The sequence below is a fragment of the Prionailurus bengalensis genome, chromosome E2, assembly GCF_016509475.1.
Source record: "Prionailurus bengalensis isolate Pbe53 chromosome E2, Fcat_Pben_1.1_paternal_pri, whole genome shotgun sequence".
Lineage (NCBI taxonomy): Eukaryota > Metazoa > Chordata > Mammalia > Carnivora > Felidae > Prionailurus > Prionailurus bengalensis.
Genome location: NC_057352.1, coordinates 18145366 through 18208336, shown reverse-complemented (window position 1 = coordinate 18208336; position 62971 = coordinate 18145366). Strand labels below are relative to the sequence as shown.

Genomic DNA, 62971 nt, shown 5'->3' with positions numbered 1-62971 from the left:
GGGCTATTCTAAGAATATCAGGGGTGTCTATTCATTTGATTCTTATGAGGCACAGAAAGTGGAAGAAAATTGCTCAAGTTCACACAGTTGATAAGTGGTACAGGCAGGACCCAAACCTGTCAGTCTGGTTCCCAGAGCTAACATCTTAACCATTCTGATGTGCCCCCTCCCTCTGAAGTAAATAATTTGTCTCTCCCCTACCAAACTTCGAGGCCTTTAGTGGTAGATATTCTGTGTTACAGACTGAATTGTGTCCCCTCCAAAATTCCTATGTTGAAGCCCTAACCCACAACATGGCTGTATTTGGAGAGGGGTCCTTTAAGGAGGGAATTAAGGGTAAATGCGGTCATAAGAGTAGGGCCTTAATCCAATAGGACTATGTCTTAGTCTGCTCAGGCTGCCATAATAGAACACCATGGGCTGGGTAGCTTATAAACAACAGAAATCTATTTTTCTGGAGGCTGGGATGTCCCAGATCAAGGCACTGGTGGATCTGGTTCATGGATGACGGTCTACTTACTGAACATTGCATGGTAGAAGGGGCAAGGGAGATCTCTGGGGCCTTTTTTTTTATATAAAGGCGCTAATCCTATTCATAAGGGCTCCACCCCCTGATGACCTAATCGCCTCTCAAAGCCCCCGTGTCCAAATACCACATTGGGGATTAGGTTTCAATATGTGAACTGCCACAAACAGTTTACTGACACAAAACAGTTTACATGGCACCTCATCAAAAGAGGAGGAGACACAAGGAGTGTGCGTGCATAGGGGAAAGGCCATAGGAAGACACAGTGAGAAGGCAGACATCTGCAGGCCAAGGAGAGAATCCTCAGGAGAAACCAACTCTATTGGCAGTTTGATCTTGGACTTCCAGCCTCCAGAACTGTGGGGTGGGGAAAAAACTTCTGTTGTCTAAACGACTCCCTCGGGTGCCTGGGTGGCTCAGTCAGGTAAGCGGCGACTGTAGCTCAGGTCATGATCTCACAGTTCATGAGTTCGAGTCCCGCGTCCCGCTCTGTGCTGTCAGCACGGGGCCTGTTTCGGATCCTCTGTCTCGGTCTCTCTTTGCCCCTCCCCCGCTTGTGCTCGCTCTCTCTTTCTCAGAAATAAACATTAAAATTATCCTTTCCCAGAATGCAAATGCATTTACCTAAAAGTTTGAGGACTTGAGCATATGTACTGAGTGAAGCCTTCAGGATCAGATAATAGTCCAAAACCAAAACCCAAACACCTTCATGTATGGACGAGGTAAGCCAGGGCCAAGGTGATCACATCAGGCCCCACCCCACATCTACAAGATCAACCCTACTTAATCATAGTGTAGCTCGAATGCCGGACTCTCTAGAACAAGGTCGGAGTTCTAGCAATGCCGGCTCTCGCTGTGGGCGACAAATGACCCTCGGAGGTTAACCGGCAGAGTAATCTGCTCCCTCACAGGGTTATTTAGAAGGAGTCAGTGAGATGATGCACGCACTGCGGTACACCAAAAGGGCTCGGTGAGCGGGAGCTGCTGTTACTATTACAGCACCTGACTCTTCCAGCTTTTTGAGGGGTTTGCACCCGCCGGTCCGCCACTCGCCTCAGTCGGTCTCCATCCCGACTTGGAGCTGCAGCGACAGTGCCAGGTCCTCCTGCCCCCGTGTTCCCTCCCCAGTTCCTCAGCTAGCTACGGGGAAGTAGGCGCCAGACAACACTCCACCGAGCCCTGAAGCTGAACTTTTGAAGCACAGGGACAGAACTCCAACTGCCGCCTGATAACCGTTGAGCTGGGCTCCCGCCTCCCGCCCCTCTGATCAATCAAAAGAGAAGAGGCAAGCCCCTGGACCAATCAGAAGTGGAACCGGTCGAACAATGCCCGCCTCCTGAAAGCGCCCTCGCTCCTCATTGGATGTGTCCCTGCGCGAACGCAAGGCTAAGCCACTTAGAAGAGAGTGGAGCCAGGCAACCAGCAGTGCAACCGCAGCCGAGCTCGTGGAAGGAGAGAGACAAGTAGTGCTCTCGGACTGACGCCGTTCGAGCTAGTCGCCTTGTCAGCACTACAGCCCTTCCTGGGTAGAACGCCAGCTGGCTGGGCTCTTAGCTCTGACCAACTTAATGGTGGGGCAAAGCAATGGGCCATTCTCTCTGGTGTGTTGGCTGGGGTGGGGTTGTGGGGCGGGCGGGGGAGGCTGGTACGTGAAGTACGCAGTTAACCCTGCCTCAGCTGACAGGCAATGAGCATTTGACCAATCACGGGTCAAGGCACTGCCCCTCTGGTGCCTTCCCTGCCCCCGCACACTTCCAGGTGAGGCAGGGGGCGTTCTGCAGCCAATCAGTAGTGAAGCAAGGCAAGAGGCAGGAAAGGGGAGCTGCCCACAGGCACCTGAATCCCGGCTGGCTCGTGAGGGCCTCCCAACCAATCACAGACATACATTTCATAGGCTGTCAGGGGTTGAGAGAGAGAGATGAAAGGGTTTGCAACGAGAGCCACTCGTTGGCAAGACAGGAGCAAAGAACTGGTGGTATCCTGAGCCCTTGCAGAGGAAGATTCCAAGGCTGTTAGCGAAAGAGGTTCGGGGCCTAGTTTTTTCATAGGGGGACGGAGGGAGAGCAAATTCCGCAGCCAATTAGAAGGGGTGGGGGACGGGCTGGAGGATAAGACCTCAGTCTTAGAGACCTGAAACCTGAGTCCGCGGACCAATTAGACTCAAAGCCCTGCCACTCCGCACAGCAAGCAGGGCGGGAGGGAGCTCCGCAGCCAATCAGCGGTGGGTGCGAGGCTGGAGGGAGCAAGTGGAGCTGTCCTAGGTGCCGCCTAGGATGTTGAGAATGCTCAGTAGATGCGGTCCACACTGCAGCCAATCAGCGTCCGCCTCAGGGAGACAAGCGAGCTGTGCACGCGCCCAGGCTTCGAGCTCCTGGCCTCACGCTCATCCCTACTTTCTAACGGACACTGGATCTTGCACTGCCCTCAGTGTATGTGAGGCTGTGGGAAGAAGAACAGGGTCTGAGTCAGTGAGTGCCATGGTTTTTCTTACACTTCTTCAGGCCTGAGCTGACCCAGGCAAAAGCTGGGGTGTGGGAGCTTGAGTGGTGGCCGTGAGGGTCAAGAATTGAGACTGAGGGCTTTAGTCCCTGGAGACTTCCTTTGCCCTGGTGAGGCTGGGAACGGGGCCTCCTGGGCACCCTTGGACCCAGGCTGGGCAGAGGCTAGGCCAACATGCCCTATGAGTTGGTCCATGGTCCCTGAGGCTAGCTTATGAGGCAGTTGAAAGCCTTTTGGAACTCTGCATGGTGTCATTGGCCATGAGGTATGGCCTCTGAACTGTGAGAGGTTGTCTGAGGTCTCTGGACTGAGTCTGGATCTGGTGACTTGGAAGGAGAGACCTGTGACTCTCCAGAGGTTGTTGGGAGTCACTGGCCAAAAGGTGAAACTAATGTACACTTGAGAGGTTTTCTGGAGTCTTTGGATCCAGCCTGGGCTGAGAGTGAGTATTGCTGGGTTTGAAAGCCTGATGAGAAGTTGTCAAAGGCTACTGCATCCAGGCTGTGCTGAGAATATGTGGTTGCAAGGCTTTGCGGGGGGGGGGGGGGGGGGGGGGGGGGGGCGGCGGGGATAGTTCGGGTCTCTGGACTCCAGCTTGAGGTGCTGTTGGCAGGTTTTCCAGTACCAGGTCCAGGTTAGACAACCTGGCTAGGAGGTTAGGCCCATGGTCTTCTGGAGGTTCTTGAGGAGGGAGTTTCTGAATCTCAGATACGTTGTTTGACCTCCATGAGATACTATTTGCCATGTGATGTCTCTAGGAAAAAAACAGGATTGGGTCACGTTTAGAGCCTTTCACTCCCTGTCCCCACTCTTCCCCAAACTCTGGTCATTCCCAGAAGATACCAGGCTATAAAAATGGAGCCAGATGCATAAGGAAGATGGATATTGTACCGGAGCATAGAAAGAGGTGTGTGAGACATCCTGCTCCTTAGGAAATCACCCAGGTTGTCTTTACAGAAAATCTTTTATACTTATGGGGCAGGGTGTTTATATCTAATTTCACTCAGCTGTTCAAATTCTACATGGTATTAAAGCTTTCAGAGGGCTTTCATGTACACCCAGAGTTCTTAAACCTTGGGTGAGGGAATGCAAGGAAGTGGTCTATGAGTGGATTTCAGGGGGGTTTGAACTCCTGGAAATCATAAGAAAAACTGTATGCATATTGTATTGGAGGGGGTGCAAGGCAGCCACACGGATGAGCAAGAAGCATCTAACCTGTCCAAGGACTGACTGCAGAGCAATCTGTGAATCCCTTGTCATTCACATGCAAAATGGTATGACTACAATTTTCTAGTGTAAACAGTTGATTCCATAGCTTACAATTTTAAAAGGAATGGCAACCCCCTTAACCTACGAGGTTAAGAGTCATTGGAATAAAGTAGGCTGCTGTATTATATAGAGGGACCAGACAAGACTAGAAATGATGTCTTCTTTTCTTCCCAAACCTGGTGTTGGCACACACTTCAAGGCATTTCATATACTAGACTGCATGTCTGAGCTCAGTCTACCTACCAGGGCCTGGGGTGTGTACATCAGTCACACAATTCACTCATGAGTATAGACCTGGGGTTGAGGGCCATGTAGGTCCTAGAAGTGGGCCATTTGGGTGAGAAGGTTCAGGGTTCCAAACTCCTAGAGCATGGCCTAGAATTGGGGGAACATATGTTCCAGGTGGCGTCTTCCTAGATGTCCTTGGGATCCTTAGCCCAAGGCGAGGGACACAGCCAGAGGGGGTCAGAGTGGGGCCTTTTGCCTGGGTTTAAGGAAATATTGGCATTCAGTTCTGGTCTTGAAGACAGCCCCTGTGAGGAAGTTGAGGGTCTCAAAAGAGTTAGCTCCATATTAGGGCTGAAAAGACAAAGGCCATCCAACAGGGAGGATGCAGTGGAACCTAAGTTTTTTGTTTTTGTTTTTTCACTTTAGTCTAGTTCTTTTCCACTTAATCCACAAAAGATATACTATGATAGGGTCTCTATGGCCTAGATTCAGCTCACTGGCTGTGATTATATCTGGTTCCTGAGTTATATGAAACATAGATTTGAAGGAAGAAAGAAATTAATTTATTCCGTGGTGTCTCTTCTCTGGTATATATTGGATGTACTTAACTAGAAAGAGTGGGCATTTGAAATTTTATATAAGATTTAGATAATTGGTCTTAAATCTGTATGAAATGCTTTGGGGGAGTTTAACCACCTTAATTTGAAGAAAGAGTTGTGTTCCTGGAGAGAAAGTTCATAGAATTTTTCTAATTTGAATCTTGTTTACCTTGGTTTTGGAGGTACTCAATATTTAAAATAAGTGAGATAGGGGCACCTGGGTGGCGCAGTCGGTTAAGCGTCTGACTTCAACCAGGTCACGATCTCGCGGTCTGTGGGTTCGAGCTCCGCGTCAGGCTCTGGGCTGATGGCTCAGAGCCTGGAGTCTGTTTCCGATTCTGTGTCTCCCTCTCTCTCTGCCCCTCCCCCATTCATGCTCTGTCTCTCTCTGTCCCAAAAAAATAAATAAACATTGAAAAAAAAATTAAAAAAAAAAAAAAAGGGGGCGCCTGGGTGGCTCAGTCGGTTAAGCATCCGACTTCGGCTCAGGTCATGATCTCACGGTGCGTGAGTTCGAGCCCCGCGTCGGGCTCTGTGCTGACAGCTCAGAGCCTGGAGCCTGTTTCAGATTCTGTGTCTCCCTCTCTCTCTGCCCCTCCCCCGTTCATGCTCTGTCTCTCTCTGTCCCAAAAATAAATAATAAAAAAATGTTAAAAAATTAAAAAAAAATAAAATAAAATAAAATAAGTGAGATAGGGGCAACCTGGGTGGCTCAGTCAGTTAACCATCTGACTCTTGACCTCAGCTCAGGTCTTGATCTCAGGATTGTGAGTTCAAGCCCTGTGTTGGGCTCTGCACTGGGCACGAAGCCTACTTAAAACAAACAAACAAATAAATAAATAAATAAATTTTTTTAAAGTGAGACAAAGAGAGAACATTTTCATGAAACAAGTAATCATACCTCTAACTGGCCTATTCTGATGGTTTAGTTTTAATTCTATTTGAGGAGAATCCATACCTGTATTGCTGTGTTGACATTTTTATATAAAGCTGGATTGTACCTGCAGGGGCTTATGAAGGAGCTTATCATCAAGCCTATCAGTGAGAATAAAAAAATATCAGATTTTAAACTTTATTTAGTAATGTGTTAGGACTGAGAGGCAAAAATCATACCTCATTTTCCCACATACTTCCTTCCAGTTATGCCCTACCTAATCTCTTCTACTCACTGTACCCTCTCCCAGGATGCAGGTTTGTGTCCTCAAAACTCATGGTTTCCTGTGTCCACCCCATAAGACAACTGCAAGTGATTTCTACAGAGTCAACCTGGGAAGTGGAAGCTGGACAAGAGTTTTGAGACTGTGATGGGAGACCTTTCAAAAATAGACAGTTAGCAGTGTCCCTACCCTTCCAAGTCAAAGTGCAATTTGTTCATGCTTCTGCTGTTACTGCTCAATGCAAGAAGTCTTGGGCTGTGTAGTCAAGAATGTAGGTAGAGAGAAGGGCCTGAAGTGTCACCAGCGTTAGGGCTAAGGTGTAGAGGGCCCTGGAGATACCTCTAAGGAGGCGGTCTCTAAAAGGATTTCCTTAGGTCGGGTAGACACCAGATGGGAGGCAAAATGAGGCTTCCCATTCTTGGGGGCTTTTGTTCACTGGATGGGGAATCTCCTTGCGCCTTCTCCTCCATGTTTCCCGGAAGCCTGCTGACACTTCTCGTCAGCTACAATTGGCTTCCACAGAATTCTGCCCTGTGAGCACAGTTTCCAACATTCTTGATCATCAATGGGCAGATCATACCAGTGAGAGAGCTGAGTCATAGGCCCATGAAGTAGAGCTGGGAGGCAAGGGGTGATGATGTAATCGTCCAGACCCCTGTACCTTCCTTCTACATGTGGGGTTTCTCTCTCATGGCTTTCCCCACTTATTCCATATCTCCAGGGATTGTATCTCTGTGTTGAAGAAAGGATGTTTTTCTCTGTATGCATACATATCAGGGATTGGTGCTTTTATATGTTCAGGCCAAGTGTCTTTAATATGGGTGTCTAATGAGTCCCTGGGTGTGGTGGTATGAGGAGTTAGAAAGCTCAGAAATGGAAAATATTTAACGTTCAGAGTAGCACATGAATACAGCCTGTCCATTTGCATTTTCCCTTTCACTCTGACTCATCTTCCCCTCTCCCCACCCTATTATTGCCCTCCACCAGCCTCACCCATTGGCACACCCTGCCTGTATAGAAAGGATTAACATCTGCCTGCACCCAAGCTAGAACAAGAAGTAGAGGGAAGGCATGTTTGGTCTGGAGGGAGAAAGGAGAAGGCTGGTCTGAATATTTTGGGGTCCTGAACAAAAGGGAGAAACAGGAGTTTAGAGACAGAATATTTGGGTCTAGGAGGCGACGAGGATCTAAGGGAGAAGCCCGGGGGAACCAGACTCTGTCATGTCACCAGAGCAGCCTACCAGCGCCTGACTTGCACATCTTCCAGTTATTTACTGGGCATATACGATGCAGCAGGCACGTATCATAAATGATCTCTCTATGTTTGTTGAAAGAATGAAAAATGTGCCACAGGACGGGAGATAATGCAATAATAAAAACAGAAAAAGAAATTTGAGTCTCTCAGACCTCCTTTCCCCAGGTTAATAAGCACTAAAGTGTGAAAACAGGGGAAATCTCCTGAGAGCTTGACCCTTTTGGCAGGAAGTGAAAGAAACCCCAGGGTTCTGATTTCAGAGAAATGTCATTTGTCATCAACCCAAGAAAAGGGAGTTTTCTCTTCGAAGACCACCGCAGGCCCTTCCTGGGGTTGCCCCCTTCAAAGCTTGATGGGAGAATCTGAGTCACTTGCACATTCAGTCCCCAGTGGTGGCCCAAATGACAGGGGTCATTTCCACAGAGCAGTTAAAGCTTCCCTAGTACTAAGTCAAGGCAAGGAAGGACAATGCATGCTTTTGGCCCTCTTTCACTCTCTCCTTGGAATCCAGATGTTTCAGCCCTTTTTATTTCTGAGGTAGTAGAAACAGCTTCCAGCTGCTAGAGCTCTACTGATGCTTCTCAGTAGCAGAATTAATACTATTTGAATGATGTGATGTACTGACAAACCACTTTCACATTTATCATGTCATTTTATCTTTATCTTCACCTCCAAATGCGGTAAGCAAAGGTTATCCCTATTTCATGGATGAGGTAACTGAGGCTCCGAGAGGCGACTTGCTCAAGGTGACTCAACTAGTAAATGGCAGAGATGGGACTCAAATGCAGGTCTGATAATTCCAAACTCCTTGTTGCCTCAAATGAACTTTAAAAAAAAAGATTTCTATTTTATTTTTTTAAAGTACTCTCTACACCCAACACAGGGCTCGAACCTACAACCCAGAGATCAAGGGTAGCATGCTCTACCGACTGAGCCAGCTAGGCACCCCTCAGATGAACTTCTTTGACTCTAGAAGTTCACAAATGAAATAAGGAGACAGGGAGCCAGAATGTCTTGAATCTGGAAGTAGAGAGGGTGTTCTCTCCTGGGGAGAGGGGGGTGAAGCAGAGCCAGGGTTATAAAACCACACCCCCTTGGGGGACTGTGGCAGACTGGTACTTGGGACACCCAATGGAAGACTGTGAGGTCAGGGGCGGGGCTAGCTCCAGGGGGGCCCCAGGAGCCCCAACAGCAGTTCAGAGCATGCGGTGTCCAGGAGGAAGCTACAACCGGTGAGTGGTTGCTTCTCCCCAGCTGAGACTTTCCTCCCATTACACCCCCTCTTCTGTTCACTTCTTGCCAATTAGTAGCCTTCTCCCCGAGGTGTCCCAGCAGTAATTCTCCCAATAAGGGTCCTTACTCACAGTGAGCCCACACTTAGGAATATGCCTGCTGAGACACTTAGGTCTGTTGATCTCTTAGTATCTCAGTTCCCAGTTCTCTTCTTAAAAGCCAACGTGGTAGTTTTGATATGTGATAAATTTCCACCTTGTTTGGACTCTATCTATTCTTTGCTTTTGGTTTGTGGGAAACAAAATTAAACCATCTCCTTACCCTAATCTGGAAAGGAAATACCTCCCCCTCTACCGTTCCCATTTCCCTTTCTCCCACTTCCTCAGGGCTCAAAACCTTCTCCAAAATCTCTCTCCATCCTTGAGTTGGGAACCATCTCTTCTGTGGCTTGTGCACCTGTTCTCTCAACCCACTGGAGGGGATTCTTTGGTCTCTTCTAGGTCCTTCTCTGAGGACATGTTCTAGAAGTTTCAGCCGTAGGGAGATAATCTATTGATGCCTTTGAGCATGCCCTTCTGCAGCTATGACCTCAGTCTTGCTGCCCTTTCTGCCTCTCAGGACTACTCAACTTCATGTGATGGGCTTGGGGTGGGGGTGAGGGGGTGGCACACTAGCTTTCTAAACTCTCCCGTGAAGCAGTGTCGTGCTCCATCCCTAATTGCCAGGGCTGACTGGGTCTTATGGTGATTTCTTTGTCTGGAAAGAAGACAGCCTGGCCTGCTCCAAGGTCTTTCCCCACAGAAAGGCTTGGAGTGGCATAAGTATCAACCTCTGCTATCTTTTAAGTCAGAGACTGCTAATTGACTGGACCCATCTTACACCAGCCTTAAACCCACCATTTGATATGGTTGCTAACTGCTTGGTCCTTACTCTTTTAAGTCCCGAATTTGGTCTAATTTCCATTCTCCTGCCATCCCCACCCTCATCCCTACCCCCTGGTCTGTTATGATTCTAGGTAAGCTCAGATCCTCTCTTGGGTTAGTTTATGTGCCTCATTCAGGACACAGAGAGCTCTGAACCTGCAACTCACTCTTTCTCCCCTCACCTCCACAGGCTTGAGAATATGCCGTTGCTCTCTTCCCTTTCCACCATGGACCCCACACTGTGGCCTTTCTTTCAGATCCTCTGAGATTGGTACCCAGGCAAGGCACGATGCCCTTGTTCCGGACAAGACTGCCTAGCCCCTACAGCTCTGATCGGCTGGTACGGCTAGCAGCCAGGCTCCGGCCAGCATTATGTGATACCCTGATCACTGTGGGGAGCCAGGAATTCCCTGCCCACAGCCTGGTGCTGGCAGGTGCGAGCCAGCAGCTGGGCCGTAGGGGCCGCTGGGCTCTGGTGAAAGGCATCAGCCCTTCTACCTTTGCCCAGCTTCTGTACTTTGTTTATGGGGAGACTGTAGAGCTGCAGCCGGGGGAACTGGGGCCCCTTGAGGAAGCGGCCAGGGCCTTGGGGGTGCAGTCCCTGGAAGACGCATGCAGGAGGGTTCGATGGGATGGGGTTAGAGAGCTGGGTCCAGGGCTGAGGGAACATCAGGAGGAGCCAGAGAAACCCACAAGGGATTCTGAAAGAGGACTTGGGGGACATGGAGAGCAGAGACCAGAAAAATGTGTTAGTGCTCATAGAATAGAATGGGAGACACTGCATGAGCAAAGGCCACCAAGAGAGAGCCCCGAGAGAGCAGAACCACTGCAGGAGGGTGAAGGGGAGGAGATGAGCTCAAAGGAGAAACTCAAGCAATCCCCTCTTGGCCATGGGGGAATAGATGGAAAGCAAGAAGTGATTATGTGGGTGACAGAGAGCCCAGGGAGTTCTGATGAAAGACTTCGGGAGTTCCCTGGCCCCCTTCCCCCACCAGGCTCCCTCCAAAACAGCGTCATTCCTAGGCCCTGGTGGGCTGAGACCCCTTGGTTCGGGGAGGGCCAGCCTGCCCTGTGGAGCATCCTGCTGTTGCCACCCAGATATGGCACTCCCTTCTCTCATAGCACCCCCATCACTGGAGCCTGGCAGGAGGTCTGGCCTCAGGACCAGAGGTGAGTGAAGAGCCTAGTGGAAGACCTCCCTGGCTGGGAGGGAGTGGCTCAGGATAGGCAGACAGTGATGGGTGGAAGGGGTACCACATCTCTTATCTCTACTGTACATTTCCTGAGCTGGTGATAGGACAAGAAGCTTTCATCACAGGGGAAGTCAAAGCCGAGCCCCTGAGGAGGACTCCTGACTCCTCTCTCCCCAGGATGGGTTTGGCCAGGTTTTGCCAAGGCTAACTCTTCCCCACCCCATCCCCAGGATCCCACTGTCCCTGAACCCTGAGAAAGGTCTCTGGAACCACAGCCAGTTGGCCTCCTCCAGTCCTGCCCCAGGTAAGCCCCTCAGTGACCTGTACAAATATTATAACATGCTCTCTCTCCTGAGGCTGGGGCTCCAGAAGTCCAGCTTGAGTAGGGCACCAACTTCACTCTGCTCTCTCCAGGTTCCCTCCCCCAGGGCTCCGAAAAGCTCAGCCCTGGGGACATGGAAGACTGTAATCAGAAGCACACAGGTGAGTAGGGTGAGGGCACCTTTGCCTTCAGTCCCACTGTACCTCCTGATGTCTTGCCTGGGAGTACCAGTGATACAGCTCTGGGATTCCCAGCCATGCTTTTTCTGTCCCCGCAGGTGCACTTGCAACCTGTGTGAGTCAGGTGAGCACAGCAGGCCCGCCTCACCAACAACCTCCCCCACCCCCTCCTGCTCGGTCTCGGCCCTATTCTTGTTCTGTCTGTGGAAAGAGGTTCACACTCAAGCATCAGATGGAGACACACTACCGAGTCCACACAGGTATGGGCCCCCCGCCCTCGGTGAATTATCTGCTCCCTTACAAACTCCAGTCTGTCCCTGAGTCCTTCACTGGTTGCTTGGCTCCCACACAATTCCTTTGTCCAGTTGCCCAGATCACCCCCTAGGCCAGCCTGCGCCCCTTCTTTCCTTCACCGCCCTCCCCCTCCACTTGCCCTAGGAGAGAAGCCCTTTTCCTGCAGCCTATGTCCCCAGCGCTCCCGGGACTTCTCAGCCATGACCAAACACCTGCGGACGCATGGGGTCGCACCCTACCGCTGCCCTCTGTGCCGGGCGGGCTGCCCCAGCCTAGCCTCCATGCAGGCGCACATGCGCAGCCACTCGCCCAGCCAGCTCCCACCTGGATGGACCATTCGCTCCACATTCCTCTACTCCTCCTCTTCAAGGCCATCCCGGGCCTCGACTTCTCCCTGTAGATCCCCTTCCTCCACCACCTGACGGTGTCGGTACCTTCTCTGGCTTCATCCAACAATAAAATTAAATAATGAAAGACGGGCCGCCGGCTGGATAGGCTTCTGACCCAGCACCGCAGGTACGGCAGCGTAGCACATTTGGCTCCAAGAAGCACTGCAGCAAGGGCGCCGAGACCTTCTCCCAGATGACCGCTGGCCCTATGAGCCTGGGCAAGCGAGTCCGTGTGGGGTGTGGGAAGTGAAGTCTGCACGAGTGAAAATTAACTGTGCGGGGACTGGCGATCTCATCACCAAAATAAAGGGTTTTCCTGTGCCCTCCTCTCAGGACAAGCCGAGTCCAGACTTCAGTCTGCGCAGGGGAGAGGGAAGGACAGCCTTGCCTCTTGTCCTGTAGCGGCCCCTGGTGGCCGTGCATCCACTGTCAGCGGGGCGGGGCGGGGCGGGGAGTACCTCCATCTCCCGGGTCTATCAGTCCTCCCCCAGAGGTAGGGGCCCGCGAGGGCCGCGAAGTCCAGGCTGACTTAGCAGCAAGCCCTGTGGGGGAAGCCTGTGAGACACCAAGTTATTCGCCCCTTCCACAGCAAGCAACGGCGCGCAGGGTCTGAGTCTGGGACCCCCAGTCCAGGGCTCGAGGAACGCGTGCTCTACCCTGCTTTCCGCCACCCGCCTCTCCACTCCTTGAGCACAGGGTCTGCAAAGCCGGGGTCTCTCAAGCACCTTCCCTCCATGCTGCGCAGAACGACCGCCGGGTCGCACCTCTAACTGACACTAATCCTTTGCCGCGGCCCCTTTAGCAGCCCACGCCTCTTGCAGTCGCAAACTTCATTTCCCAGTGTCTTTGGGATTTCCCAGGGTCCGAAGCCACTGCACCCTGGGAGTGGTAGTTCAAGCGTGCCCTGGCCTCTACAGAAACCATGGGAGGGTTCTGTGGCGAGAACCACATTTCCCGGCAGCCCCGGAGATGGCTTTCTGAACTCTAAAGTCCCAGCTCTCGCGGCCCTAGCTCCCGGCGGAAGGAGCGAAGCGGCCGGACTACATTTCCCGGGGGCCCCTGCGCTTTACCCCTCTCGGGCCGCAACGCGGGGTGTATGCTCTTCAGGCGCGGTCTAAGGGTGACGGCCGACTGGTTTCGGACTCCCGCTCCCGTGGTGCCCCGCGCGTGGTCGGCCCAGCCCCCGGCTCCCGCTAGCCCCGCGGCGGCGCTGGTTGCTGTCGTGAGCCGCAGCCGCCCCGCCCCACCTCTCCCTCCCCTCCCCCCGGCCCTGCGCACGGGCCGCCCCTCCCCCCGCCTCCCCGGCCCCTCTCACGGTGCCAAGATGGCGGCGGCGGCGGGCGGCGGCAGTTGCCCCGGGCCTGGCTCCGCGCGGGGCCGCTTCCCGGGCCGGCCGCGGGGCTCCGGCGGGGGTGGGGGCCGCGGCGGACGGGGCAGCGGAGCCGAGAGAGTGCGGGTAGCTCTGCGGCGCGGCGGCGGCGCGACGGGGCCGGGCGGAGCCGAGCCTGGGGAGGACACGGCCCTGCTCCGTTTGCTGGGGCTCCGCCGGGGCCTGCGCCGGCTCCGCCGCCTGTGGGCCGGCCCGCGCATTCAGCGGGGCCGAGGCAGGGGCCGGGGCCGGGGCTGGGGCCCCAGCCGGGGCTGCGTGCCTGAGGAGAGCAGTGACGAGGAATCCGACGATGAGGTGAGGCAGTCAGAGGCGTCCCCAACGCCGGGCGGGGCGGAGGCCGGGGGGCTTCCAAGGGTCTGGGTGGCCCCGAGGGGTGGCGTGAGAAAGCGAGGTTCTCAGGGTCCTTGCGGAGGGATGGTGGGGCCCTGTGGATAGGCCTGGGAGGAGATAGGCTGCACGGAGGTGTCGGTGCAAAAGGCCTCCGAAAGTGGGTAGAGAAGCCGGGCTGCAGCTGGGCACTTGGGCCCGAGGCACATCCTGCTGAAGTGTCCTGGGATGATGATCTTGGTAGTTGGCAAAGCTATGCCAGTAGAGGTTTGAGCGAGAAGACTGTGGGTACCGCATGCCCAACCAGTGGAGGTTGACAGCAGCAGCGTGGCTTTAGTGGACCTAGGCTAGGGCTCTCTGGGCTCTTACCTGTAGGCTGCTCCGCCTGGCCTTACAATTTGACACATCACTGGTTTCACCAGTACCCTGATTCTTTTTCTTAAGGTGGAGGGATGGTAGCCTGGTGGAAGGCTTCCTCTCAGGGGCACAGATTGAAGAGAAATGGAATAAAGGCTGAGGCTGGGAACTCTAGCAGGTCTGAGTTCAGCTCAGGATTTATCCTCAGCCTCCCAGAAAAGTCAGGAAGGTGTGGGTTGTATTACTTAGGACAGTGTGTAGTAACCTGAGGGCTCAGAGTAGAACCTATTACAGTAAACCATTTGAAACACACACCCCACTTGGGTGCCCCGTTCCCATCTTCATTCAGGAAGAAACTACATTCTGAGAGTGAGTAAACAAGTCCCACCGTTTTCTGAGTTAGAGGATGAGGGAATCTGAGGGTAGTGTTTACTTCCTGGCCTGGGAAGACCCCGTTCTCTTCCCTTTTGGGCCAGTGAACCACTGGTGGCTGTGCTGATGTGGTCCGGCACAGGGGATGGGGGATCAGAATACCCTGTGCCTCTGTCCCTAGGGAGAGACCCTGTTTTCTATTCTTCTTACATCTTCCAGCTTCTTAAGTTTTTCTGTAAATAGGTAGGGGTATGTTAAGAGGGAAACTGGGGATATATCTCCATACCTGAGTCTCAGGTGAAATGAGGGCTTTGGCACTGACTGCTGTTTTTCCCCTCCACCTCTGGTCCCCTAAATCAGGAGTTTCAGGGTTTTCATTCAGATGAAGATGTGGCCCCCAGTTCCCTGCGCTCTGCGCTCCGATCCCAGCGAGGTGAGTGATGGGGAAACTCTACCTCTGTAGTTTTACAGGAATGTGATTCTTGCTCTTTGTGTCAGCTCTTCCCTGTTCCGCTAGAGTCTCCATCAGTTACAGAGTGTGTTCTGTGTTCAAGCCCAAGCTAGGCTGGGCTGTGGGGGAAACAGACAAGTAAGACTTAGTCCTTGCCTTCCTGGAGTGCCTTCTTCAGTCTGCAGGGCTAGCTTGACCCATCTCCCCACACCTATTCTCCTTTTAGGTCGAGCCCCCCGAGGTCGGGGCCGCAAGCATAAGACGACCCCCATTGCGCCTCCTCGCCTAGCAGATGTTGCTCCTACCCCCCCAAAGACTCCTGCCCGGAAACGGGGTGAGGAAGGCACAGAACGGATGGTACAGGCACTGACTGAACTTCTCCGGCGGGCCCAGGCACCCCCAGCCCCCGGGGCCGGACATGTGAGCCTTCCACTCCACGTCGGTCTCGGGGACGGCCCCCAGGACGGCCAGCAGGCCCCTGCAGGAAGAAGCAACAAGCAGTAGTGGTGGCAGAAGCAGCTGTGACAATCCCCAAACCCGAGCCCCCACCTCCTGTGGTTCCAGTAAAACACCGAACTGGCAGCTGGAAGTGCAAGGAGGGGCCCGGCCCAGGACCTGGGACCCCTAAGCGTGGAGGACAGGCTGGGCGAGGAGGCCGTGGAGGTAGAGGCCGAGGCCGAGGCGGGCTCCCTCTCGTCATCAAGTTTGTTTCAAAGGCCAAAAAAGTGAAGATGGGACAGTTGTCCTTGGGAGTTGAATCAGGTCAGGGTCAAGATCAACGTGAGGAAAGCTGGCAGGATGCCCCCCAAGGAAGAGCTGGATCTGGACAGGGAGAGGGCCCCTGCTGGAGGAAAGAACAAAAGCTGGAGGAGGAGAAAGAGAAGGAGACAGAAGAGGAGAAAGGCAAGGAGAAGGAGGAAGAGAAGGTAGAGGGAGCTGGACCTGAAGAGATGATGCTGGCGGAGGAAAAGGAAGAGGCAGAGCTGCCATCCCCACCCTCGACTCCTCCAGAGCCTCCAGCCCCTGCAGCCCCTGCAGCCCCTCCACCCGCTCCACCCCCTCCACCCCTTCCGTCTCCTCCATCTCTTCCACCTCCTCCACCCCCTCCACCCCCACCACCCCCACCGCCCCCACCACCCCTTCCACCCCTCCCTCCTCCCTCAACTTCTCCTTCGTCCCCACTTTGTCCTCCACCACCCCCAGTGTCCCCTCTGCCCCCACCATCACCTCCACCACCTCCTGCCCCAGAGGAGCAGGAAGAATCCCCTCCTCCAGTGGTTCCAGCTACATGCTCCAGGAAGAGGGGCCGGCCTCCCCTGACTCCCAGCCAGCGGGCAGAGCGAGAAGCTGCTCGGGCAGTGCCAGAAGGTACTCCTCCCACTCCAACCCCCAGCACCACCACGGGAGGCCCTCTGGAAGACAGCCCCACTGTGGCCCCCAAAAGTACCACCTTCCTGAAGAATATCCGGCAGTTTATTATGCCCGTGGTGAGTGCCCGCTCCTCCCGTGTCATCAAGACACCCCGGCGATTTATGGACGAAGACCCCCCCAAGCCCCTAAAGGTAGAAGTCTCACCTACTCTGCGGCCTCCTGTTGCCATGTCCCCACTCGCCCCCCCAGAACCGGCACCAGCTCCCTCTCCACCGCGTGCCCCAACTCCCCCCTCTACCCCAGTCCCGCTTCCTGAAAAGAGACGGTCCATTCTAAGGGAACCCACATTTCGCTGGACCTCACTGACCCGGGAACTGCCCCCTCCTCCTCCTGCTCCTCCACCGGCCCCACCTCCACTCCCTGCCCCTGTCACTCCATCCCGGAGGCCCCTGCTCCTTCGGGCGCCTCAGTTTACCCCAAGCGAAGCCCACCTGAAGATCTACGAATCGGTGCTTACTACTCCTCTTGGGGCCCCTGAAGCCCCTGAGCCAGAGCCTCCTCCCGCCGATGACTCTCCAGCTGAGCCTGAGCCACGGGCAGTGGGCCGCACCAACCACCTCAGCCTGCCTCGATTTGCCCCTGTGGTCGCCACTCCTGTCAAGGCCGAGGTGCCCCTTCCTGGGGCGCCAACTCTGAGCAATGGGCAGCAGCCTCAGCCTCAGGCTCAGCTACAGCAGCCCCTACAGGCCTTGCAAACCCAGCTGCTGCCCCAGGCATTACCACCACAGCAGCCACAATTACAGCCACAGTTACAACTGCAGCCACAGCCGCCACCACAGCAGCCGCCACCACTGGAAAAGGCCCGTGTTGCAGGCTTGGGTTCCTTACCACTGTCTGGTGTGGAGGAGAAAATGTTCAGCCTCCTCAAGAGAGCCAAGGTGCAGCTGTTCAAGATCGATCAGCAGCAGCAGCAGAAGGTGGCGTCTTTGTTGCCGGTGAGCATGGTGCTTTGGCCAGGCTCCTGCACCCATCGTCCAGCCTTGCTTCTCTTAATTCTCCTTAACTGCCTGTCTCCTCAGTCAGCCTCCAGTATTTCAGGGAACGCTCAGAGCCAGTCCTTTCCTGTCTCTCAGCTTCCTATATTCCTTCCCTGACCCCGTCCCTCCCCCACGCTAGTCCGCTGGTCCTATCTTTCCTCACTTTCCAGCCTCTGACCCTGTTTATTCCCCCCACCAGCCGAGCCCTGGAGGGCAGATGGAGGAAGTCGTGGGGACTGTCAAGCAACTCTCAGATAGAGGTTCTGTCAGGTCTGAAGATGAATCGATGGAAACTAAGAGAGAGAGACCGTCGGTATGGAGTGGGAGGAAGGCCCTCTGAAGAAGGCTGGTTGCAGGAGCACAAGGGGCTACTTCCACATGTATTCCTGGTTTCTCCTCCCCTAGGGCCCCGAGTCCCCCGTGCAAGGCCCCCGCATCAAACATGTCTGTCGTCATGCTGCTGTGGCCCTAGGTCAGGCCCGGGCCATGGTGCCCGAAGACGTCCCCCGCCTCAGTGCTCTTCCTCTCCGGGATCGGCAGGACATCGCCACGGAGGGTAGGGGCGGGTGTGTTGTGGGAAGATTTGACAGCTGTGTCAAGTTTGGGGGCGAGCAAATGCACCAAGAGCCTAGGAGGGTGGGCGCTGAGTTGGATGCTTGGGGCAGGTGGCAAGTGGGTTGGAGTGCTGGGTCTTAGAGCAGATTTGGGGCACCAGGGACCTGAGCACTGTGGGAAAGTGGAGACCAGAGGGCCAATTGAATGGGATCTAGGTAAAAAGCCCAGTGGCTTTGTGACTCCATTCCTCCTTCTGCGTTACGCTAGATACGTCATCAGCATCTGAGACTGAGAGTGTCCCATCACGGTCTCGGCGGGGAAAGGTGGAGTCAGCAGGGCCTGGGGGAGACTCAGAGCCTGCCGGGTCTGGAGGGACCCTGGCCCAAACGCCCCGGCGCTCGCTGCCCTCCCATCATGGCAAGAAGATGCGGATGGCACGGTGTGGACACTGTCGGGGCTGCCTGCGTGTGCAGGACTGTGGGTCCTGTGTCAACTGCCTGGACAAGCCCAAGTTTGGGGGCCCCAACACCAAGAAGCAGTGCTGTGTGTGAGTAGCCTGGGCGGAGCCTCTGTTCCCACCCATGGTTGTCAGTCACCCAGGCCTCCTGCCCCGCCAGAGCAGTGGGATTGGCATCCTTGTGGAGAGCTTCCTCTCTTCCCCCAGACCACCAGTCCCCTACCCTGGTGACGTGCTGCTCCCCTCCCCAGATACCGGAAGTGTGACAAGATAGAGGCTCGGAAGATGGAACGGTTGGCTAAAAAAGGTAACAGGACTTGAGGAGTATTTCTTTATACAACCGTGTTTAGATCCGTGGTGTGGAGGAAACTATGTTTTCTTTGTTCTCTTCCCCTTATCTTTGCAGTCTCCTACCTTTGTTGTCTTTCCATCGTGTGCTTTCATATCTCTCCTGTACTCGTTCTCTTCTGCCCCACTTCTTTTTGGCTTTTGTCCATCCCAGTGTCCCATGTCCCTGGCTGAGCTCAGATCCTACTAAGTCCCCTGTTCCCACAGGCCGGACGATAGTGAAGACGCTGTTGCCCTGGGATTCCGATGAATCTCCTGAGGCCTCCCCTGGTCCTCCAGGCCCACGCCGGGGGGCGGGAGCTGGGGGGCCCCGGGAGGAGGTGGTGGCCCCCCCAGGGCCCGAGGAGCAGGACTCCCTCCTACTGCAGCGCAAGTCAGCCCGGCGCTGCGTCAAACAGCGACCCTCCTATGATATCTTCGAGGACTCGGATGACTCAGAGCCTGGGGGTCCCCCTGCTCCCCGGCGTCGGACCCCCCGAGAGAATGGTGCGAATTGCTTGTTGCTTCCCCTTTCAGTTAGTCCCGTGTCTTTTGTGTAGAAGGGGCGGGGTTCCCAGACCTGGGGCCCTACCAGTATGTTAGAGAACATAGCTGACTGCAAGGAAAGGAGGTAGTTTGGTGTGGATAGGGAGAACTGGTGCGTGAGGTTTTCAGTAGCTTATTGAGCCGGGTCATCCTAGTGGGTCCTAGTTAAAGATGGCCCTGGGGATCCAGGTAACATTAGGGGGTTGTGGAGAAAGGGGAATAGGGAAGGAAGAACCTCACCTATTTAGGGTGAGGAATCTCTAAATAGGGGAACCTCACCATTTATGTGTCTTGCCTAGAGCTACCAGTACCAGAACCTGAGGAGCAGAGCCGGCCCCGCAAACCCACCCTGCAGCCTGTGTTGCAGCTTAAGGCTCGAAGGCGCCTGGACAAGGTCAGCAAGGCCCCACACCAAGAACCCTGAGCCCCGTGGAAGGCATGGCTCCTGCCCTTCGGGAGCTTCCTAGCAAGTCAGGGTAACGGACTCACCTGAGTGCCGTGTTTTCCACACCAGAGGACAGGCCCTGAGGGGTAAGGCAGGCCTGTCCTTCTGGAAAGCAAAGTAGGATCTGGGCAAGAGACAAGGCTGGGCAGACTGGGGGAAACGGCAGTGTGGAGGGAGGTCTGCAGAGGGTGAGCCTTGGTGGCCTTCCGATCACCACCTCCCTTTCTAGGATGCTTTGGCCCCTGGCCCCTTTACTTCTTTTCCCAATGGTTGGACTGGAAAACAGAAGTCCCCTGACGGAGTGCACCGGGTCCGTGTGGATTTTAAGGTATGGCATTGAGGAAGAGGGTCTCAAGGACCGTGTTTGGAAGAAACTTGATCGTATGTGAAAAACCAGGGCTTTAAAGAAGAATTTGGCTTGTGTTCCTGGCTGCTCTCTGACCTGCGTCCTCTCTTCCCCTCAGGAGGATTGTGACCTGGAGAACGTGTGGCTGATGGGCGGCCTCAGTGTGCTCACCTCCGTGCCAGGGGGGCCGCCAATGGTGTGCTTGCTGTGTGCCAGTAAAGGCCTGCATGAGGTTGGATCCCCGCCTTTTCCCACAGCCCCTCAGGTCTCCATTGGCCCTCCTTGCCTGAGTTCTTGGGCCCTCTCAGCAGGGTCTCATCCCTGGCCTCTTGGCCTTACACTGTGCCCATTGTTCACTCTCCCCACCCCCAGCTGGTGTTCTGCCAAGTCTGCTGTGACCCTTTCCATCCATTCTGTCTGGAGGAGGCCGAACGGCCCCTGCCCCAACATCATGACACCTGGTGCTGCCGCCGCTGCAAGTTTTGCCACGTCTGTGGGCGCAAAGGCCGGGGATCCAAGGTTTGGGCACGGGAGCCGTGCGAGTGGGTGGAGGCATGGAGGAGAGGGATGTTCTTGTGTCAGTAGGTTCTGCTATTGTTGTCTTTCTCGAACTTCCCAACAGCACCTCCTGGAGTGTGAGCGCTGCCGCCATGCTTATCATCCAGCCTGCCTGGGGCCCAGCTACCCAACCCGGGCCACACGCAAACGGCGCCACTGGGTGAGAGACGAGGCCCACGCCCCTTGCTTTGGAGCTCTAATTAAGGCTGCTACCACCCCCAGACTTACTCTAGGCCAGGGCTTCCATGAGGAGGGAAAGGTCAGAGGTCCTTGTGAGAGTGTATCTGATAAACAGCATTTTCTCTTCTGAAATTTCATATAAACGAGACATACGTGCAAAACTTATAAAGGATGATTGCAGGGGCTCATGGATTCCAAGGTCCTGGGCTCAGAATCCCCTGCTCCTGCCTGATCTCCACTCCTCCCTGTCTCCCTGTGCCAGTCTCCCCCACTTCATTCCTCTCCCTCCTTCCTCCTTGCTTCTCTTGCTCACTTTTTTTCCTCTTACCTGTCCTTTCTCATTTGTCTCCTGCCTGCCATCCAGTCTTCTTTGCCCATCTCCTCCCACTGTACCCCCCAACACTGCTCCAGGCTGCTCCCCCTAATGTCACCCTGCCCCCCCCGCCCCCAGATCTGCTCAGCCTGCGTACGCTGTAAGAGCTGTGGGGCGACTCCAGGGAAGAACTGGGACGTCGAGTGGTCTGGAGATTACAGCCTCTGCCCCAGGTGCACCCAGCTCTATGAGAAAGGTGGGGACCTGTCAGGGGACCTGGGCCCTGGGGGACACCGGGCAGTGGGCCAGGCTCCTAGACAAGCAGGACAGATGTGTTTTTCTAGTGGCTTTGTATTCTCCTCTAGCCGCGGAACCTTTCCTTCCATTCATGGTACTTTCCCACGGAAGCCTAGCCAGTACCTCAGATAGAGGGACATACTTTCTCTGAGGACAGTGGGAGTGGGGGGGCCTAGATCCCATTGTTGTGGTGGTCCCTGACATGTCCCCTGGGTCCTCAGGACTCTACTGAGCACTTTGAAAACCCGGGCTTTCCCCATTTGCTCAGGCAGCATATTTAGCAAGGTTCTTTGTGAGGCATTGGGGTCACAGGGTTAAAAGAGGCTTTATCCTCAGCCAACGATTTGAGAATAGTAGGGACCCAAGATGGAACATAGCAGAGGCAGCCCTCACGGCAGCCAAGAGGTGGTGGCCCCAGAGAGACCTCCAGGGGACAGGTAGTGGCCCCAGCTCCTCTGACTTGCCCTTTTCTTCCCTTTTCTGCAGGAAATTTCTGCCCAATCTGCACACGCTGCTATGAAGACAACGACTACGAGAGCAAGATGATGCAGTGTGCACAGTGTGACCACTGGGTGCACGCCAAGTGCGAGGGACTCTCGGGTGAGCAGCAGAGTGTCTGGGCTGCTGCCTCAGCCCGGAGGGGGTCCCCGTCCTACCCACAGCACAGGCCCTTATGGGACAGGTGGGCTTAATATCCTTGGCAACCTCTAGGGGCTGCTGAGAGCCAACTCTCACGTCCTCCCAAACCATTCTCTCCTATCCTACTTTGGCTGTTTTAGATGAAGATTATGAGATCCTTTCTGGGCTGCCAGACTCCGTGCTATATACCTGCGGACCGTGTGCAGGGGCCACGCACCCCCGCTGGCGAGAGGCCCTGAGTGGGGCCTTGCAGGGGGGCCTACGCCAGGTGCTCCAGGGCCTACTGAGCTCCAAGGTGGCGGGCCCATTGCTGCTGTGCACTCAGGTCTGGGGGCTCGGGAGGTAGGGGGGGTGGGGCCAGGCCCAGCACCAGCCCTGCTGACTTCCTGTCTCTGCAGTGTGGGCAGGCTGGAAAGCAGCTGCACCCGGGGCCCTGTGATCTGCAAGCCGTGAGTCGGCGGTTCGAGGAAGGCCACTACAAGTCCGTGGTGAGTGGGACACAGAGGAACAGGTGGGTGTCAGGAGGAGGGGGGTTGGGGGCGGGGTGGGGGCTCTGATCCTGACAAGCTCCCTTACAGCACAGCTTTATGGAGGACATGGTGGGCATCCTGATGAAGCACTCAGAAGAAGGAGAAACCCCAGAGCGCCGGGCTGGAGGCCAGATGAAGGGGCTCCTACTGAAGGTGAGAACTTTGGGGAAAGCCTATAGGGTGGCTTGAATGGAAGTGGGGAAGAGAGAGTGGGTACTTCAGACCCTGCCCCCACCAACTTGCCTGGGGAAGCCAGTTCTTCTCATTTTGTTAACCCACTCCCCAGCTGCTAGAGTCTGCGTTCGGCTGGTTCGACGCCCATGACCCCAAGTACTGGCGACGGAGTACCCGGCTGCCGAAGTGAGCAAGGCTGGGTAGCAGGAGGGGATCTAGGGGATGAGGGCAAAAGCAAGGGCACATGGGAATCCAGGGTCAACCTGGGCTGAGAATGGACGAGGAATAGAGTTAGCATCTAGAGGGCGGTGGAGCCAGGAGGAGCGTCCTTGGGGATTCTAGGTCAGCAAAAACTCAGATTGTGCAGTTAGCCCGCTTTGTTTCTACTTTGTGCAAGGTAGTGTTGGGGACAGCAATGAGTTAGCCATGTTTGGGGGGGTGGGAGTTGAAGTTGAACAGGCACATTAATGCCTGATAAGCCAGATTGTCAGGGTGGTGATGGGAAAGTCCAAGGGGATATGAGAGCCCAGAGAAGGTTCCTAGGGCCTAAGACTTTCCAGAAGAGATGACAGCTGAGATGTGGAAAAAGAGTTATTACAGACATGAGGAACAGCATTTCACGTGTCACAGGTGGCATGGGGGGGCCCCGGCTCATTTGGGAGACTGGGAGAAATGCCATATGGAGAGAGGACCAAGTGTGTCATGGCATGTTTAGGCTAAGATTTGGGTGGCCACCCATGTTAGACGTGTCAGATGCTGACCCTGCCTGTCCACAGCGGAGTTCTTCCCAATGCCGTGTTACCTCCATCCTTGGACCATGTCTACGCTCAGTGGAGGCAGCAGGAACCAGAGACCCCAGAATCAGGGCAGCCTCCAGGGGACCCCTCAGCAGGTACTGGGAAGTGGGGGCTGGAAGCCAGGGCCCCTGAGTTGGTGGAACAAACTCTAGGTCCTGATTCTGGAACTTCCCTTTCCACACCCCTTCCAGCTTTTCAGGGCAAGGATCCAGCTGCTTTCTCACACCTGGAGGACCCCCGTCAGTGTGCGCTCTGCCTCAAATATGGGGATGCAGACTCTAAGGTGAGGGCTACCATGTGAAGTCCCAGGTTTTGGGGCTTAGTCCCTGGGGCCTCGCCTCACACCATTTCTCCTCTGCCCCCAGGAGGCGGGACGGCTCCTATACATTGGGCAGAATGAGTGGACACATGTCAACTGTGCCATTTGGTCAGCTGAAGTGTTTGAGGAAAATGATGGCTCCCTCAAAAACGTGCATGCTGCTGTAGCTCGAGGGAGGCAGATGGTGAGAGCCCGGGCCTAGAGAGGTGGGCAGCCCTGGGGTCTCAGGTAGGGCCCCCTGCAGGGGAGACAGCTCCTGTTTCACAGTCTTTACCCCAACACGTCCTTTCACCGCTGGTCCTGGGTGTCATTTTTTGGTTGTCCCAGGACTCTGGTGCTGCAATGAGAGCGGCTACCCCCCCACCCCCATTTGAGCTTGAAGTCTGGGAGATTAAAAGTTGGAAGATCTTTTGTTGATTCAACCTGTTCTGGATGCTTTCTATGCAGTGTGGTACTTAGCTCTTACTGTGTTCCTATGAGATGAGGTATTGACGGGGCTAGAACCTCTCCTCGCCAGTGTGGGACCTGGGTTAGGTGCCGTAGGATGCCTCAGGATTAGGAAGTGAAGCACAGGGGATATCTACTTGGTGGGAGGTCAGTGAAGATTAAATGAAATGATACAGGTTTCACATTAAAATGGTGTGAGAGGGACATCTGGCTCAAGTCAGAAGAGCATGCAACTCTTGATCTCGGGGTCTTGAGTTTGAGCCCCACGTTGGGTATTCTTAAATAAATATTTAAGAAATTATGTGAGAAAGATGGTAAATGCTGCTAAGTAAGCGTTAGCTGTTGTTATTTTTCTCTCTACTGCAACACTCTGCTTCAGAAAATTTGAAGTAGGTTTGATACGCACCTGGCATTGGATGCATCTAGGGAAGAGGTTATGTTTGGTGAGTGCCTTTGCTATGCGAGGTGCTGGGCTAGACTGGGGCCCAAGCAGAGTCTCACAGACAGTGATGCTGAGCATCAGACCCGGGTCTCGGTCACTGGCTTCTCCCGTCAGCAGCCCCTTCCACCCGCAGCGCTGTGAGCTCTGCCTGAAGCCTGGAGCCACGGTGGGCTGCTGCCTTTCCTCCTGCCTCAGCAACTTCCACTTCATGTGCGCCCGGGCCAGCTACTGCATCTTCCAGGACGACAAGAAAGTTTTCTGCCAGAAACACACAGACCTGCTGGATGGCAAGGTGAGTCAGGACCATGGGGGAGACAGCTCCACACTGCTCTCTCTTTTTCCACTCATTGGCCCCTTTAGCCCCTCAGCCCTTCCCAGCTACCTCTTGGTGTCTCCCTTGTTTTCCTCAGTCCTTGAGCCAGGCACCCAACTGTCCAGTCCTTGCGTCCAGAGCCTTCCCTCACAGCCCCCTCGCCCCCCCCCCATCAATCCAGCAACCCCATTTGCCACCCACCTCCCAGGAGATTGTGACCCCCGATGGGTTTGATGTTCTCCGCCGAGTCTATGTGGACTTTGAGGGCATCAACTTTAAGCGAAAGTTCTTGACGGGGCTCGAACCTGATGCCATCAATGTGCTCATTGGTAAGCCTCTTGCTCTGTACCCTGGTCTTCCTGACCCTGCCTGGCCCCACCCTTCTGATCACTTCTTTGCACTGTAGGTTCCATCCGAATTGACTCCTTGGGTACCCTGTCTGATCTCTCGGACTGCGAGGGACGGCTCTTCCCCATTGGCTACCAGTGAGCAGCCCAGGGGGCCTGGGTGGGGTTGAAGGACTCCAGGACTGGATCCCACTTCCCAAGCTGTCCTGACTCTCTTGACCCACACACCCACCTGACAGGTGCTCCCGTCTGTACTGGAGCACAGTGGATGCTCGGCGGCGCTGCTGGTATCGGTGTCGTATTCTGGAGTATCGTCCGTGGGGTCCAAGGGAAGAGCCAGTTCACCTGGAGGCAGCAGAGGAGAACCAGACCATTGTGCACAGCCCTACCCCTTCCTCAGGTATGGGTGTTGGAACTCCCTCATTTCCTTCCCTGAATGCTGCCCTCAAACGGTTTCCCACTACCCGGTTCCCCTCTCCCCTAAAGATACTCTAGGTTTTTTGTCGTTCTTCCGTTTGTCATGGTGTCAGTAACTGATAGCATTATGTGCTAGCGACTGTGCTCAGCATTTTGCAGGAAGTGAGGGAAGAGCACCATGCTACCTACTTGTGGGGGGTGGCAGCTTCTGGACAAACAGATGTTTATGGCCACCTGACTTGGGGTTATGTGCTCCCGTGGTGCTCCTCACAGCCTTACAAGGAAGGTGCAAGCTCTGCCGAACTGCAGCTTAAAAAGGGCAGTTGCTCTCTACGTAACACGGTGGTGGAATCGGGATTCAAACCGAATTGGTCCCCTCATGGCTGTACCAGTGCTGAGGGATGTAGCCAAGCGCTGGATGGCACACCTCAAAGATTGGGCTTGGAGATCAGTAAAAGAGGTTGTGAGCTGAAAGGGAGAAGGAAGAGATTCGGATTATGTTTGCAGAAAAGGAGTTTGTGCCAGGTTCCAATATGAAGTGGAGAGGGGAGGAGGGTGCAGCCACCCTGGCTGGAAGCAGGGGAGTGTTGGAGGCGGCAGCAGAGATTTGTTCTCACAGATCGGGTGGAGCCAGGTAATGGGGAGCCCCAAGCGCCAGCATGAGGCGGATGTGTTTGATGTGGCAGGGATGCGCAGTGCAGGTGAGAAAGTGGTAGGACTGGCCCTGCTGGAGAGCGCGCAGTGCCCCTTGTGGAATGTGGGGCCTGAGTCAGAGAACAGTAGGCAGCCAGGAATGGGGGAGATGGCAGAGATGGGTGAGGAGGAGTTACAGAGGGCCCCTGACCCAGGTGTGTGTGGACATTTTGAAGAAACCACAGAGGGGTGTGGAACCTGGGTGATGACTGGGAACCAGTGCACATTGTGACCAGACCATTGGGTGGGGGTGGAGAAGCCTTGGTTGGCTCAAAAGAAGGGAGGGTGTGTGAGGAGAGGCTTTGACAGGGTCCTTGTCATTCCTGATGCCACTCTCCTGCCTCTTTAGAACCCTCGGATCATGTGGACCCCCCGCCAGATACAGATGCCCTCATCCCTGGAGCTCCTGAGCACCACTCACCTGTTCAGAACCTGGACCCCCCACTTCGGCCAGATCTCAGCATTGCCCCTCCTCCAGCCCCCCGTTCCTTCTCAGGGGCTCGAATCAAAGTGCCCAACTACTCACCATCCCGGAGGCCCTTGGGGGGTGTCTCCTTTGGACCCCTGCCCTCCCCTGGTGAGTACCTGGGACTGTTGGGGAGACGGGGTGGGTGGGTGAGGCAGGAGCTTGTGGCTGACACTGACCCTTCCCCCCAACAGGAAGTCCATCTTCTCTGACCCACCACATCCCTACGGTGGGAGACCTGGACTTTCCAGCTCCCCCCAGACGCTCCCGTCGTCCCAGCCCCCTGACCCCAAGGCTGCCACCGTCGCGGCGGGCCTCTCCCCCTCTCAGAACCTCCCCACAGCTCAGGGTGCCCCCTCCTACCTCAGTCGTTAGAGCCCTCACACCTACCTCAGGGGAGCTGGCTCCCCCTGGCCCAGCCCCGTCTCCTCCACCACCCCCTGAAGACCTGGGCCCAGACTTTGAGGACATGGAGGTGGTGTCAGGACTGAGTGCTGCTGACCTGGACTTTGCGGCCAGCCTGCTGGGGACTGAGCCCTTCCAGGAAGAGATTGTGGCCGCAGGGGCAGTGGGGAGCAGCCACGGGGGTCCAGGGGACAGCTCAGAGGAGGAGGCTAGCCCTACCCCCCGCTATGTCCACTTCCCTGTGACTGTGGTGTCTGGCCCTGCCCTGGCCCCTGGTGCCCTCCCTGGAACCCCCCGCATCGAACAGCTGGACGGAGTGGATGACGGCACAGACAGCGAGGCAGAGGCAGTCCAGCAGCCTCGGGGCCAGGGGACTCCTCCTTCAGGGCCAGGAGTGGGCCGGGCTGGGGTCATCGGGGCTGCAGGGGACAGAACCCGACCTCCTGAGGACTTGCCGTCAGAAATTGTGGATTTTGTGTTGAAGAACCTAGGAGGGCCTGGAGAGGGAGGTGCTGGACCCAGAGAGGAACCCCTCCCCCCAGCACCTCCCCTGGCCAATGGCAGCCAGCCTTCCCAGGGCCTACCCCCTAGCCCAGCTGACCCCACTCGGACGTTTGCCTGGCTCCCTGGGGCCCCAGGGGTCCGGGTATTGAGCCTGGGCCCTGCCCCTGAGCCCCCCAAACCCGCCACATCCAAAATCATCCTTGTCAACAAGTTGGGGCAAGTGTTTGTGAAGATGGCTGGGGAGGGTGAACCCGTCTCACCCCCAGTGAAGCAGCCACCTCTGCCCCCTCCCATCCCCCCTACAGCCCCTGCTTCCTGGACTCTGCCCCCAGGACCGCTGCTGGGTGTGTTGCCAGTGGTAGGGGTGGTCCGCCCCGCCCCACCCCCACCCCCTCCTCCACTGACCCTGGTGTTGAGCAGTGGACCCCCCAGCCCACCCCATCAGGCCATCCGCGTCAAGAGGGTGTCCACCTTCTCTGGCCGTTCCCCACCAGCGCCTCCCCCAAACAAGACTCCCCGGCTGGAGGAAGATGGAGAGTCCTTGGAGGATGCCCCCCAGGGTCCAGGGCTTAGTGGCAGCGGGTGAGTGAGTGTGCTGCGTCTGGAGGAGGGTGAGAGGTGGGCAGGGGAAAGCAGCTCAGCCTTCTCGGGGTTCCTCCCCCAGGTTTAGCCGAGTAAGGATGAAAACGCCCACAGTGCGTGGAGTTCTTGACTTGGATGAGCCTGGGGAGCCCACGGGGGAGGAAAGCCCAAGGTGAGTAGCCAGTCCCCTTTCCCTGGAGGCTCTAGGACCTCTGTCCCTTCCTTTTTCTGACAGGTCTCTCCTTACAGGCCCCTCCAGGACCGGTCCCCTCTGCTGTCACTCCCAGAAGGTGGTCCTCCTCGGGCCCCTGATGGTCCCCCCGACCTGCTGCTTGAGTCCCAGTGGCACCACTACTCAGGTAAGAACCGGCCTGTCACTCTGCTTCCCTGCCTTGTGCTTGCCTTAGCTGGGTGGTGGTCAGTTCAGAATCAGGCCACTTCCAAAAACACACATCGCACACCCACCTGGCTATGAGCCCGAGACTAGGTGTGAAGAGTTCTAGAGACACTCTCAGGGAGAGTGTGACCCATGGCAGAAACAGTCCTGGAGAGGAAGTTTCAGCTCCATGTAAGAGGCCCTTCGAAAGTACCCGTGCAGCATGCCCAGGAGCCCGGAGGTCAGCTTCAGAACGTAATCTGCCAAGGTCAGAGGGTTAGGTTCCTAGTAAAGCTGAGCAGCTGGGGGGCGCTGTCAGAATGGGATGGGATTCAGAGCCATGCAGCTAGATAAGAGCACCTGGGTGCCAATGAGGATAGAGCTCACCTAGGACCCAGAGGGGCAGGAACAGTAGGAAGGAGATCACAGGAGAGTGGTGTCCCAGAGGCCCTGGGAAGGGAATAGTCGGTAGTCCTAACTGCCTCAGAGAACACCAGGCATGTGGGGTTTAGGATTGGTGTACCGGCTGGGAAGGATGCTGTATCAGGGTCCAGAATTGAAGACTGTGGTTGATGAGGAAGCCAAAACAAGACTTAGGCATCTTGCCAGCAAGGTTGCGTAAGGGTCTGAGGGGAAGGCAGCAACCTAGAGGGGTTTGTGTGAGGGCTGAGACAGCGGAGCCACGGAGGAGGGGGAAGGGGGCTTGTGGATGGAAGCGGAGGTGGGAGGAGGCATGGTGGTTGGGTTTGAATAGGAGACTGCTGCGTTGGGGGAAAGGTGAGGTTAGCGCACTGGCAGAGACATCAGGACACAGGATGGGGGCACACAGAGTGGATTGGGCTGCCAACCTCAGTGAAGCTAGGAGGGCAGTGCTGTGTTGGTTACCGAGGACCGCGGCAGAGGGGTAGGCTACAGCCAAGCAAGCTGGCGACTGAGCAGCCTGAGGCTCGGAATTTCTTTCTCCTGGCCCGAGTCCTGTCCACATGTGTGGATTCTCTCGTTACGTAGTGCTGAGTTACTGAGCGTGGAAGCGGAGCGAGGTAGACAGAGACTGCTTAACTGAAAGACCGCATATGGGGGTCAGAGGTGGTGTGAAGTTATGGCAGTGACCATGACGGACAGGTCCCCACCCTTAGGGACCACGCCACATTTTGGTAGAGGAAACAGACACGTACATTAGCAAGTGTACCGCAGCTGAGAACGAGCACCGTGAGAAAGAAGGCAATGAGAGCGCCTGGCTGAGGCCCCTGTAGTCAGCCTGTCGGGTTCAGGGAACAATGGAGGTGAGGATGGGGCAAGGGCAAAGAGGAGGTAGAAGAAACTGTCAGAGGTGGATGCAGGGGCACTGAGGCCTGGAGATGATGTGGGCCGCACAGCAAATCAGGTTTAGAGGCATGCCTAGGGCTGGGAGGGCACGCAGTCAGGTTGGCGCAGAGAAGTGGTGTGGGGAGAAGGTGCGGCCACAGTGGGTCCTGCCTCTCTCCTAAAGTGTACTCCACTCAAACTTAGGTTCCCCCCACGCCCGCCCCCCAGCCATGACAGTCCTCAGTCCACACCCTGCTTAAGCAAGCAGCAGCATTTGCACTGATTTCCCTCCTTGCAGCACTTCCTTCTCTGGCTTCCAGAACTCCACCCCTCTCCTCACCAATCTAGTTATACCTCGTCATTGCCCCAGCCTGTCACTTTGGCATGTCCCAGGGCCCTGGCTTTGACTTCTCTATCTGTACTCTCAGATGTTCTCAGCTACTGCATGGCTCTGGATCCCATCTCTAATTCCGACAGCCCCCAGATTGGTTGCTGGGCTCCTAGATCCTGCCACCTGTTTGCCGTCTCCCCCAGCAGGTTGCAAGGGCAGGTTCTCTAAGGGGAATTTCAGACTCAGCATGTCCCAGACTGAGCTCTTGACCTTCACCCCAAACTTGTTCCTCCCTCTCCCTCATCATCTCAGTCATTGGCAGTTTTATCCTTCTGGGTGTTCAGGTCCCAAACCTGAGCTGTCCTTGACGTTCCACTGTCTCTCATATCTACATCTCCTATAGCAACAACTTCTGTCTTCTATGTTTTCCAAATCTTTGGCCCCTGAGAGATCCCTTAAATAGCTCATAAGATACACGTACTTGACTCTGTGGTTAGGGGCCTATATAATAATAAATTTGCAGTATTTACACAGATATGCTGTGTATATAAAAATACATGTGTAAAATGCACCTCTCTGGTATTTTAAATTCTCTGTGAGAGAAAGAATGAGGGGTGTAGATGGGCATTTTTGTAAACTGGGTTTGAATGAACCAGAAGTGTGTCCTGCAGAGCCAGGGCACTCCAGGCCTCTGTGTAAATGCTCATCTAGCCAAGAACTCCCGTAGAAAAGCGACCGCAGGCCCTGTAGAAAAAAAAAATGTCCAGGGGCGCCTGGGCGGATCAGTCAGTTAAGTGCCTGACTTTGGCTTGGGTCATGATCTCACGGTTTGTGAGTTCCAACCCCGCATCAGGCTCTCTGCTGTCAGCATAGACCCACTTCGGATCCTCTGTCTCCCTCTCTCTCTGTCCCTCCCCTGCTTGTGCTCGTTCTCTCTCTTCTCTCTCCAGAATAAGTAAGTACACACTAAAAAGAATAATAATGTCCATCCTGTAGGGTTCGCTGGGTAATTAGAGCAGGAAGAGAGCCACCGACCAAGTATCTGTGCTTGTGCAGGGAGAGGAAGGGAGGGTGGTGGGGAGCCGGGGACTCTGGAGTCCAGGAGTGGTGACCCTCACCTACTGTGACCTGCTGCTTGGGATCAGGTGAGGCTTCGAGCTCCGAGGAAGAGCCTCCATCCCCAGAGGACAAAGAGAACCAGGCCCCCAAACGGGCTGGCCCACATCTGCGCTTTGAGATCAGCAGTGAGGATGGGTTCAGCGTGGAGGCAGAGAGCTTGGAGGGTGAGTCGGGAGTAGTGGTGACGGAGGGCGGGTGTCTGGTGGAGCACCGTCCTGACTGTTCTGGCCCTGCTCCCTCCTCAGGGGCATGGAGAACTCTGATTGAGAAGGTGCAAGAGGCCCGAGGGCACGCCCGCCTCCGACATCTCTCCTTTAGTGGTAAGTGGGGAGAGCCCACAGGGATGCTGGAAGGACTCCCAGAGGACAAGGTGGGCCTCTGCCATGACCTGTGTGTCCTCACCTTTGACTCTCCCCAGGAATGAGCGGGGCAAGGCTCCTGGGCATCCACCACGACGCTGTCATCTTCCTGGCAGAGCAGCTTCCCGGGGCCCAGCGCTGTCAGCACTATAAGTTCCGCTACCACCAGCAGGGAGAGGGCCAGGAGGAACCACCCCTGAATCCCCACGGGGCAGCCCGTGCCGAGGTCTATCTCCGGTGAGAGGTCTGGGGAGCCCTGTGGGAGTTCTCAAGCATGGGAATGAAGTCTGTAGAGATTGGAAACTGAGGCCTGGGAGAAGATGCCAGGCCACTCCAGGAATTATTGCTAAAGTTCATATCAGAAGAACGAACCCCCTCCATTCCCCTTTTCTCTGTCTCCAGTGGTAGCGGTATTTCTTTTGTCAGCGGCAGGCCCAAGCCAATGGGTAGGTAGGTGGCATCTTTTTGAAGGAATGGCTGTGATCCTCCCTTCTTTCCTCCTCTCTCTGCTGCAGGAAGTGTACCTTTGACATGTTCAACTTCCTGGCCTCCCAGCACCGGGTGCTCCCTGAGGGAGCCACCTGTGACGAGGAAGAGGATGAGGTGCAGCTCAGGTCAACCAGGTATGGAGGGCAGGCCAGGGTGCTGGGGGTGTTCTGGAAGGGTCCTAAAGAGGGTGACCAGGGGCAAGAGAGGTCATTCCTGGGTACCAGCCTGTGACACTGCTGACCCCACCAGACGTGCCACCAGCCTGGAGCTGCCCATGGCCATGCGCTTTCGCCACCTCAAGAAGACATCCAAAGAGGCTGTGGGTGTCTACAGGTTAGTGGGGTTGGGGGGGAGGATGCCCCTTGGGTGGATGGACAGGTGCCCTGGTGTGGGGCTGCCTTGGTTCTGTCCCCCTACCCCCTGAGCTCCCCCTTGCCTATCCTACCCCACAGATCTGCCATCCATGGGCGGGGCCTGTTCTGTAAGCGCAACATCGATGCCGGCGAGATGGTCATTGAGTATTCCGGTATCGTCATTCGCTCTGTGCTGACTGACAAGCGGGAGAAGTTCTACGACGGGAAGGTGGGCTCCCCCAGGCCGTGGGAACGAGGGGATAAAGTGGGGCTGATCCGTGGGAACGGAGCACCTGACTGCCCTGTCCTATCCCCGTAGGGTATCGGGTGCTACATGTTCCGCATGGATGACTTTGATGTGGTGGATGCCACAATGCACGGCAATGCTGCCCGCTTCATCAACCACTCGTGTGAGCCCAACTGCTTCTCTCGAGTCATCCACGTGGAGGGCCAGAAGCACATCGTCATCTTCGCCCTGCGCCGCATCCTGCGTGGTGAGGAGCTCACCTATGACTACAAGTTCCCCATTGAGGATGCCAGCAACAAGCTGCCCTGCAACTGTGGCGCCAAGCGCTGCCGTCGGTTCCTGAACTGAAGCCGTGGCTGCCCACCACACCCCCTGCTGCCATCTTGCCCCTCGTCTGGGGGCTCCCTCGTCCCTCCCAGAGCATCTCACCCCCACCCTCCTGTTCAGGGTGGATGTGGGCATGCAGGTGGCAAAGGCCCTGCCTCCACCCCACCCAGCAATCGCCCCCGTCCTGCCCTGGGGGCCCAGGATGTAGATACTGTACAAAGGTTTCTAAATCCCTTCTTTTCTATGCACTTTTTTATTTAAGAGGGTGGGATCCCAGGTGGGAACCTCCCGTAATAAAGTCTGTCAATGTTTGGAGAGGTGGTGTTCCCGTTCGTGTGGTGCTGGGGGCAGGTAGGAGCTCCCGTTTCGCCATGCCTTAGCCCGGGAAGCCTGTCAGCCTCTGTAGAAGGGTGAGGCTATCACTCAGAATTACAAGTAAATTGTGAGGGTCTGTTAAGGCTTCGGAGCAACAAATGTTCAACATATTCCCAGTTAGAATCCGGCTGGGCCCCTGTGAATGAGCTCTCCCCAGGGTAGCAGGGCCATTTCTCGGGGCCATGGGTGCCCAGAGGCACGAGGCCGGCTCCCACATCTGGTCTAGTTGCGTATGGTGGGATGAGGGGATTCCCGTTGGGTCTTGGCCCAGTTAAGACCGTATTTCAAAAGGGCACCTTAGTGAGGCCCAGAGGCAGCAGGCAATTCATGGGAAACTTTATTGAGGAGTAGGCCGAACAAGCCCCAGATCAGCCAAGTTTGGACAGCACCTGCAGCGCATCTGCCCGCCCCAGCTGGGCCAGGTGTGTGCCAAACTGCCCCAGAGAAGCAGAGGGCTCCCTTGCCACCACCATCTCGATCAGGGCCCGCAGTGGTGAGCGACTGGGTCGCAGTGAGTAGGCAAAGGTGGACCAGGCAGCGGGCACTCCGTACCTCGCCGCCAGGTGTCTCGTGGTGCCGCGTGCCATCCCCCCACCTGGCCCAGGTTCCGGATCCAGCAGCACTATCAGCTCCTCCAGCACCTCCAGCTCATCGAGGAGGCGAGACAGGGGCTGTGATGCCAGACTCGGCAGTTCTGGGAGACAAATGGAGGGGTGAGGAAGAGGAAGGGCAATCTTCTAGTCCACCTTTTCCCTCCCTGGCACGTCCCCGACTAACCTCTGCCCAGGAGTGGAACCAGAGAGACCTTATCCCCTGCATCTGATGCCTCCAGGGAGCCTGGAGAGGACGAGGGCAAGGAGAAGACCGTATGGATATTGGTGTCGCCACAAACCAAGCCGGGGTAGGGATGGAGGACTTTTGCCCGGCGGTGACACCGCTGGGCAAGCAGAAGGATCACTGCTGAGGTCACCAGCAGAACCAGCACCATGAGAACCAGCACCACTGGCAGGGCGAAATTCGGCAAGGCCTGCTGAGTGACGTTGCGCTCAGGTGTCCAGGAGACACTGGAAATCGCTGATGGGCTGGGCTCCTGGGAGCTATAGACTCTGGGTTTCCCAGACTTGAGAGGACAGGGCTCCTTGGGAGGGACCGGCTTCTGCAAATAGGTTGGAGTAAAGCTGGAGGCGTGCCCCACCCACTTCTGCCCCCGCTCAGCCTGAACCTCCCATCCTTATATCCCTCAGTGGGACCAAATCCCCACCTGAGCCAGCGACCCACCCCCTAACCCAGGTAGGTCTCCTGATACTACTATTCCCCCAACCCTATTATTCTCTTCAGTGGGACTGCACTCCCTCCCTTAGTCCAGACCCCGCCCACCTAACCCCAAACCACGCCCCCCAGCCCCTGTCCCGCTTCCGACAGGCTGCACCCCTTCCCAGGCCCTCCAGGGCCTACCCGCACCTCTCTGCAGCGACGCTGGGTTCCGCTCCTGCTCCCTGCGGGAGCGGGGGCCGTGGCTCCGGTGCCACAAGGGCTACATAGCTCCGCATTGTCGGGGTTGCACTGCCCAAAGGGACACTCTTTGAAGGGGTATGTCACGTGGTCGGCAAAATCATTGAATCCGCAGTTTTCCGAAAACTCGTAGTCTGGTGGGAAACAAAGTCTCACGTGTGGCCGCCCAGCCCCTCCTCTTCTGCACTAACGACGCCCTTTCCCCTTTGTCCTATCCCGACCTTGTACTCTACTCACCCACCCTATCAGTGGACGTGCCACCCTCCCCGCACTGGCCAAGCAGGCTCAAGACCCTCTCTACACAGGCCCCGCCCCGCTTCGGCACCAAGCCCTACCCACTCCCGATTTAGCCACACAGCCCACCCTCTGAACACCGCCGAGATCCGGCCCCTCTCACTGGCAGGACCACTTCGCCGTGGCACTAACGTAACCCATACCATCCCTTCCGTCACAGGCTCAGCGCCCCTGCTGTCTTATCTGCATAGGGCCGGCCCGCCCCCACGCAGAAGGAAGCCTCACAGACAATAATCCACAGACCTCGTCCCTTCCCCATCTCCTTATCACCTCCTGGCTCCGCCCTCATACCCCGGCCCCTGCTCCTCACCCGGGCAGGGGGGCGGCCCAAAGCGCTGCAGGCAGCTGCTGCAGCACCGGTTATCAGGGTTCCAGTACTCTAGGCGCCCGCAGTGCTGGGAGGCCTCCTGAGGCGCAGCCTGAGCCAGAAGTAGTGCCGCAGTCAGGAGGCGGCGTAGGGGCCCCATCCGGGCGGGGTCTGTAGCCTGGGGGGCCGTGACCACAGAACTTCCGGCCACAGCGCCTCTGTCACACTTTCCAGGAAACCGGGGCAGAAGAAGGAAGCAGTGATGTGGGGGCTTGGGATACCCAAACCGTTTTGGAAGACGGGGAACCTACCGCCCCCCACCCCCAGCCCCTAGTCCAGCTCCTGACCCGTTATTAGAAGGACCACCAAGGCCTCTAGATTGCTAGAATGAGGACTCAGGAACCACAGAGTGGATTCATATCCCACCGCTGCCATCTTCCTTACCTCTTTTCTCATCCCTAAAGCAGGAGAACAGTACCTGTCTCAAAGGTTTATTTCGAAGACTTAAAACCATTACTAGAAGTAAACTGCTTAGAACAGCACCTAGCATACAGTAAGCTTAACTATTAGGTATCGCGAACTCCCACCTCAGGGGAGCTGGCATGGAGCACCCGGACCTCACCCTCTGGAGACTCCCACTCAACTCCCAGGGGCCTTACCTTAGCTCCTAACCCCAATCTCCTCCGGGCTGGGAATCCTCCAACCTGCCACAATCAGGCACCTCCCCCTTGAGAAGCCTTCGAGAAATGTCCTGAAGTTCCCAGCACAAAAGCGTCCCCACTGCTACGGGTCCCACTGAGGGGTTTCTAGAGCCTTGGGCCCTGAGCCTGCTGCTTTCCCACCTGTTGCTGGAAGTTCTTCAGCTGAAGTTGTGGCCAGAGCCCAGCCCGCTTCCCCTTTTCGTCAGGAGATGCGGGGGTGGAAGGAAACTCCAGCCCACAGCTAGGCTCAAGCTAACAGGTTCTAAACCCTCAATACAGAACTTTATTAGGGGAAGGGTGGTAAAGGAAGGTCCCTGTGTTTAACAGATTAACATCACGGAGCCCCGGAGCCTGGGGAAGACGGCGCTGGGGAGGTAAGGAAGCTTTCAGGAGGTGTTCTGGCCAGGAACATTTATGCCTGTCAGGGGTGGAGGTCAAGGGAGCCAGGGTCTCAGAAGCGGCCATGCCGGTGGTCTGGGGAACGTCTTCGGTTTCTTTCTCGGGGGCGGTGACCAGTATGGGACCTTGGGGGTGACCTGGGAACAGGAGAGGAGAGATGAGGGTTAGAGCTGTGAAAAATGTTGCACACTTCCCCAGGCCTGCCTCTCAGTTCTGGGGTAGGGCAAGGCAGGTGATGAAATAACCAGAGTTACTGAGTGGTATCAGGACAGGTGCTCAGGAACTGATCTCTGGATTGGAGATCCAGACTGGTCTTGGGTTTGGGGGTTTGGAGTTCCAGCTGGTTTTGGGGTTGAGATTTAGGCGCTGGTCCTGGGAAGATGCTCAGAACTAGTCTTAGGATCTAAAAGAGACACGCTGTTATGGGGACATAGGATAAGGTCCATCCCAGGGTACAAAGGCCTTAGGGTATGAGACATCCTGACAAGCTGATCCTGAGGTACCTGCGCCTGGGTCCTCGCCCATACAGCTGACGTCGAAGATTCCGGGAGATGGGCCGAAGGTGCATGAAGTTGCAGAAGCCACCCCGGGTACATTCCCTGGGTAGGGGACAGATGGATGGAGGACGCTGCCGTCGATGACAGCTTCCCAACACACAGGAGTCTGGAACTCCTGGCGCCCATCCCACCCCCGTACTACCATACCCCATCTCGTATTGCCGACAGCACGACTCCCGGAAGTCGGTGACAGGAGACAGCTCAGCATGCACTGCCTGCCCATTGAACCAGCGGTTATTGAGTTCAGCCACTGCCCGCTCTGCATCCTCCTCACGCCGAAACTAAGGGAAAAATCGATCAGGGTTGGCAAACTCAGAAGTCTTTAGGGAATCAGCAGCTCTGGGGCTGGGCTGGATTTGGTGATGGACCTCAAGCTGTGAGGCTTCAGTGGTGACACTGAAATGCCTCCACCTGTAGGCTCTATTGGGGGGAAAGCAGACACCTTGACGTAGACATTGCCCACGAGGTGGTCCCCCAGGTTGTCGCACACATTCATCTCTTCAATCTCCCCGTACTTCTCCTGCAGCTCCGTGAACACCTCCTGCGGAAGATCAGGACGCATTCAGCTGAGCTCCTGGCCCACAGGAAACTCAACCCATCCCTTGCCAACCCTCACCTCGAAGAAGTTATCATAGTGTTCTTGCACCTCCACGTCGCTCACGTGACCTGGAGGAGGGGGCAGGATGAAATCAGGGGGTGGCCTGCCGGGGTCTGTCTGCCCTGCCCCCAAGACCGGCCCCTCACTCACAGTGTGATCCGTCTGCGGTTTGGGCGGTGTTCTGTGGATTCCGGTACAGGTTGAGCAGCACTATGGTCTGAACAGAATTTAAAGGGGGCGGGGGCCTGAGCTCATGCAAAGGGGTGGGGTATGAAGGTTGGGGCTGAGACCAGGCAACAGAGAAGAAGCCGAAGCACCTTGATTGAGCGCATCAGCGATGCTTGCGCTTAAGGAAACCAGAAGAGAAACCTAGCAGTCAGGGACAGCCCAGCAGGGTAGTTCGTAAGTACGGGGGCGTGGCGAGAGGGACCTGAGGGAAGCGGAGGAACCCGCAGAGGCCCGACAGGAAAAAAGCCGGTGGTAAGGTGGGCCTTTGAAATCCGGAAAAGGCGGGACCTCGTGATGATGGACAACAGAAGGGGAATGGCTGGGAGGCGTTAACCCTCAAGGCTCCGTGCCGGGTCTCACCTGGCTGAAAGTCGGTTTGTTGTGAAGCCGGGAGCACCGGTCCCCGTGCCGGCAGGCCCCGATCTTAAAGTAAAAAGAGCAGTTAACCCTGGAAGAGGTGCAAAGACAGAGGTGAACCGAGGGCCGGGGAGGCCGGACACCCCAGAAACACCGCCCAACGCCTCCCAGCCACCAGGGAACCAAATGTCCCGGCCCCGGTCCCCGCAGGGGGCCACTCCCTGCGCCCGTTCTCACTTGTCCTTCTCAGTCCCGAATATCGAAGCTAAATATTCAGCCATTTTTACTCGAACCCTCCAACTCAGTCGGCTCTTTACGTCATTTCCGTTGCTTTAGAGCATTGGGAAGTGTAGTTTGTCGCTGCCTCCCTCCACCGCACGCGCGCCTAGACCGTCTGCTGCGCTTGCGTGTTGGAGACCTGCGCCCTCCCCGCAAAAATCCCGCCTCCCGGAGTTCCCCGAAGGCGCATGCGTGCAGCGTTGCCTCACTGAAAAAGACTACAAACTCCAGAGATACTTGCGGTATCTCGCGCAAACGTCCGGAGTTGAATGTGGCAAAGGCTTCCAAGCGGAGGAAATAGGTTCCACTGGTGAGTTGGGGGTCGTTTCGCGTACCCCAGTAAACGTGAAGAGCGTTCAACCCTGTCAGCTTGCTGGTGGGGGCCGGAGTACCCTTCTTTCAGCAAACCCACCCTTCAGTTTTATCTCCGTTTTGTCGTAATAGGGGCGTGGTTGTTCGCGATCCCTGCATCTGTCACCTGGGGTCAAGGCTCGGCTCTTGCCCTTACAGACCCTCGGGACGACTCCGCCTCAGCGCAACTATGAACTTGGAGCGGGTGTCCAACGAGGAGAAGCTAAATCTGTGCCGGAAGTACTACCTGGGTAAGGGCCGATTCCTAGAGTCCCAGGAGAAGAGAGGGGACGGGGACAGGACTAGAGCGCCCGAGGGAAGAGGACCTGGGGACTTGGATTCTTGGGTCTTAGTTGCGGACTCCTGGGTCTGAGGGAAGGGTCTGAGACCTGAGGAAAGAGGAAGCTGGGGCCTCAACTTCTGGGTCCCAAGAGACGGGGGGAAGCTGTGGGGCTGGATTCTGGGTCCTGAGAAATAGACGATTGAAGAGTCAGATTTTTGGGTCACAGGGAGGAGCCAGAATTCCTAAATCTCTGATAGAGATCTCCATTTGAACTTGGACATGGGAGAGGGCCTTCTGTCCTCTATGTAGAAGTTTGGGGCGGGGGTGAATGTCGCTGCCTTTTGTTACAGTGTTGTTGTTGTTGTTTTGTTTTGTTTTGTTTTGTTTTCTCTTAGGTGGGTTTGCTTTCCTGCCTTTTCTCTGGTTGGTCAATATCTTCTGGTTCTTCCGAGAGGCGTTCCTAGTCCCGGCCTACACAGAGCAGAGCCAAATCAAAGGCTGTGAGTCTAGGACACAGATGAAGGGAGGCCATTGGGTGTCCAGAGGGAATGATGGAGGTTTCAGAATTCTGGGGCTCCCAAAGAGAAGAGAGGGCCAGTCTGGGGGAGACCAGAGGGCAGTTGGAGGCCAATCTTACCCATTCCTGTTCCTTCTTACAGATGTCTGGCGCTCAGCTGTGGGCTTCCTCTTCTGGGTGATTGTACTCACAACCTGGATCACCATCTTCCAGATCTACCGGCCCCGTTGGGGCGCCCTTGGTGACTATCTCTCCTTCACCATACCCCTAGGTACCCCCTGATAGCTTCCTACACAGGCCTGGGACTTGCTCATTCTCTCATTCTCCCAGGATGGGCTCCTCTACTCTAAGCCCCTCTCAAGCCCCTAAGACTTGTTCCCATCTCCTGTGTTCTTTGCTGACATCCCCCAATAAAGGACTCTAATCCTCTGTATTGACTTCCTGGATCTTTTGGAGGTTGAAGCATAAAATGGTTATTAATATTCAGAAACGTGTATTGAATGCTCACTTTGTGCCAGGCTTAGTGCTTCACACAGTAGTGCAATCCTTCGCTCTATGAACCCTCTGAAATAGGAATTTTCCTGCTCAGGAACCCTATTTTACAGATGCAGAATAAGAAAGAAACAATGCTTCCATTACTAGGGGCTGCTATCCTGTCTTGGGGGTGTGTGAATTTGAAAACTCTACTTTCCCACTTGGCCTCAGTACTCTCATCAGAAATGTGGATACCGGGGCACCGGGGTGGCTCAGTACGTTAGGTGTCCAACTTCGGCTCAGGTCATGATCTCACTGTTCATGACTCGAGCCCTCCATCAGGCTCTGTGCTAACAGCTCAGAGCCTGGAACCTACTTTGGATTTTGTGTCTCCCTCTCTCTCTGCCCTCCCCTGTTCATGCTCTGTCTCTCTCTTTCTCTCAAAAATAAAACTTTAAAAAAAAATTTTTTTAAGAAATGTGGATATCAATACTACCTCTTAGAATTTATCAGACCCAAAGCATCTGTGGTAAATGGAAGTTTCCCATTTTCTGAAGGAGATGTTGTCTGCAGCAATAGACATAGCCAAGAGCTTTATCAGAGAAAGCTTCCTTGACCATCCTACTTAAAATTTCAATCCTTAACGTTGGTACTCCCTAAGTGCCTTGAGGTTGCATTCTTTCTTTTATTACACTTTTTTAAAACTGTTTTACTTCTTGTAATCTTACATCCTCTGAAATATAAGCTCTATTACGGCAGGAATTTTTGTCGGTTTTGTTCTTTGCAGTGTCCCCCGTGCCTAGAAGAGTGCCTGGCACGCTAATAAATATTTGCTAAGTAAATGGTTGCTCCTGAGGAGAGATCAACAGGTAGCTGGCACCTGGCGAGTGCTCAGTAAGGTTGAACCCGGCCTAACTCCAGACTTGTCTTCTTCTCGGGGGCAAGAAGGACTCCTACGGTTAAATAAATCTTGGTAATAGCTAAATTGGTTTTCCTCAAAGCTCCTAACACTACAAGTTCCGAGAAACCTCACGCAGCCCTGATCCTACGTCTCCCACCGTGCCTCGCGCGGCGCAGGCGTTGTTACCGTGGCTGTGTCTCGGAGGTAGAACTACACCTCCCAGGAAGCACCGCGGGATGCCGTTGCTTTGTTTCCGGAAACGGGGCCTCAGAAAGGTGGGACTTACAGCTGGGAGCAGATGGCAGCGGTGTCGATTGGTCAGAGACGAGATCGACGGTGGCACTGCCAAATGGGAACAAGCAATTGCCAAAGGGACCCGCCCACAGACGGGAAACAGAGGAGGTGGCGGCTGTAGTGGCGGTCGCCGCCGGACACTGCTCAGCGCGGGGGACTGGTCGCACACAAAGCTTATCTTTGACCTCTTCCCGTCAGTCTTCGGCCTCCATTTATGACCCTGGGCTCTTTGGCCTCCTCTGACCCAGCTAGCCACACCTCAGACCCAAGCCATGTTTCCGGTGAAGGTGAAAGTGGAGAAATCAGGTGAGGACCCCGAGGTAGGGGGCCTGTAGGGGAGCACCGGACCCATCAGGGTATGGGAGTCCCGATAGATAAGATTATCGCGATCAGACTGACCACGCGACTTCTTCCTGCCGCCCACCTGACCATCGCTATGTCAGGCATTGAACGATTCTTGCCATCTTCAAACCCTCCCTGTCTGTGTTGAAGGTAGCGTTGAGATTGAATGGTGGTGGCTCAGACCGTGTGGTACAGTAAGACCCGGGGATCCTGAGACGTGTGACAATGAAAAGGACACTTCTTGCCTCTGCCTCGGTTTCCCCATTTCCAGCAGTGGTCATGAGTCAAGCATTGTGCTCAGCACTTGAAGTGCAGAGAAGCATTTAATCCTCCCAGTCCCTGTATCCCAGTAATGCTAGGAAGTAGGAAATGTGGTAGATTGGGAAACCGAAGCTGAGAGAGAGGAAGTCATTTTGGGTTGGGTCCGAGCTGATGGGAACCCAGGACTGGCATGTTAATGAGGGTGGTGGGAGAGGCATGGAATCCAGACCCCCAAAAAAGCAAAATGATGTGTAGGGTGTTAGATGGTATAAGTTCTAATAAAACGAAACAGGAGAAGGTAAGATCAGGAGTGAGGCAAGGTGGGGCACCTGAGTGGCTCAGTCCGTTGAGCCCTGTGACTTCAGCTCAGGTCATGATCTCAGGGTTCATGAGTTCCTGCCCCACGTCCAGCTCTGTACTGACAGCCCAGAGCCTGGATCCTGCTTAGGATTCATTCATTCTCTTTCTCTTTCTCTCTCTCTCTCTTTCTCTCTCTCAAAAATAAATAATTAAAAAAAAAAAAAAAAAAGAAGAAGGAGTGAGGACAGATGAGGGAACAGCAAATCAGATGTAGGAAATAGCTCTGAAAAGGTCCTGAGGTGCAAGACTCATCTGCCACGTTCAAGGCCCAGCAGAGAGGCCAGTGTGTCTGGAGCAGAGAGAGTCAGGTGGAGAGTGTGAGATGATGGCAAACAGGGAGAGGGAGGAGGACAGTTCTTGTGGTTCAAGTTAGGACTTTGGCTTTTGTTCTGAGGGAAATGGGAAGCCAAAGGAGTGTTTTGAACTGAGGAGTGAGTTAATAAAGATCCCCCCCAAATTCCAAAAAAAAAAAAAAAAAAAATCATGAGTGGAAGAGTAAAATATAATGGCCTGACTACAGATGATGGTGGGGGCGGGGGGGCAGGCAGGGTCATTGGAGGCCTGTGAACACCAGGCCAAAGGGTTCAGACTCAGTCCTGGGGAACTACGGAGTGGTGGACTATTCTATGCAGGGGAGGATCAGGGTGGGTTTGTTTTCCAAAGAGTCTCCTGGGCACGTTGTGCAGGGTAGGTCAGAGGAGGAGATTGAGGCTGGGAGCCTGGGGGAAGGGAGAGAACCAGGCTAGGGAGAGAGCAGAGAGATACTCAGGAGGCCAAGTGGACAGGCCATGGGGTTGGTGAGCTGGGGTGGAGGAGGATGAGAGGTGTCTATTATGAGGCCCAGTGAAGGACTGGGGGAGTGGGGCTACCCCAGAGATGGGGGCCCAGGAAAAGTGGTAAAGTTTAGAGAGACACTAGGCCAGTGTGGACCCAGTAGATGGTAGGGGCCTAGGGGATGTCCAGGGGGAGGTATCCAGGAGACCATGGGATCCCAAGGTCTGAGGTTCAGGAGAGAAGCAGGGCCTAGGGAAAGAGATGGGGGTATGTATGATTTATACCTGGGCTCTTGTCCAGGGCTCTCTGTTAGAATCTCAGCTGCCTGCAGCCCTTCACCCCCACCCTGCCTCTCCTCCGTGCTGTTGGGAATCCCTGCCTCTTTCATCCCAGGGCTGGCAAAGCATGTCCCCAAGCGCCCTTCCAGGCTTTGAGCCCTGGACCAGAGTGATGCTAGGTACTGGCTGGAACGAGAGCAAACACCCCACAAGGGCGAGAGGAGAATATTTATAACATCATCACCTCTTTAAGTTCTATGATGAAGGGAGGCAAACACACAGGCCAACAGAGCCAGGAATGCAGGAAGGTGGGCCCATATCTCATTTCGAGCGGGGCAGGGGGGGAGCCAAAAATGGATATTTTAGGTGCAGTCTCTCAATTATTACATGTTGTCCATTTAGATTCAGTTCAGATTTAAAATAACACCACTGCCTCAGCCAAACAGACCACATCTGGGAGCTAGATTCTGCACCCAGTTTGAGTCTCTGCCTTATAACTTCAGCTGTGGAGTGCCTGAGTGCAAATCCTCAGTCCTGCAATTTCCTAGCCTAACTTCTCTGTGCCTCAGTTTCATCATCCATAAGATGGGGATAATCCTATCTACCTGCCAGAGTTATTGTGAGAATTTAACGGGTTAATACGTGTAATGTGCTTGGAACAATTCTTGGCACATAATAAGTACTCTGTACATCTTATTGTAATTGCATCTTGCTAAGAGATTCATATATAACATAGGTTTGTTTAAAAAAAATTTAACATTTTATTTATTTTTGAGAGACAGACAGAGCACAAGTGGGGGAGGGGCAGAGAAAAAGAGGGAGACACAGGATCTGAAGCAGTCTCCAGGCTCTGAGCTGTAAGCACTGAGCCCGACACGGGGCTTGAACTCAGGAACAGGGAGATCATGAGCTGAGCCCAAGTTGGACACTTAACCAACTGAGCCACCCAGGTGCCCCAACATAGGTTTATTTAAACCTCAAACGGTCCTTGCAGATAGGTATCTTTGGGAGACCTATTTTCAAGTTGAGGAAACAGGCTCAGTGAGGTAAGGTGACTTTGGTCACACATGAGCACGTGGGACAACCCTGGAACCCGGAGCTCTTGCTCATCACGTCAAGTTGTCTTTGCCCACTGCACCGCCCAATGTGCCTGGGCCCGGCCGTAGGCTTGGATGTGAATGTCCTTCAGCCTAGTTGGCTGCCCACCTGCGGTGGGCCTTAGAACCGACTCCTGGTTGGTATCTTCTTCCCCAGAGTTGGAGATGGCCAAGGCCCGGAACCAACTTGATGCTGTCCTGCAGTGTCTGCTGGAGAAGAGTCACATGGACAGGTTGGGACCTAGCCCAGCAGGGGTTATGGGTCATGCTGGGTGGATCTGGGTAGGACCCCAGAGGCTGGCTTAGGGAGGAAGGGGCCCAATGGAAAAGCTACTTGGTGCCTTCCCACTTGCCCCTGGGAACCCTGAGCCCACAGTTCTCTTCCACTAGCAGGGAGCGCCTGGAGGAGGAAGCTGGGAAAACCCCCTCGGACACCCACAACAAGTAAGTTTTGTTAATGGGATCTGTATCTGAGGGCTTGTGCTGGATAACTTCCTTCTTCATCCAGGCTCTGACCACTCTGCCCCACACTTCCTCCACCGCAGTCCTGACCACCCTGCATGTACAGAGACCCTGTGGCAGCAGAAGCTTAGGTTTCCTTATGGTTGGCACTTCCAGCCCTGGAGGCGTGGGTGGGACGCAGGGTCTAAGAGTTCGGTGGGGTCCCTGTGAACATCTCAGTCTCCCCAGGGTGCCTTTTGGGGTTTTAAGCAGGCATTTGTTTTAGAATCACCTGCTGACATCTTGTCTCTCCCCACAGGGATTGTTCCATTGCATCTACCGGCAAACGGTAAGGTGGCAGGGGCCCCAGCCAACTGACAAGAAGTCTCCAGCCCCTGCCCTGGTCCTGATGTTCTCCTGCCCCACACAGACCATCCGCCCGCTTCCCCCACCAGCGGAGGAAGAAGAGGAGGGAGATGGATGACGGGCTGGCTGAGGGAGGGCCGCAGCGATCCAGTGAGTAGGCGGTGACTCTAGAGGGCAGGCCATGATGGGGAGCTATGGGAGGATGTTCACACACCTTCCCCTCCCATCACCCTAGACACATATGTGATCAAGCTGTTTGACCGGAGTGTGGACTTGGCTCAGTTCAGTGAGAACACGCCATTGTACCCAATCTGCCGTGCCTGGATGCGCAACAGCCCCTCAGTGCGCGAGCGAGAACGCTCACCCAGCTCACCACTGCCCCCACTGCCTGAGGATGAGGAGGTTGGATGTGTGGTGGGCCCCCTCCCAGCAGCCAGTGGGGCAGTGGGTAGATAACCACAGGGTGTCCTCCCAAAGCTAGTGGGATAGACAGGCACAGGTCTCTGTCCCTCAGTGATTTCTGGTCTGATGAGGCACACAGATATGAACATTTTGGCTGAGAGTATGGATGGAACTCCCTAAACCAGACGGATACAGCTACCTGGCCTGAGAGGGAGAGGGAACAGGGTTCCCTTGGGCAGATAGATGTGACCAAAAGCTGGGGGGCTCAACAGGGGTCCTTAGTGCAAAAAGGTGTAGCCACCTGGCCTAGGGGAGAAGATGGGGGTCGTTGGGCTGAGCAGGAGTAACTGGGGGTCCCTGGGCTGGGCAGAGGTGGATGGGGGTCCCTGGATTGGACAGGAGACACTCCTTTGGCATGGCTCTTAAGACAGGCCCCTGTGAGACCCTCATGTCTATTGTCACTGGATGAGGCAGGAGGGGTGAAGTATATAGTGCTGGCCTTCTTTAACTCTCTTGGGCCTGGGGTGGGGCCCTTGTTTCCCCAGAGTTCAGAGGTCACCAGCGGCAAGAGTCGCGATGTGTACAAGCTGCCTCCACCCACAGCCGCTGGGCCATCTGGTGATGCTGGCAGGTCCCGAATTCCATCCCCGCTGCAGCCTGAGACCCAGGGTACCCCCGATGATGAGGTGGGTATGCAAACTGACCCAGGGCTATGGGCATATATTACGAGGCTCGGGCATGGCCACCCAGCCTGGCTTCTCTGTCCACTCAGCCCTCCGAGCCTGAGCCCTCACCATCCACACTCATCTACCGCAACATGCAGCGCTGGAAACGCATCCGCCAGAGGTGAGCATCCCCATCCTGTTCGCACCCCTATGGCCGCTGCCCCAACTGCTGAGTCCTCCCTCTGCTTCTCCACCCCCACCGCAGGTGGAAGGAGGCATCTCATCGGAACCAGCTTCGGTACTCAGAAAGCATGAAGATCCTACGGGAGATGTATGAGCGCCAGTGATGTTCCCCTGCTCCCCACATCCCCCCAATAAACATTCCCCTCCTTCACACCTTCACACTGGCCTCTGCTTGCTCCAGCCTATTCTTCCCAGCCCAGACATAAAGCAGTTGGTACCAGCTCTATCACATTTATTCGGGGAGTGGGCCTAGGTAGTATGAGGGGATAGGGGTGGCAGGGAATTCAAGGAGGGAGAAGGATTGTGGGGAACCGAAGAAAAAGTGGCTGCTTGGTTGGGTCTTGGAAGGTGGATTGCCTGGGATATGTGGTTGGAGACTTAGGGGTTAAGACAGAATGACTGGGGGGTTCTGGGTAGAGTTGGGGATGGGGCTTAGGATATCTGTGCAGAATCTGGGGAGATGGGGTGGGTGTCTGTATAGTCTGAGGCTGAGGGTCCTGCTTGGCCTGAAATAGGTGTCCAGGGGTGGGGGTCGGAAAAGGGGCTCAAGAGTCTGGGGGTGGCTGGCTGGGGTTTCAAGTCACAAGATGGGTAGGGGGAGTAGTGTCCAGTTGGAACGAGGGGGAAGGATCCAGAGTCTTGAGGACCAGGGCTAGATGGTCTGGGGTGGGAGGTCTGGGCAGTCTGGGATATTTGAGGGGTGGAGAGGGATTATGCTTGACTGATCTAGGGGTGGAGCAGGGCTGGCCACACCATAACAGTGTCAGAGTGGGGAAAGGATCAAAATGGGATTTGGAGATGTTTTAACAGATGAGTCAGAAGGAAGCAGAGGAGGGAATTTTGAGTGGGTTTATATTGCCAAGAAAGTGGGGTCAGTGGGGCTGGGAGACTGTAGGCTGAGGGGTTGCGCTTGTAGGACCTGGAAGCTAGGGAGGTGTCAGGGGGATGAAAGCTGGAGGGGGTATGAGAGTGGGAGCGTCAGTAGAAAGGTCTAGGTTACCAGGGCAGAGCCTAGTTGGGAAGGGTCAGGGTAGGATCCCAGATTGGGTGGGTGGTTTTGGCGCGCTCAGGACATCTGGCTGGGCGGAGTCAGGTCGGCTTTAAAAGAGGGGGCCAGAGGCGGCTCCCAGGGTTCAGGCATGACCGCCTACTTGGCAGCAGCCTGCGGCGGCGGTGGAGCCTGGGCCGTCGCCTGGGCTGTCGCGGGAGCGGCCTGGATGGACAGGACGCCCTCAGGAGACAGCGCAGACGTCACAGCGGCAGGGTCCACACCAGGCGGCAAGCGGTAGCGGCGGTGGAACTCGCGTGCGATGTATCCATGCTCATCCTGGAGAGAGAGAGAGAGATTTGAGTGGCTCCGCCCTTTCCCTATAGACGCCCCGTCGCTCCGGCCGGTGGGTCCCGCCTACGCATTCTGGTCCCACCCCCACCAGCCGGCTCACCGGGCGCTCCTCGTGGCGCGCATGCACCTCCACGTGGTCGCCAACCACCTTGACGGCGATTTCCTCTGGGGAAAAGTGCTTCACGTCCAGCAGCACCGAGAAATGCCCAGGTTCCGTCGGGACCTAAGCACAGTCGATCGTCATGGCTGGGGCGGGGGTGGGGGGGGTGGGGGCGGGGGGGGAGGCTCCCAGGGCCCAGCAAGGCCCCTCCCCCCGCCCGTTCCGGGGCTGCCCCTGCCCCAGGCCTCCGGAACTGGGCAGTCTCCCTTCCCACTCCTAGCCCCAAAGGATGTCTTCACCCGGAATAGCTGGGATCACCCCTCCCCCTGTAATCACAGATTTTCCTCTCAGACTGATGAGGCCCTCTTGTGCAAAGTCAGGGACCTCGGCTCTCACAGGGTAACCCTGCCCCCTCCCCCAGTGTCAAGGACCCATAGCCAGCGTATCCTTTGGACACTGAGTCCCCAGCCCCCTTCCTCTCAGAACTCCTGGTGCCCTTATCGTACCCCCTCCCCACCACCACCAGAAATTGCCAAGATGCCTCTTCCCCCAGCCTCCAGAGTCTTCTCTTTACCCTCCCACTGGAGTCACGGGGCCGCTTACGCCCTCAACAGTTACCAGTATTCATCCTCCACTTCCCCGAGTGGCCAGGCCCCCCTTTCTCAAGTCACAGGACCCTTCCTCTGTCTCGAGACAGAGGGACACCACATACAGTCTCCAGTCTCCAAACTCTTCCCCGAAAATGACAAAACATTCCTTCCCCTCAGGAGTCCCTGGGAACCCACACGCCCCCTTCAGAATGACTGAGCGCCCCCTTTTCCCCGGATCACGGGTCTCCTTCAGCCACCAACGCTCCCCCTCGGAGTGACCGCCGCACCCTATCAGTGACTCAGCCATTCCAGCCCCTCAGAGCTGAGCCCCTCCTCAGAGGGTCAGGGACCTCCCACCCCCTTCAGTAATCCGACCGCTAAGATTCCATACTCCGGCAACTCTAGAAGCCCCTCTGAGTGGCCGCACTTTCCACCCCGCTCAAAGTCAGGGGGCAAGCCTGCCTCCCCCCCCCCCCCCCCCCCCTCAGGATGACCGGGGCCCCAAGCCTTGGAAGTGGCCGGGTTACCGCCCTCCCCCAGGCCTGGCACCTGGGCGGCAGGCAGCGCCACGCTGGGTGCGCGCAGGTAGTAGGGGGCCAGCGTGGCGGGGCAGAGCGCAGCCAGCTCGGCTTCCAGCAGCCCCTCGCCGAAGCGCTGGTCGAAGAGGCGCCCGGGCAAAGGGGCCGAGGCGCGGCGCAGCCAAGACGGCTGCACAGGCACGGGGATCTCCATCCTGCTTCGCCGCCGCCGCCGCCCCTAGGCTCCGCAGTGCCCCTGCGTGCGCGGCAGCCGCTCTTATAGTACGCCTTGTGTCCGCCCCTCGGCGGGCCGCCCGGGGACACTGGGACCGCGGCCAGCGCCGGCCATTAATAGAGCCTTATTTAGAAAGCCCAACAATGACTTGGCCATTTATTAAGCGCCTGCTGGATGCCAGAGGTGATCCCCCAATTTCCCAAAGGGGAAACTAAGGCTGAGGAGGCGCAGCCTTGCCGAGTAGGTAGAACAGCACGGTATTTGGGACCCAGGGCCACCGCGCGGTTCGCAGTCCCTTTAATCCATTCCCGCCCCGCAGGCCGCTCCGGGGATGACGTAGATGGCGGTCTTAGGAGCAGATTCTTGGGTACAGGGAATGTGATAGCCAGCCAGGCTGTCAGGAGGACACAAAACAGACCCTACTCCCATCTCAACAGGGCCTTGGGCCCAGCCCCCCGGCAAGCCAGGCCTAATTCTGGGCCTCTGACTCAGCCTCGGGTGCCCAGGGTAGTGGGGTCTGCCAGGTGAGCAGCAGCCAGAGGGCGCAGGCACGAACAGTCCAGGCTGGCCCCCCAGGGGCCGCGCGCCGGGCCCGAAATAGCTCATTTTGATCCCACCATTTCGGCTAGCAGCCCAGGCCTGGCACTTAGTGCAACCAGCTGCTCCTGCAGCAAGACAGAAGTGGTTAATGACCCCGCGGGACCGGTTGGCTGGTCCGACGGATGAAGGGGCTTTGGTTAGAGAGGGGACGGATTCTCTAATTGCTCTGCAACGCGAAAAGCGGTAGTTATATTGGAGTCCATTTCTGCAGCAAAAGGGGGCGTGGCTAGAACACCCCGCTGGATAGCTAGTGTACTTTGGAACTCTTCCTAACCGCGAGCTCACCCTCAGATCCTTTCCATTGGTCCACAGCCTTGCCAATTACTGCCGCACACTACGATTCTCCAATCAAACATGCTCTCTCAAGTCAGACCGACAATACAGCCAGTTGTGAGACATCTCCCTTTGGCCCCTTTCCAATTACTTTTATTTTCCTCTCCATCATTGGTCGCTTTGGAGGCCGCTCTCTTTAGCGTCGGCACTCCCAGAAAGGGGCGGGCCTGACAAAGCATTGCTAAGCGACCAAGCTGTGCGCGGGGTCAGCCCAGTGAAGGAGCTTAGCAGGCGGAAGCGCCCAGGTAGCTGCGGGATGGACCGCAGGTGAGCGATCCTTCCCGGGGACCACAGGAGGCCTGGGGAGGACCTAGAGTGAGATTAACACAGCCTTGGGTCAGATTTGCTAGGGTCCGGAGTCTCTTTCTCAACCGCATTGGAACTACAACTCCCAAGATGCCCCACATCCTTTGGCTGCTCCAGCCTTGGACTTCATCATCTCGAGGGTCCCGTAGCGTTTTATGTTCCGCTTTCTAAGTGGCCCCAGGACTTTTCATTTTCCTCTAAAGATGCCCAGTGTCCTCTTGGAAATTAAATGTTTTAATTTTAAAATTTCCCCCAGACTCCTATGGGTGTTGGTTTTGACCTTTCTTTTTCTTGCTTAAGGCGGAGCCCAGTTACGGGGACTGTAGTCCATTTACTGTTTTCTCCTCAGTGTCCCAAGGACTTATGGGAAATGTACAGTGATAGGTTTTAGGCTTGTTTCTTTTCTTTTCTTTTCTTTTCTTTTCTTTTCTTTTCTTTTCTAATGTTTTATTTATTATTTTTGAGAGAGAGAGAAAGACAGCATGAGCAGGGGAGGGCGGGGGCGACAAAGAATCGGAAGCAGGCTCCAGGCTCTGAGCTGTCAGCACAGAGACCGTCTTGGGGCTCGAATTCACAAACTGTGAGATCATGACCTGAGCCGAAGTCACGGATGATGCAAAAGAGATACAGATGCCCAGCCTCCTTCCAGATATTATGATTCTTTTGGCCTAGGGTGAGGACCTCGTATCTGTATTTTTGAAAGTCTCCTAGATTGGATTAGGGTTAAGAGCCACCAGTTAGCAGTTCCTTGGTTTTCTGAGACTGCTTCAAGGGCTGGTGGGAATCGAGCCTCTAGTATCATTATCTTGAATGTGCAGTGGCACTTCATGGGAATTATAGTTCATCTCTTCCAGGAATCTATGGGAATTGTAATCTGGTTCTGCCCTCCTCTTCCAACCTTGCAACCCGACTCCACCCCGCAACCCCCTAACAGGGCTGCACTGACCATGCTCCGCTTGCAGCCTTACTCTCCCCTTGCAGTCTGCCAGTTTTCGCAGTCGGAGACAGCCCCTTTGAGGAGACTCCCCTGGATCAAAGCCACTACTGGCGATCCCGAAGCCAGACCTGGCACCCCAAGGTGAGGACACCCCATAGAGAGTGCTGTATGTGAGCCCAGTGGTGAGGGAGTGACTAGAGGGAAGGAGGATATGTGATGAGAGATAGGGGTAGGAAATTAAGAGACAGTCCCTCCTGCCCTCCCTACAGCTCTGCCCTTACTCAGTCCTCTGTCACCTGGATCCCCTGTCATAGCCCCAATCACTGAGTTGTTGCCATTGTAGGATGTGTTTCCTCCCCTCTGGACTGAGACACGCTTCGTGTGTGTCTTCGTTCCCCTACAGGGATGACCCTTCAGCCCTCACTTTCTTCTCCCCATCTCCATATCTTAGACCCTGAGCCTGTCCAGGTCCCAGAAGTCCAAGCTCCCCAAAGTTCCTAAGGCTCTGGCCACAGGTCCCAACTCCTCTGAGCTGTTTGAAGAGTCCTGGCCATCCAGCTCAGAGACCCCTTCTCCACCTAGCACCACTGAAGAACAGAAGGGAGCCTCCCCAACACCCACCCTGGTTGACAGCCGGGAGTCCGTGGTGGCCAAGTAAGTACCAGGAGCCCTGGAGGGAAAGAAGGGTTTGGGTCAGGAGGGGGCAGGCATCCCATAATAATCATCATAGCCAGAGTTGTTAATGCAGCACTTTTAGAACCACACTTCATGTGTGTTATTAAGTGCTCTGGAGCGAGGCTGCCTGGGTTCAAATCCTAGCTCTGTCACTTACCCTCCAATCTGGGCCTCAATCTGTAAATTGGGATATTAGTAGCATATATCCCCCTGGGGCTGTCTTAAGCTTTCAACGAGTTACTGTCTATAAAGCTTCTATAACAAGTACTATAACATAGTGAGTACTTGGATTTGTATGCTACAAGTTCAGCTGCTTTAATAAAGAGTACCAAATTAATTGGGGCTTGATCAAGAGAACATTTACTTCTCCCTCACCTAACAGTCCAGGTAGAAGCAACCAGGGCTGATATGGCAGCCCCTGGTTGAGATGTCAGGGACACAACACAGTTTCCTTCTATCTTGTTGCCTCCCATCACTAGGCTGTTGCTCTTTCCTTTATGGACCAAAATGGCTCCCAGCCACATCCACTTTCCAGAATCACATCTCCTCATACCCTGTTGGTCAAGAATCTAGTTACATGACCATAAAACTGTAAGGATCCCTGATAAATATACCTGTAGAAGACCTGTCCAGTCTTATATAGTCCTATATAATATTGCATTATTATATAAGAAAGGAGAACAGATGTTGAGGGACAAGTAGTAGGTACTTCCATGGTACTTGATAAACGTCACTATTGTGACTGTTATTGTCATTATTATTTGGCTCCACTCGTTCACCCACCTCCCATTCTCTGATGCTCATAGGTACATAAACCGGTTCCGCCAGGCTCAGCCTACAAGCAGAGAGGAACGCCAGCCTGCAGGCCCAGCTGACTTTTGGTGGCTGCGGCCTGAATCTCCAGACACCAACAGTCAACTTGCAGCAGGTACCTGCTTCAGTCCCATCCACTCCCAGCTGAAAACCTTTCCTGATCAATCAATGTCCCCAGCAGACATTCCTCATACCCCACCAAAGTCAACTGGGGCTTCTCAGCAGGAGCCCGTGAACCAGAAGGAAGACCCGACATAGCAGTCTCAACTCTTGCCAAGGTGATGAGCACATCTCAGGCTAAGGCTGTGGCCCCCCTTCAGGAAATGAAGCAGGTGACATCCTCATCCACTTCCTTCCCTCTGTACCTGAACTGACAGCTCCAGCCCTAGGATAGACTTAGAGTCCATCCCAGTTCAAGGAAGCTTAAACAAAAAAGAAGGATTCGTTGGCTAATACAATCAAGAAATCCAAATGTATATGCTCTCAGGCATGGCTGGATCCAGGTGTTTGGACAGTATTAAGAGGAACTCAACTCTCTTGAATCTCTGTTCCTCTTTGTTGGGTTCAATCTCAGGCAGGCTTTCCCCATGAAGTCACGAAGATAGCCTTAGTTCTCTCTAGGTTTCTAACTTACATAGTTAGTTTAGCGGAAAGAGGAGGATTTTCCAATAGTTCCTTCCAGAGCACCAGGGCTTACTCTCATTTGTTCATCTTTGAGCCAATCACTGTGGAACCAGAGGACAGATTGTTGCCATTAGCCAGTCTTGGTCAGGAAGGTGAGGTCAACCCTTCTCCCACAACAATGACTACAAGGGGGGGGGGGGGGCGCGGAGGGGCGGGGGGTGGATCCACAGAGGAACACTGGGTCCCCCTTCCCTGAGGAGGAGGAGCAGATTCTAAGCCAGCATGTGAGGGTACCAGGTGGAGTGCAGACTGGACTTCGGGCCCTCTGTCCAGAGCCCCTTTCCTAGCACCCTTTGAGGTGGGGGCTGGCCTCTGACCCCTGTCACCTCACAGAGCCTCAGCACGTGGAACTCACCCCTGCTGGACCTGGAGACGCTGAGCCTGCAGAGCAGAGCTGCCAGGCTGCTCAAACGCAGGTGCCTTCCCTGCCCTCATCGTCCCCACTCCTACAGCTCCGGGCCCAGCCCACTGCCTCTGAGACCTCTGTTGCCTCACTTCTGCTTTCTCCCTACAGCAAGGCCTCAGTCTCCTCCTCCTCACTCAGCCCTAGCGATGCCAGCGGCTCCTCATGCCCCGTCAGCTCTGAGGGCCTCTCTCCCTTCTCCATGACCTTCACCCCTGACTCCAGCAAGGGCTCTGACCCCAAGGCACACGGTAAGTTCTGAGGCCACGATTGAGAGCAGTCTGGATGTGAATCCCAGCTCTGACATTTACCAGCTGTGTCACCTGGGACCTTTCTGGGCCCCTCTGTTTCTGCAGCTTTAAAACAGGGGTAATAAATGAGTTGGTGAATGCAGGGTGCACTTACCGCCGGTCTGTGAACAGTACCTATCATTAGTATGGCAGGCTCTCTCCCTGCATCCCGTTTGCAGTTCTGAACACAGATGTCCAAAATCGGAAATTAGCTCTTTGCTAATTTGGCACCATACCTGATTTGATGCAAAATCTGACCTAAAGAGTATGAAGGCTGTTTATGATCTCTGTGTATTTCATTTAGGGTGACTAGTCGTACAATTTTTGCTATGGTTGTGTTACATTGAACCACATGAAAATCTCTGTCTTTGTAAGTAAAAGGTGGTTGAATATTGGCAATTTTGTGTTGTTCAGCGAAATGCTACTGTGTTTGAGTGTGGTGTACTGACCCAGCCCCCTGGCAGTGCTGTTCACATCGTGTGACTCTGCTAAAGCATGCAAACTGTTGAACTCTCCATTTCTGCCGTCTGAAATTTTCAGACTTCAGAGGCGGGATGAAGGACCTGGGTTACTAGTGTCATCATTGTTGTTACTGTTACTCCATGCCCAGGTCCTGGGATGATGCCGTGGTGCACAGAACAGATGCTCTGGGTGTCTCATGGGGCTTAAGTGAGCGGGGACAGGCAGGCACAGTGAACAGACAGGCGTTCGTGCCTGGTGCGTGACCCTGCCTCTTTGTCTGATTCTTTGCTCCTTTTCAGCTTCACCTCACCTTTTATTCACCTTTCCTTCCTAAGCCTCAGTTTTCTCATCTGTAAAATGGGGGTAAAACTAGTATGTACTTCATGAGTCGTTCTGCAGAAATGTATTCATTCTTTCATCTAAAAAACATTGAATACCGGGACGCCTGGGTGGTTCAGTCAAGCGTCCGAGTTCAGCTTAGGTCATGATCCCATGGTTTGTGGATTCAAACCCCGCGTCAGGCTCTGTGCTGACAGCTTGGAGCCTGGAGCTTGCTTCAGATTCTGTGTGTGTCTCTCTCTGTCTACCCCTCCCTTGTTCATGCTCTGTCTCTCAAAAGTAAGTGTTAAAAAAAAAAAAAACACAAAAAACATTGAATACCTGTTGTGGATGAGGCCCTGTGAGTGGGCTTGGCGATTCCACAGTGAACCAACCATACATGGTCCCACCTTCATGGTCCTCATAATATAGTCAGTGTAGGGCAGAAAATAGCTATATAACCCCACGAACAAAAGTGAAATGTAAGCAGAAATGAAGGGCATGCGATGGTTGTGATGCTGGGAAGTCACAGAAGGCCTCCGGGGAAGAGGGGCTATCTAACTGGAGACTTGAACAATGATGGTGGAGACAGTAGCCCTCTAGCATGTACTCAGGACCTGAGGCGGGAGGGAACATGGTACAGACAATGGACTAGAAAAGGCAAGGGATGCGGGGGGTGAGAGTAGTGTGGGGTAAGGTGGAAGAGATTGGCAGGAGTCAGATTACATTGGGCCAGGTAGGCACAGGAGGCATTTGGTCATGATCTTAGTACTAGGGAGCCATGGAGGATTCTGAGCAGGGAAAGGATGTGATCTAAGTTGGGGATTAACAGACTCCCTCTGGCTGCTGTTGACCCCCTAGTGAGAGATGCTGGTAGTTTCACTTGGGCCAGAGCCTGAGGAGCAGAGTAGAGGGAAGTGACCAGGTTTGGAAGTAGAGTCACAGGATATAGAGGGGAGTGAGGGAGAGAGATCCAGGGTGACACCCCCCTTTCTCTGTGCAACATCAAATGACAGGTCTTTTAAGAGACAATGGTAGCCCTACTGATCATTATTGATGAAGTTATGCTCTGAATGATCGGAATGATATCCATGTCCATTTGCCCCACTGAACTGAGGACAACCAGTGGCCTTACCCTTAGTCACTGCGGTATCCCTAGCACGGGTCTGGGCACTGCAGTTCAATATAATCAGTTCATTTGGCATTTATGCCACAGATACTGGTGGCACCAGGCCTTGTTCTTGACACTGGGGATATGAGAATGGTCAGACAGAAATAATCACTGCCCTTGTGTAGCTGCCAGAGATACATAAACAAAGAAGTGCCATACTGAGTATGTTAGAATGTGAAAAGTACTAAGGAGAAAAATGGAACAAGAAAGAGGATTGGGAGTGGTAAGGCTGGGGGTTGTTGTGGTTTTAAATAGGGTAGCCAGGGAAGACCTCACTAAGAAGGTGATACTGAGCAAAGATTGGAAGGATTTGAGGGACTGAACCCTGTACATGCGGGAGGGAACAACATGACAGGCAGTGGGAACCACAAATGCACAGGCTTTTGCTTTTTACCAGGACAGGTGCAGCCTGGGGAGGGTTCTAATCCAGGAGGGCCCTGATCTGACTCAGGTGTTCCCAGGGTCTCTCTGGCTGCAGGGTAAATAGATTGGGAGGACAGAAGTAGAGAAACAAGAGAAAAGGTTCCTGTTGGGTTGGCCCCAGGTAAGGACAGTAAAGAGGGGGAGAAGTGAAGGGCCCCTGGGTGGCTCAGTTGGTCAAACGTCTGACTTTGGCCATCATCATCTCACAGTTCATGAGTTCAAGCCCCATGTCAGGCTCTGTGCTGACAGCTCAGAGTCTGGAGCCTGCTTCGGATTCTATGTCTTCCTCTCTCTCTGCCCCTCCCCACCCTCTCAAAAATGAATGTCTAAAAAAATTAAAAAAAAAAAAAAAGAGGGGGAGAAGAGGGCAGATTCTGGAGCATCTGTCTTGTTTACTGCTGTATCCATAATGTCCAGGCACAAAGTAAGAGCTCAATAAATACTTGCTGATGAATAAAGAATGTATGATGGCAGCTTGAGAAGCCCAGGAGTGCTCTATCCCTGACTCCGCTTCTTTTCTCACTTCCTATTTGGATGAGGAGTTGGGACATTATCTGGAGAGCTTGTCTGAATAACTTTCTGGTACAGTTAAAAGGTATATAAACAGACTGTCCTTGGTTTGCTCATCACCCTAGCCCCTCTCTGCTTACCCCACAGGAACACCAGCACATGCCCCCATCTCTGCTCCAGCCCCGATCTCCTCCCAGGCACCCTTGCGTCCAGAGGATGACATTCTATACCAGTGGCGGCAGCGGCGGAAGCTTGAAAGGGCTCGAGGAGGGCAGGGTGATGGAACCTGGGTGCTACCCCAGACTCCTGCCCTCACCACTCCAGTGAGATGGGGGAGGGAGGAGCTTGAGGGGGCTGGAGGGAGGGGTGCTAAGGAGAGCTGGAGGAAAGAGGAGCCTGGAGGCGACTGAGGACCCCTCTACCCTTTCTCTTTATCTCAGGTCCCTGTCCCTGTTTGTCGACAAGCTCCCGCTGCCCCTGCAGAGTCCCTTGCTTCCTTGGGAACCCAGCCTAATTGCGTCCCACTTTGGAGCAGTGTGACCCGGCCTGGTCCCCTGGAGGCCTTCTATATGGAGAGGCCTCCTATTCCGCCAGGGTTCTCTCCACACATGTTTTGGGGCCCCAGCCCCCATGGGTTCTTCTGGGCCCCGCAGCCTGGTCCCTGGGTACCTCTCGGGGCCATTCCTCCCACGCCTTTCGCCTCTACCCCTGCGCCTCCGGGTTCCACTCCGGTGCCCCAGGCCTCCACCGCGGCACCTTCAGCCTCCACGTCCCCGCCCCCAGCCGCCCCCCAGGATCCGCCCGCTCTTGCGCCAAGCTGCCCCGCCCAGCCTGAGAAGCAGGGCCCCAAGCCTGGGAGTGGCAGAGCCCGGCGCCGCGAGTCCGCTGGGAGAGTCACGGCAGCTGACGAGGGTCCTGGCCTGCAGCTCAGAGGCGCCCTGGGCCAGGTAGTAGCCGCGCGGCTTTTCCCGGACAGCCTGGAGGACACGCCCCCTCACCTTGAGGGCCTACCTCTGGCAGAGACTGAATCTCAGAAAGTCAAGGCCACACAGCCCCAAACCAACGTTACACCCCCTCTATCTGGATCCCATTTTCCCAAAGAACAGACCCCGCCCAGTCGGTCTAAAGCAGAGTCTCGGATTGCCAAGGCCAAGCTCCCCCTAGCGATGTCGGAGCCGAAGAAGGACAAAGACACTCCCTTGGCTGAAGCTGGGTATCTGAAACCCAGAGTCCCGCCCCCTCCAGCTAAGGAGGTGTCCGCTTGCATCGAGGCCCCGCCCCCTTCCTTCAGGGCGGAGTCTCTGGAGGCGGTGGCTACGCCCCCGTCCGCTGCTGACCACGCCTCCTCAGATCTGCTCTGCCAGGCCGCCCGACTTCTAGAGGCTGCAGAGGGTGAGCTGATGTGCGTGGCTCCCCAGATCTGGATAGTAGTCCAGCACCCCACGAGTCAACCTCTTGGCGCTCCCTCTGTTTCCCCTAGACTCTGACGGCAGCGAGTTCCAGGACGACCCTGTACTGCAGGTGCTAAGAGTTAAGAGGGCCGAACTGAGGCTGCAAAAAAGGTGACCATCACCAGGATCTACAACACGCCTTTCCCAGAGCCATCCACAACCCCAGACCCCAATCCTGAGCACATAACCACCTCCGCTTCTACAACCCCGGATTTTTTGCAGGAAAGTGGCCGCGCAGTTATCGCTCTTACTGGACCACACTGAAGACCAAGCCACTTGGTCTCCTCCAACCAGATCACCTTCCAGGTCCCCAGAGAGGCGACTACAAAAGGAAGGAGCTTCTCTTGAGACCAGACGACGCTGAATTATACAAATTGTATTTTTCCCAATAAAATATTTTTTTCAAGTTACTTAGTTTCTCTGAGAGTTGTTCTGGAAAGGCTAAGAGTCGTGCTAATTAAGAGAAATGGCTTCCTCCCTCCCCCTATCCGAGGTACCTCTGCCCTGCCCCACCCCACTCTAGTTCCTGACCATTGGCACAAAATCTCTTCTGGTTTCCTCTCTGAGGAATCCTCTCTGAGGTCAGGACAGGGAGGGGTTCCAGGACAGATTTCAGGCAAGACTGGACTTACCTTAGCTGACTCTCAACTCAGAGTGGATCCTCCTGTCTCAGCCGAGACCAAAGGGCTGTCCTTTGGGTATGAAACTAATGGGGGTCATCAGAGTGCTGGGCAATGGTCAATCCTCAGTCCACACCCTGCTTGAGCCAGAAGCAGCATTTAGTGTGCTGATACCTCCCTCCCTGAAACACCTCCTCCTTACCCTTCCAATGCCCCACCCCACTCCTCACCTCTCTGGTCACACCTTGTCATTGCTCCAACCTGTCACCTTAGCATGTCCCAGGTCCTTGCCTTTAACTATCTGTACTCATTCTCAGGCATCACTAGCCCATCTCTATTCTAATAGTCCCCAAATTCCAATCTTCACCCTAGACCGGGCCACTGAACCTCAGGTTCCTGTATTCCGCTACCTGCTCCATTCCTCACCATTTCCATGCCAACGCCTACTGTCTCAAAGTTCACAGGTCTTAAACTGAGGTCTCAATCTTCCCCCTAACTTGCCACTCTGGTTTTCCTGTGCCCTATTCTAGTTGCCCAGGCCAAAAGCCATGTGGCCATTCCTGACTCCTCTCTTTCCCCCACCCCACAGTCAGTCAATTTGGCTAGCAATTCCTTTAAAATCTATCCGGAATTTAACCCCTTATTCTTCCACTGCCCTCACCCCAGCCTAAGCTATGGCACCTGGACTATTGAAAAACCTATTGTTTTGTCTGCAAATTATTTGACACACTTCCCATCAAAAAGTAGATTTTATGTCCCTTCTCCTTGAAACTGGATAAAACTTTGTGACTGTCTCAACAAATAGAATGCAGAGGAAATGATACTGCTTTAACTTTCTAAACCAAATTAGCCAAGACGATACAGTATCCCCCTGATCTCCCCCCTCCTTTTGTATGCTTTGGAGCCCTGGACTTCCATGTAAAAAGTCCAGTTGCCATGCTGGATAGGGATTTTGGTTACACAGGTGTATGCACTTGTCAAAATTCAGTGAAATTTCTGAATGTCATTGTATGTGAAGTTTACCTCAAAAATAAATATTGAACTCTAGTTAAAGATATGCATGCTTGGCACAAAAACAGACACATAGACCAATGGAATAGAATAGAAACCCCAGAACTAGACCCACAAACGTATGGCCAACTCATCTTTGACAAAGCAGGAAAGAACATCCAATGGAAAAAAGACAGCCTCTTTAACAAATGGTGCTGGGAGAACTGGACAGCAACATAGAGAAGGTTGAAACTAGACCACTTTCTCACACCATTCACAAAAATAAACTCAAAATGGATAAAGGACCTAAATGTGAGACAGGAAACCATCAAAACCTTAGAGGAGAAAGCAGGAAAAGACCTCTCTGACCTCAGCCGTAGCAATCTCTTACTCGACACATCCCCAAAGGCAAGGGAATTAAAAGCAAAAGTGAATTACTGGGACCTTATGAAGATAAAAAGCTTCTGCACAGCAAAGGAAACAACCAACAAAACTAAAAGGCAACCAACGGAATGGGAAAAGATATTCGCAAATGACATATCGGACAAAAGGCTAGTATCCAAAATCTATAAAGAGCTCACCAAACTCCACCCCCGAAAAACAAATAACCCAGTGAAGAAATGGGCAGAAAACATGAATAGACACTTCTCTAAAGAAGACATCCGGATGGCCAACAGGCACATGAAAAGATGTTCAGCGTCGCTCCTTATCAGGGAAATACAAATCAAAACCACACTCAGGTATCACCTCACGCCAGTCAGAGTGGCCAAAATGAACAAATCAGGAGACTATAGATGCTGGCGAGGATGTGGAGAAACGGGAACCCTCTTGCACTGTTGGTGGGAATGCAAACTGGTGCAGCCGCTCTGGAAAGCAGTGTGGAGGTTCCTCAGAAAATTAAAAATAGACCTACCCTATGACCCAGCAATAGCACTGCTAGGAATTTATCCAAGGGATACAGGAGTACTGATGCATAGGGCCACTTGTACCCCAATGTTCATAGCAGCACTCTCAACAATAGCCAAATTATGGAAAGAGCCTAAATGTCCATCAACTGATGAATGGATAAAGAAATTGTGGTTTATATACACAATGGAATATTACGTGGCAATGAGAAAAAATGAAATATGGCCTTTTGTAGCAACGTGGATGGAACTGGAGAGTGTGATGCTAAGTGAAATAAGCCATACAGAGAAAGACAGATACCATATGGTTTCACTCTTATGTGGATCCTGAGAAACTTAACAGGAACCCATGGGGGAGGGGAAGGAAAAAAAAAAAAAAAAGAGGTTAGAATGGGAGAGAGCCAAAGCATAAGAGACTGTTAAAAACTGAGAACAAACTGAGGGTTGATGGGGGGTGGGAGGGAAGAGAGGGTGGGTGATGGGTATTGAGGAGGGCACCTTTTGGGATGAGCACTGGGTGTTGTATGGAAACCAATTTGTCAATAAATTTCATTAAAAAAAAAGATATGCATGCTGAAGTGTTTAGGGGACAGTATACCAATGCCTATAATTTATTTTGAAATACATCCAAAAAAATAGTAAGATTAATGAAACAGGATGAATAGAGTAATAAGTGAATTGAGATAAAGCAAATACAGTAAAATGATAATTTTACTGTAGGATCTAAGTGGTGGATCTATGGGTGTCAACTGTAAAATTGTTCAACTTTGCTGTATGTTAGAAAGTTTTCATAATAAAATGTTGGAGAATATATGATCAGGATTATGTTGATATCTGTATTTATTAAAGAGGGAGGATAGGATAGGTTTCTATTAAAAGTAGCTTCTGTATGTCATAGACATGGCATATATTTGTCTTCAGCCTTTTTGAACAAACCACACCATTAAATGAAATAAAAAAGAAGGAAATAGCTGTTTAGATATAAAGAGGATTTCTGAGGAAGTTACATTCAAGCTGAGACAGGTAGGAATCAACTAATTGACAAAAGACTATCCTAATTACTATCGCTGGATTTTAACTCATCTCCAAGCCTTAGTGACATAATGCAATCATTTTGTTATGTTCATGGATCCTGTGAGTCAGATATTTGGACACAGCACAGTTGGGGACAGTTTATCTCTGCTCCATGTAGGCAGGATATATTTTCCCTTCCTTTGAATACTGACGTAGCCACAAATTAAGTGATTAGTTTTTGAATGAATG

General features: G+C 54.4%; 8 protein-coding genes across 14 annotated transcripts; 5 read left to right on the top strand and 3 right to left on the bottom strand.

Moving 5' to 3' along the window:
- Positions 1-9978: 9978 nt before the first annotated feature.
- ZBTB32 (zinc finger and BTB domain containing 32) lies at positions 9979-12156 on the top strand. Its single transcript, XM_043600682.1, has 5 exons — positions 9979-10859; positions 11113-11186; positions 11297-11365; positions 11482-11643; positions 11822-12156. Exons 1-5 carry the CDS (start codon positions 9979-9981, stop codon positions 12097-12099), a joined length of 1464 nt encoding a protein of 487 aa, XP_043456617.1. The 3' UTR covers positions 12100-12156.
- A 1219-nt stretch (positions 12157-13375) lies between these two features.
- KMT2B (lysine methyltransferase 2B) lies at positions 13376-33691 on the top strand. The gene is given in 39 exon segments (XM_043600786.1): positions 13376-13750; positions 14873-14945; positions 15190-15360; positions 15363-15974; positions 16092-17329; positions 17571-17684; positions 17777-17927; positions 18194-18473; positions 18635-18690; positions 18939-19217; positions 19556-19650; positions 19931-20029; positions 20166-20279; positions 20420-20566; positions 20670-20765; positions 21237-21354; positions 21882-21995; positions 22175-22359; positions 22433-22522; positions 22613-22717; positions 22851-22924; positions 23515-23630; positions 23727-23818; positions 23901-24038; positions 24877-25035; positions 25265-25385; positions 25463-25541; positions 25643-25803; positions 26863-27090; positions 27174-28470; positions 28553-28642; positions 28720-28829; positions 31628-31765; positions 31847-31921; positions 32020-32197; positions 32476-32583; positions 32699-32782; positions 32902-33031; positions 33122-33691. Coding segments are annotated over 39 exon segments (8151 nt in total). The 5' UTR covers positions 13376-13390; the 3' UTR covers positions 33398-33691.
- Positions 33692-34071: 380 nt separating this feature from the next.
- Positions 34072-36328, bottom strand: IGFLR1 (IGF like family receptor 1). Its single transcript, XM_043600715.1, has 5 exons — positions 36212-36328; positions 35868-36090; positions 35213-35397; positions 34529-34907; positions 34072-34445 (listed from the first exon to the last, which is right to left on the bottom strand). Exons 2-5 carry the CDS (start codon positions 36022-36024, stop codon positions 34120-34122), a joined length of 1047 nt encoding a protein of 348 aa, XP_043456650.1. The 5' UTR covers positions 36025-36090; positions 36212-36328; the 3' UTR covers positions 34072-34119.
- Positions 36329-36812: 484 nt separating this feature from the next.
- U2AF1L4 (U2 small nuclear RNA auxiliary factor 1 like 4) lies at positions 36813-39075 on the bottom strand. 2 transcript variants are annotated; one of them, XR_006300314.1, is made up of 9 exons: positions 38942-39075; positions 38708-38795; positions 38270-38336; positions 38138-38187; positions 37964-38062; positions 37669-37802; positions 37468-37563; positions 37219-37367; positions 36813-37101 (listed from the first exon to the last, which is right to left on the bottom strand). XR_006300314.1 is itself a non-coding variant. In XM_043600748.1 (8 exons), the coding sequence occupies exons 1-8, from the start codon at positions 38983-38985 to the stop codon at positions 37017-37019; spliced, it is 663 nt and encodes a 220-aa protein (XP_043456683.1). In that variant the 5' UTR covers positions 38986-39073; the 3' UTR covers positions 36813-37016. The 2 variants fall into 2 exon arrangements, 1 of the variants encoding a protein (XP_043456683.1); XM_043600748.1 differs by lacking the exon at positions 37219-37367 and having other exon boundaries at positions 38942-39073.
- An 89-nt stretch (positions 39076-39164) lies between these two features.
- On the top strand, positions 39165-40563 carry PSENEN (presenilin enhancer, gamma-secretase subunit). 2 transcript variants are annotated; one of them, XM_043600763.1, is made up of 4 exons: positions 39165-39293; positions 39428-39585; positions 40013-40117; positions 40277-40563. In XM_043600763.1, exons 1-4 carry the CDS (start codon positions 39253-39255, stop codon positions 40414-40416), a joined length of 444 nt encoding a protein of 147 aa, XP_043456698.1. In that variant the 5' UTR covers positions 39165-39252; the 3' UTR covers positions 40417-40563. The 2 variants fall into 2 exon arrangements, with proteins under 2 accessions (XP_043456698.1, XP_043456699.1); XM_043600764.1 differs by having other exon boundaries at positions 39199-39293; positions 39494-39585.
- Positions 40564-41903: 1340 nt separating this feature from the next.
- On the top strand, positions 41904-47191 carry LIN37 (lin-37 DREAM MuvB core complex component). Of its 2 annotated transcripts, none has more exons than XM_043600745.1 (9): positions 41904-42109; positions 45073-45148; positions 45309-45359; positions 45676-45705; positions 45787-45872; positions 45958-46124; positions 46670-46810; positions 46897-46970; positions 47055-47191. In XM_043600745.1, exons 1-9 carry the CDS (start codon positions 42076-42078, stop codon positions 47134-47136), a joined length of 741 nt encoding a protein of 246 aa, XP_043456680.1. In that variant the 5' UTR covers positions 41904-42075; the 3' UTR covers positions 47137-47191. The 2 variants fall into 2 exon arrangements, with proteins under 2 accessions (XP_043456680.1, XP_043456679.1); XM_043600744.1 differs by having other exon boundaries at positions 45306-45359.
- A 56-nt stretch (positions 47192-47247) lies between these two features.
- HSPB6 (heat shock protein family B (small) member 6) lies at positions 47248-50150 on the bottom strand. Its single transcript, XM_043600761.1, has 3 exons — positions 49614-50150; positions 48475-48597; positions 47248-48359 (listed from the first exon to the last, which is right to left on the bottom strand). The coding sequence occupies exons 1-3, from the start codon at positions 49794-49796 to the stop codon at positions 48180-48182; spliced, it is 486 nt and encodes a 161-aa protein (XP_043456696.1). The 5' UTR covers positions 49797-50150; the 3' UTR covers positions 47248-48179.
- Positions 50151-50896: 746 nt separating this feature from the next.
- On the top strand, positions 50897-59603 carry PROSER3 (proline and serine rich 3). Of its 4 annotated transcripts, none has more exons than XM_043600588.1 (11): positions 50897-51017; positions 52038-52134; positions 52445-52647; positions 53475-53596; positions 53707-53759; positions 54499-54581; positions 54680-54819; positions 57890-58065; positions 58183-59134; positions 59223-59304; positions 59416-59603. In XM_043600588.1, exons 1-11 carry the CDS (start codon positions 51007-51009, stop codon positions 59555-59557), a joined length of 2061 nt encoding a protein of 686 aa, XP_043456523.1. In that variant the 5' UTR covers positions 50897-51006; the 3' UTR covers positions 59558-59603. The 4 variants fall into 4 exon arrangements, with proteins under 4 accessions (XP_043456523.1, XP_043456521.1, XP_043456522.1 ...); XM_043600586.1 differs by having other exon boundaries at positions 53707-53813; XM_043600587.1 differs by having other exon boundaries at positions 53704-53759.
- Positions 59604-62971: the final 3368 nt, after the last annotated feature.

Coding starts and splice junctions, on each gene's coding strand:
- PSENEN (XM_043600763.1), top strand. CDS start 39,253: ATGTGGCAAAGGCTTCCAAGCGGAGGAAATAGGTTCCACTG. Junction 39,586..40,012: donor GTGCCGGAAGTACTACCTGG/GTAAGGGCCGAT, acceptor GTTTTCTCTTAG/GTGGGTTTGCTTTCCTGCCT. Junction 40,118..40,276: donor GCAGAGCCAAATCAAAGGCT/GTGAGTCTAGGA, acceptor TCCTTCTTACAG/ATGTCTGGCGCTCAGCTGTG.
- U2AF1L4 (XM_043600748.1), bottom strand. CDS start 38,985: ATGGCTGAATATTTAGCTTCGATATTCGGGACTGAGAAGGACAA. Junction 37,803..37,963: donor TGGGCAATGTCTACGTCAAG/GTGTCTGCTTTC, acceptor TTTTTCCCTTAG/TTTCGGCGTGAGGAGGATGC. Junction 37,564..37,668: donor TGTCGGCAATACGAGATGGG/GTATGGTAGTAC, acceptor TCCCCTACCCAG/GGAATGTACCCGGGGTGGCT.
- LIN37 (XM_043600744.1), top strand. CDS start 42,076: ATGTTTCCGGTGAAGGTGAAAGTGGAGAAATCAG. Junction 45,149..45,305: donor GAGAAGAGTCACATGGACAG/GTTGGGACCTAG, acceptor CTCTTCCACTAG/CAGGGAGCGCCTGGAGGAGG. Junction 45,873..45,957: donor GGGAGGGCCGCAGCGATCCA/GTGAGTAGGCGG, acceptor CCATCACCCTAG/ACACATATGTGATCAAGCTG.
- HSPB6 (XM_043600761.1), bottom strand. CDS start 49,796: ATGGAGATCCCCGTGCCTGTGCAGCCGTCTTGGCTGCGCCGCGCCTCG. Junction 48,598..49,613: donor TGGCGCTGCCTGCCGCCCAG/GTGCCAGGCCTG, acceptor GACTGTGCTTAG/GTCCCGACGGAACCTGGGCA. Junction 48,360..48,474: donor CGCGCCACGAGGAGCGCCCG/GTGAGCCGGCTG, acceptor CTCTCTCTCCAG/GATGAGCATGGATACATCGC.
- ZBTB32 (XM_043600682.1), top strand. CDS start 9,979: ATGCCCTTGTTCCGGACAAGACTGCCTAGCCCCTACAGCTCTGATCGG. Junction 11,366..11,481: donor CTGTAATCAGAAGCACACAG/GTGAGTAGGGTG, acceptor CTGTCCCCGCAG/GTGCACTTGCAACCTGTGTG. Junction 11,644..11,821: donor ACACTACCGAGTCCACACAG/GTATGGGCCCCC, acceptor CACTTGCCCTAG/GAGAGAAGCCCTTTTCCTGC.
- PROSER3 (XM_043600585.1), top strand. Junction 52,135..52,444: donor GCCAGACCTGGCACCCCAAG/GTGAGGACACCC, acceptor TCCATATCTTAG/ACCCTGAGCCTGTCCAGGTC. Junction 59,305..59,415: donor GAACTGAGGCTGCAAAAAAG/GTGACCATCACC, acceptor GATTTTTTGCAG/GAAAGTGGCCGCGCAGTTAT.
- IGFLR1 (XM_043600715.1), bottom strand. CDS start 36,024: ATGGGGCCCCTACGCCGCCTCCTGACTGCGGCACTACTTCTGGCTCAG. Junction 35,398..35,867: donor TGGGCCGCCCCCCTGCCCGG/GTGAGGAGCAGG, acceptor GTTTCCCACCAG/ACTACGAGTTTTCGGAAAAC. Junction 34,908..35,212: donor CCCAGCGTCGCTGCAGAGAG/GTGCGGGTAGGC, acceptor ACCTATTTGCAG/AAGCCGGTCCCTCCCAAGGA.